The sequence below is a fragment of the Rhamphochromis sp. 'chilingali' genome (assembly GCF_963969265.1).
Source record: "Rhamphochromis sp. 'chilingali' genome assembly, chromosome: 6".
NCBI lineage: Eukaryota > Metazoa > Chordata > Actinopteri > Cichliformes > Cichlidae > Rhamphochromis > Rhamphochromis sp. 'chilingali'.
Window position 1 is genome coordinate 14,066,638 of NC_137933.1, and position 63,397 is coordinate 14,130,034.

General features: G+C 40.1%; 3 protein-coding genes across 4 annotated transcripts; all 3 read left to right on the forward strand.

Annotated features, from left to right (window-relative positions):
* Positions 1 to 17,289: 17,289 nt before the first annotated feature.
* On the forward strand, positions 17,290 to 25,179 carry cops2 (COP9 signalosome subunit 2). Its single transcript, XM_080885502.1, has 13 exons — positions 17,290 to 17,440; positions 17,919 to 18,032; positions 18,134 to 18,211; positions 18,301 to 18,426; positions 18,520 to 18,609; positions 18,695 to 18,772; positions 19,056 to 19,230; positions 19,358 to 19,536; positions 19,955 to 20,007; positions 22,387 to 22,484; positions 22,568 to 22,650; positions 23,538 to 23,596; positions 24,666 to 25,179. Exons 1-13 carry the CDS (start codon positions 17,387 to 17,389, stop codon positions 24,808 to 24,810), a joined length of 1,332 nt encoding a protein of 443 aa, XP_080741628.1. The 5' UTR covers positions 17,290 to 17,386; the 3' UTR covers positions 24,811 to 25,179.
* A 234-nt stretch (positions 25,180 to 25,413) lies between these two features.
* Positions 25,414 to 41,936, forward strand: secisbp2l (SECIS binding protein 2-like). 2 transcript variants are annotated; one of them, XM_080885071.1, is made up of 18 exons: positions 25,414 to 25,648; positions 28,580 to 28,773; positions 29,825 to 30,152; positions 30,271 to 30,409; positions 30,987 to 31,210; positions 31,872 to 31,896; positions 32,048 to 32,163; positions 32,481 to 32,591; positions 32,699 to 32,809; positions 34,975 to 35,142; positions 35,307 to 35,448; positions 36,445 to 36,620; positions 36,702 to 36,834; positions 36,942 to 37,104; positions 37,801 to 38,021; positions 40,207 to 40,361; positions 40,491 to 40,710; positions 41,168 to 41,936. In XM_080885071.1, the coding sequence occupies exons 1-18, from the start codon at positions 25,628 to 25,630 to the stop codon at positions 41,761 to 41,763; spliced, it is 3,243 nt and encodes a 1,080-aa protein (XP_080741197.1). In that variant the 5' UTR covers positions 25,414 to 25,627; the 3' UTR covers positions 41,764 to 41,936. The 2 variants fall into 2 exon arrangements, with proteins under 2 accessions (XP_080741197.1, XP_080741198.1); XM_080885072.1 differs by having other exon boundaries at positions 32,051 to 32,163.
* Positions 41,937 to 45,206: 3,270 nt separating this feature from the next.
* Positions 45,207 to 60,266, forward strand: LOC308398963 (SHC-transforming protein 1-like). The gene is made up of 14 exons (XM_080885865.1): positions 45,207 to 45,462; positions 45,658 to 45,736; positions 45,815 to 46,377; positions 49,407 to 49,477; positions 52,788 to 52,848; positions 52,947 to 53,066; positions 53,168 to 53,221; positions 54,708 to 54,759; positions 54,856 to 54,982; positions 56,533 to 56,716; positions 57,515 to 57,587; positions 57,811 to 57,907; positions 58,006 to 58,153; positions 58,239 to 60,266. Exons 2-14 carry the CDS (start codon positions 45,685 to 45,687, stop codon positions 58,401 to 58,403), a joined length of 1,767 nt encoding a protein of 588 aa, XP_080741991.1. The 5' UTR covers positions 45,207 to 45,462; positions 45,658 to 45,684; the 3' UTR covers positions 58,404 to 60,266.
* Positions 60,267 to 63,397: the final 3,131 nt, after the last annotated feature.

Consider the following 63,397-nt stretch of genomic DNA (forward strand, 5'->3'; position numbering starts at 1 on the left):
GCCCCGTGCATGGGGCTAGACGGCCAACATTTTAACGAGCTAACTTCGCTAACACACTAGTTCCCACCCATGTAATTGAGCATTGCGTGGCACATCCAACATACTGTTTTACTTTAGTCCATGACTTGCTTACCTTCAGGGTCATACGTCACATGAAAACCAAAATAATTCCAAACGCCAGATCTGAATGAGGGTGGGGGAGGTCCATGTTGCAAGGAGAGCTTAACTTCTGTCTCGCTAGCTTGCCCTGCGCTCTTCCTTCTGACGATGCTGTCTGTGTGGAGCGCTCAGTGGATCTGCGCTCGACAGTGCAGCCTAGGCGGAGTAGTCGAACGCAGATTCACTGAGCGCTCAACACAGACACCATCGTCAGAAGGAAAGTTGATAAAATAAATTACAAATTTTGTATTGTTCGATACATATGCGTACCGAACCGAAAGCACTGTATCGAACGGTTCAATATCGATACGAATATCGTTGCACCCCTAATACATATATATATATATATATGTATATATATATATATATATATATATATATATATATATATATATATATATATATATATATATATATATATATATATATGTATGTACAGTGGGGCAAAAAAGTATTTAGTGCACGTTCCCCCACTTAAAATGATGACAGAGGTCAGTAATTTGCACCAGAGGTACACTTCAACTGTGAGAGACAGAATGTGAAAAAAAAATCCATGAATTCACATGGTAGGATTTGTAAAGAATTTATTCGTAAATTAGGGTGGAAAATAAGTATTTGGTCACCTCAAACAAGGAAAATCTCTGGCTCTCACAGACCTGTAACGTCTTCTGTAAGAAGCTTTTCTGTTCCCCACTCGTTACCTGTATGAATGGCACCTGTTTGAACTCATCATCTGTATAAAAGACACCTGTCCACAGCCTCAAACAGTCAGACTCCAAACTCCACCATGGCCAAGACCAAAGAGCTTTCGAAGGACACCAGGAAAAGTATTGTAGACCTGCACCAGACTGGGAAGAGTGAATCTACAATAGGCAAGCAGCTTGGTGTGAAAAAAATCAACTGTGGGAGCAATCATCAGAAAATGGAAGACATACAAGACCACTGATAATCTCCCTCGATCTGGGGCTCCACGCAAGATCTCATCCCGTGGGGTCAAAATGATCATGAGAACGGTGAGCAAAGATCCCAGAACCACACGGGGGGACCTGGTGAATGACCTGCAGAGAGCTGGGACCAAAGTAACAAAGGTCACCATCAGTAACACACTACAACGGCAGAGAATCAAATCCCGCAGTGCCAGACGTGTTCCGCTGCTGAAGCCAGTGCATGTCCAGGCCCGTCTGAAGTTTGCCAGAGAGCACATGGATGATACAGCAGAGGATTGGGAGAATGTCATGTGGTCAGATGAAACCAAAGTAGAACTTTTTGGTATAAACTCAACTCGTCGTGTTTGGAGGAAGAAGAATACTGAGTTGCATCCCAAGAACACCATACCTACTGTGAAGCATGGGGGTGGAAACATCATGCTATGGGGCTGTTTTTCTGCCAAGGGGACAGGACGACTGATCCGTGTTAAGGACAGAATGAATGGGGCCATGTATCGTGAGATTTTGAGCCAAAACCTCCTTCCATCAGTGAGAACTTTGAAGATGAAACGAGGCTGGGTCTTCCAACATGACAATGATCCAAAACACACCGCCCGGGCAACAAAGGAGTGGCTCCGTAAGAAGCATTTGAAAGTCCTGGAGTGGCCTAGCCAGTCTCCAGACCTCAACCCCATAGAAAATCTGTGGCGGGAGTTGAAAGTCCGTGTTGCTCGGCGACAGCCCCAAAACATCACTGCTCTCGAGAAGATCTGCATGGAGGAATGGGCCAAAATACCAGCTACTGTGTGTGCAAACCTGGTAAAGACCTATAGTAAACGTTTGACCTCTGTTATTGCCAACAAAGGTTATGTTACAAAGTATTGAGTTGTATTTTTGTTATTGACCAAATACTTATTTTCCACCCTGATTTACGAATAAATTCTTTACAAATCCTACCATGTGGATTCATGGATTTTTTTTTCACATTCTGTCTCTCACAGTTGAAGTGTACCTCTGGTGCAAATTACTGACCTCTGTCATCATTTTAAGTGGGGGAACTTGCACAATCGGTGGCTGACTAAATACTTTTTTGCCCCACTGTATGTATATATATATATATATATATATATATATATATATATATATATATATATATATATATATATATATATATATATATATGTATTCTTCATGTGAAGTGACAGCACTAAGGCACCATTGTGACATCCTGCACCCTTGACTGGCCAAATGTATTAGCCAAACAAATTGATCATATTAGCACAGCTTTTAGCTCTGATAATATTTCTTTTTATATCTAAGACATGGAAAAAACAGTAAAGCAGAATATTTTTGGACAAGGCTGTTATTATAACACAAGACTGTAATCAAAAAGGAAATCTTAGAGTTCAACATAATCACTGCAAATTTCATGTTGTCGCTTTGTTTTTGTCACGGACCCGGTTCCGGGGACTCGGGGTTCGTGAACAGTGTGGACCTTTATTGTTATTAGTGTATTGGATGTATGTTTGCTGCACTGTGTTCTTGTGTTCAATGCTGGTGTGTGTATGTGTGTGAGGCTGGAGGATGAAGGACAGCCACCTGCAGGCCTGATGGGTGTGGCCCTGCCAGCTGCTGGTCACGCCTAGCTTACCACACACCTGCTTCTGATCAGGATCGTCGGGGGAGCTACTTAACAGAGCGATGGAGCTTCCTCCGGCGCAGGATCGTTGAGTTAGACTCCATGTCAGTGTTTCTAGTGTTGTTAAAGTGTATGCCTGCCGGAGTTGGTGCCATAACGGCTGTGTCTGTGTTTTTCCCCAGGAGGACAGCGGAACACAGGACTGCAAGACACACGGGGTGTGTGAAGGCACAGGGGCAGAGAGCACGGGATACCAGCACTTGGGAGAAGACACGTCACGGGAGTCGAGGGAGCACTTTTGGAGATTCAATGTGTGGTGTACAATTACCTCACTGTAAATAAACCCACTGTTCATTCCATTAAGTCCAGCGTTTGGGTCCTATTTCCCCATCTCCCCACGATCTGCCAGCCAGACCGTGACAGTTTTAGCCCTGATAATAGATTATTTCACAATGTTTCCAGTTTCAGTTGGTAAAATTCTCTGATCTTCTCTGAAAAACATTTTGATAATATTCGCGCATACTCAGGGGAAAAAGAAATGAGACCAGGTTGATTTTTAGAAGAAACAATCTCCTCATAATAACGAGAGTAGGGCGATATCTTTTAAAATATTAGATCATTAAATGAGATCATCTTAAAGTAATCAACCCTTGATCGCAATCATGACAGATCCTTAGCAGTCTACCTCTGACTCTCACGCTAACATACTGATGTCATTTAAAGCCTCATCTTCACAGAGGCTTGTTGTTTTATAAAGTCACTATTATATTTTTTATCACATTATCCTGCAAAGAGCAAACAGGTATAAAAATAAACAAAATATACTGTGCTATATTGTTTTGGCCATATATATTAAAAAAAAAAAACTTTGACAAGTGATAAAAGCAAAAAGCAAGTGCAGAGAATATGTTTTCATTTTTTTCTTCATAGCCTGACCACCTGCAACTTGCATGTGTCATGCTAGTGCCAGTTCAGACATAAACTAAATGAAAGCCAGACCTATGCTTTGGGGTTGTAAGGGGGACGTGTAATGGGAAAGCAGCACACTCCCTCTGCACTATACACAATAGTCATTAGGCAACCCATCTGCTCAGCGCTTGCATGCTAAGCTGTAATTTTCAAGCTTTGGTGTATGCATCTGTGTTTCTGTGTGTGTGCGTAAGTGTGCGTGAGAGGCCAGTGGTGGCAAGTTCGAAGCAGACGAGATGCTTGTTCTTGTGCATCTGTTGTGTGTGTGTGTGTATGTGTGTGTTTCTGCTATTATCTGGATGTCATCAAAACCACAGAAATCAGGGCCTGATAGCATCTTCCCCACCCCCTGCTTCTATCCCCAGCCAGAGTCACGAGAGCTGAGGGTCTCCTTTGACCACACACACACACACGCACCCCCACTTGTGCGCACGCACACTCACACTCTGAAACTGACACATAAGCACTGCATCATGCTTCCACATTTTGCAAGTAAACATCTCCAGATTGGTGAAGTGGGATGGAATTCCCGCCTGTGCAGGAAATGTGCCCAGAACCATTTGTAAACCCTCTTCTCTGCCGCCTCCTAACTCTTTACAGATTGTAAAACTCTGGATTTCTATATTAGGCTACACACGGAGGTTCTTGACCCTTCTTTCAGTGGGTCACTTAACTTAACAGTGAAAAAGAAAAGAAAAGAAAACACAGTCAAAGAAATGAAACATATTTATCTTTCTCGGGTTGAAACCTCACAGGTTCAGTCACATGTATTCATTTCCATAATAGTTTGAAAGCAATAGCTTTGCTATAGCCTGTTGCTTCTGTGTAAATATGTGGTTAGCAGACCTCAGCCTAACATAGACAGTTTACATGTAGACAACTATGTGAATGATATCGATTTACTGTATTGCGCTATATACTATGCACAAGTAAACCTGTTTACTCTTGGGGTAAGGTTAAGCACCGGAGTCTACAATCAGGGGAAACACTGACCAGCCTTTGCTCCAGTCATGGCTAAAGCTGAGCCATATGCCCAATTTAAATCAATAAAACAGCGTGATATGTACAATGACATTTGTTTTATTGTACTTAGCACGAATCTTGCTCTCATAAATATGAAACATTTTGGCAACTGAGTCTAAGTTCATAAAAATGTCTGCACGCAAAATATCCTCTGATGCAGCACTGGCCATAACATCCTAAAAAGTACCTCCAGCCTAACGCCCACCCCCTAACACTCAGTACAGCTCCAGCCTTGCGCAAACTTTCGGCTTTTTCTCTGCTTTTCAGGGTCAGCAGGGCTTGTATCACACCAAGAAAAGGGCTCCATGCTGAACTACTATTTGTCTTTATCATTTCCCACCTTATTGGATTGCCTAGCTGTTGTTAACCACACCGTCATCTGTGGTAGCTTATATGCACACTGCCTTCACAGAAGCATAAGAGAAAAACAAATGAGAGTTTGATGTGGCTTTGCTTGCTGTTAAATGTCTCCATTAACAGTAGTCTGTGATGACTGGTATTATTTCTGAGTTAACATTTGCTTGATTCACTGCAGCAGCTCCAGTGTTGACAGCCATGTTTGTCACCTCTACTGCTGGTTCTTATCTTATGTAAGCAGTGATCTCATCAAGTCTGGGAAATGGAAGATCATAGTGGATCATCCATCTCTGGGGAGGTTGTGCAACACGGCTGACACTATTTACATCAAAACAACAATGTACTAACTAGCAAGTAGGCACTAACAGGCAGTAGCTGTACACAAACATAAATATGAACTGTCCAAACATAAATACCGTTAGAACCTATGAATGGTCATCAATCCACTCTGTTATCAAGGCTGTTTGCTCTTCCATAAATGTCTTCCCCAGAACTGTAATTTGTTGCCATTTAATCCTGAGGACATTCAGACATAGATAAGACCAGGACCCTTTTCCATGCAATGGAAACTTACTGTTTGAAACTGATTGTGGAAAATCTCACTGCCTCCTCAGTAGTAGACCACCAGTCTCAACTCACAATTTGGGCGACTCAGCGGAGAGGTAAACAAAGTTGATCCTAATGGGTGGATGCATGGGCTTTTATCTAATCCAGGAGATGCTCACAGTCTTTCATGGCAGACATAAGAGCCTGCTGGAGTGACAACAGGGCAGACAGATGAAGCCACAGCGAGCTCTGCACCATGCATACAGTGTTTATCAGACCAATATATATCTCCGTTATACTAAACAGAAGTAATTTGTGGCTATTTTTCAACAAAATGTGTGTGAATTTAGTTCTTTGTACATGACCGAGCAGCGAAAGAAACTCAGGCACAGGTTAAAGTCCAAAAAAAGTTGTTGTTTTTTTATTTAACCCCAAAACACAGTTGGTTAAATCTTACAAAAAGTCAAAATCTTGGGCCCATAAAAGAGGTCAAAATAACAGAATTCTACTCAAAGTTAACAAACAATACTGATAACCCAAACAAACTGACCTACCCAACAAGACAAAGGGGGAACTTAAATAGTGGCTGATCAGCCCACAAAAACACAAACAGGGGTAAAACACACAAAACTTAACTGAAACTAACATAATGAAATCCAATCCCCCACCCATGGTCCCGAGTTATGGAATGAGCCAATTTGCAGTTTTCCATCAAGGCTTGCTCCGCCCCTTTTCCACCTATTGGCTCCTCAATCAGGGGACTGGAGCTGCTATAACTAAGGTAACTCAGAAAACAAAGATTAAATCATAACAGTGTAAACTAAAATGTGCGCACTTATTTTAGAATACAGTGTCATGTGAATATGTGAATTAATTCTAAACCAAACCAGTTATTTATTATCCTGTAAATTAATTCCTATATTTAAAGAAACACAAATGTGAATGCAGTGTTGTGTTTAAGTCTCTACACTGATATTACCACTGTGTGGCTGTAACTGCAGCCATCGCAGTACATTAAAATTAAAACATTTTTATCTCAGAAACCTTGTAGTACAAAGATTTGTGTAAGAAATTACTCAAGAAGCAAAATGATGCAATACTAGTATCGATGTAGTATAGACTTAAACCTAAGTCTATTAGTTCCAGTTGTATGTGAACTATTTGGTAGTTCAAACACAACCAATTAAATGCAAATTGAAACATATTTCACACATTACAGATATTCAACAGCTGAGAGACACTCGTTATAATCAATTTACTTATACAATTGGTGTCCCTTTGTCTTATTTAAAGCATTCATCCTGAAATGGAAAAGACTGTAGAATTACAAACAGGTGAGCACAATCAGAACTGCACTGAAACTGATGTCAGAAAGCGCATCATTCACAGCCTAAGTCCACAAGGAAAGAGTCATTGCTAGATTCTTTAGTACAGACAACATTATAAACCTTGTAAGATAGTTTTTTAATTAAAAAAATAACAGAAAGAACAGAATTGAAGAAAGACTTGTACCTACTTTTGTTTGATTTAGTGTATTTGCACTTTCTACAGTAATAGAAAAAACCCATAAGAACATAGTAATGCACAAAAAGTAGACATGAAAGCTTTCAGAAATCTTTATGCTTAAGTGTGTGGAAGCTCAAAACACATGCAAGACTTTTAAGGACAGGAGTTATATCCAAGCGAATGTTTTATCACTCAACTTTTGACACTTTTTATGAAATTTTCAACAGCTGCAGCTCTTCTGTGCTTGGCTAAAAGCTAAATACATAAATCTCAATACTCTGGCAGGTCAGCTCCATGATGTCAGAAGGTAAGTTTATTGTTGTGGACTCACTCTGTAAAAACTCTGTCACGCCTCTTTGACCGAATGTGGTCATGTATCTTTGCATGAATATAAGGTTGGAAACCACCAATACCCATAACCTCTATAACCTCAGACTGACATCTGAGATACGTAGAAACATACAGTCTTCTAATTAGATTTTCTAGCTTTCTACAGAAATGTGCGTGCCAAAAGGGAGGGAGAAGACATGAAGTAACACGTAAAGAGAGACAGAAAAGGACAGAGGGATGATGGATATTTCACAGAGTCCCATCCTACATTCTGCATCCTGGATTTGACCTAAAAGCTGGACTGGCTTTTGAGTCACATCTGTTTTTTGTTTTCTCTTACAAAGCAGAATAATAAAAACAGGGCAACTAAGAGCTGTTTCCCTGCCATCCCATTGTCAGGGAGAAGTCACATCAGTAAAGATGGGTGGGATATTCCCATGCTCTGTGCTGTAAGGAAATCTTTAGCTAGATGTTCTGACATATTTACATTTATGAAAATCAAATAGTAAACTCTTTGTCAATTCAGAACTTCAGAATTTTCATTTTCGTGGCACAATTTTGCCTCTTAGGCATCTGTGTCATCAGAATAGTGAATTTTATTCTCAGAATTCTTTGTTCTCAGAACTCCAGGTTTACCCAAGATATATCACTTTGTTCCTCATAATCATTACTTTAGTCTCAGAATTTTGACTCATGGAATTCTCACTTTAATCTGGGAATTCTGATTTTCATCTCACCGTGTTCTCAGAATTCTGGTTTGTACCTCAGATTTTTTACTTTCCTGCCAGAAACTTGCCTGTTAGAGTTCACTCTGTCTCATCAGAATAATGTATTCTCAATTTGTGCTCAGAATTCCAGCTTTTACCAAAGAATTCTCAAAACCTATGAAATTCTCACTTTTATCTCAGATTCTAATGTTCATTTGAGAATTGCCACATGGTTCTCACAATTCTATTCTGTCAATTCTATGTGTCAACATTCCAAGAACAATCTGACGGTTCTGAGAGTAAAGATAGAATTCTTACTGTCTCATCAGAATACTGATTTTTGCCTCTGAATTGTAAGAGGCAAAATTCCGACAGGTAAGTGAAAATTATGGGGTAAAGTCCATAATTCAAAGACCTGGCAAAGAATCTATCTCTCTGCCCGAAATGCTTTCCACTCATGGAATTTAGAATTTAGATGCTGAAATAGAGCCACGTTTCAAACCGTTCATTTCCAAAGGTTTAGTTTCTGTGACGTGGGAGAAGAAGGATAAGGTGCCTGTTATGTTGGACATAACAGGCACTGCCGTTGTCAGATAAAACTGCTTGTGATTCAAATGTGTTGATATGGGGGATTAAGATGAGCATTCTTCGGGTGCCACTACATAAGGTGCATTTGCATTCGCCCGTAACAACGGGGCATGTTAAAGCTCCCAGTTACAGATTAAAGGGGTTTCATTTATTCTGTGAAATGATTTGGCTGGTGGGAAAGTTTTCCCCGCGCCTGAAGTGATCGAAATGCCTGTTACCTCTGTCACTAGTGCTGCCACCCCTATAGCAGGTGTGTTCCGTGTTTGTACCATTACTCGTGTGCAATCGCGCAAATTTGATGATGTTACTGATGTCGCTGACACATTCATGGCTACGTTAGACGGGAAGAAGTTTCCCACCACTAAGAGTGGTAGAATAAAAAGTGGCAATGATGTGACAATACTGATGGCAAGAGCTAAGCTTAAAGTTAAACAGGGATGCATTAATAACTGCTCAGCAAAATGACCCGTCACTGACTCCCTGTTTCAAATCTGCCGTCACTACCAACCCCCCGGGACACCTCGGGGTGAACAAAATTTATCACCAGGTGTTGCACAATTTCTTTTGGCCTTTGCTGAAGGCTGATGTGGTGGCATATTGACATTCACTCACTACATGTCAGCTGGTGGGGAAACCTACTAAACAAATCCCACATGCTCCGCTACATCTTATTTCAGGGGAACCATTTAAAAAAGTAATATTGGATTTCATGGGTCCATTGTGTCTACTAAATCCAGACACCAATACATACTCAGAGTGATGTGTTCAGCGACAAGATTCTCAGAAGCAATTCCATTATGTACATTAACAGCCAAAATGTTGAGAAAAGCACTAAGTAATTTTTTCTCTACATTTTGGCTCCCAAAGATTGTTCAAATTGACCAGACTGTGTGTAGTGTGAATGGAGGATCCAAACAAAGATACAATGAACATGGAACGTAAATGCACACAGGAGGTGATCAGGGGAAGTGGAAACACATGGGGAAACAGCTGATATGAATCTACATAATGACGCCACAGGGGAAGTGAAACTAGACCCACTGAACATGGAAATAGACTCTTCACAATAAAACAGGAAACATAATGAGACGCAGACATGAAACATGACTGATTGAAACAAGCAGACTTAACATGACAAACTGACAAAGGAGACTTAAACACAGGGGGTGATAACACAAAGGGAGTCTAAGAAACAATGAGCTCTAACGGCAACCTAGGCATAATAGAAATGAGCTTAGATAACCTAACGAGCTTAAACATAAAACATTAACATAAAAATATATTAAAACTTAAAACGCTGGGTCAAATGACCCAGGATCATGACAGAGGTAAAGTCCATACTACAAACCGGGTAAGAATTCTATGATGGAATTCAGGGTTTTGAGGTAAAAATGAGAATTCTATGTGGCAACATTCCAAGAACAATGTGAGAATTCTGAGAACAAAGATGGAATGCTTACTGTCTCACTAGAATACTGATTTTTGCCTCAGAATTCCAAGAGGCAAAATTCAGAGAAAAAACTAAAAATTTTGAGGCTAATTGTTCTCACAATTGTACTCTGAGTTTTACCTCATAAGTTTTTTGACTTTTCATTTCATTCTATATTTAACTTAGTTCAAGTCCCAGAAGTTTCCGTTAAACCTCAGAATTCTCATTTGTATCTCTGAATTCTCACCTCATTCTCATAATCCTATTCTGGGTTTAACCTCAAAATTTTCACTTTCTTGTTTGATTTTGCCTTTTAGAATTCTGACTTTTTCATCAGAATGCTTAGTCTTGTCAGAATTCTATTTCTGTTCTCAGAATTCTAACGTTATTCGAATGTAGAATGTCTCCCTTTTACCTCAGAATTCTTATTTTACTTATGCTCATTTCAGAATTCTATCTTTGTTCTCAGAATTCAAGCTTTTAGTTCTGAATTCTCACACTTTCCGTTCAAGGAACAGGGGCTCTCATCGGCTGAAAAAGAATTCTGTACCTGAGACTAAATAGCTCATTCTGCTGGAATCCTATGCCCACCTCCCAACACCCATTCTCACCACCTTCTACAGAGGACTATCGAGAGTGTCTTGAGCAGCTGCATCACTGTCTGATATGGTAAGTGCACTGTATCGGATCGCAAGACCCTAGAGCGGCTAGTGAGAGCAGCTGAAAAGATCATTGGAGCCCTTGTTCCCTCCATCACAGACAATTATTGCACCCGCTGCATCCGCAAAGCCACCAGAATTGTGGACCCCACACACCCCTCACACACACTCTTCACCCTGCTGCCTTCTGGCAAGAGGTATCGGAGCATTCAGGCCCCGACTGCCAGACTGCAAAACTGTTTCTTCCCCCAAGCCATCAGACTCAGCACTCAGTGACTGGACTGACACATGCACACTTTCACGCATCAAGTTACTTTTTGCACAATGCTCAGTCTTTTTGCACAACCCACTGTCATTGTTGCACTTTTCTATTGCACTGTGTCTGCACTGCCTTGTGTCTGTATCATTCTGTTCTGTCTAGTGTTGCACTGTTTTTGCACACTTGAACTTTATGTAGTCCTGTGTTGATTGTCTGTAATATGTAGCACCATGGTCTTGGAAGAACGCCATCTAGCTTCACTGTGTACTGTACCACTGCACATGGTTGAAATGACAATAAATTCACTTGACTTGACTTGTTCATGGGGTTTCTGAGTTTCAGAAGCTCTCTGTTTGGTCAACGTCCTGCAATCCCACTTCGTTGATGCTGCCCGATCCTCTGGAAGCTCATGCGAGGCAGAGTGTGGCGTGGTTTGGGGCCAGGCTGCAGGAGAGGTGTGGAGCAGCAGGTTCAGGGGACAGTGTCAGCGCAGAAACAGCTGATGCTGGTCAGACTGATTACTTTGCTCTCCTCATTTTAGTAGCTGCTGGTGCCTGGAGGAGACAGTCTGTTTGAGGCTGAGAGAGTGTCAGGCGGACTGGAGCCGAACGGAGTGGACAGCTCCGACTTATATGTGGACGTTTGTGCATATAAACATATAAATAAAAAGTGAGACAGAGACCGGAAAGCTCTTTCCCGTTGTGTGTGGGTGTGTGTTTTGGGTGTCGTGTCGGGGACGGTGGCAGAGTGCTAAACAGACGTATCAGGGTTCTTTTCATTCTGTAAATCTGCAAATTTTGGTAAAGATTTAGACATTTCTGTATCTAAGTGGGCAAAGGAGAGGTCCAAGTTTTCTGTGGGGGAAGTTGTGTTTATTCTGCTTTTGTGTCAACTGGTAACCAGTCTGAGTTTTCTGTCGCTGTGTGTTCTGTTGCTCAACCAGGGTATCGGGAAAAATATTCTGCTAGGAATTATAGATGTGCTTTGTTTCTGTGTCAGCAACGTCTGTGCCCATGCATTCACCTCCAGGGCCTGAGAACAATAATACTGAGTTGGTTTCTGAGTAACTCAACAATGATGTGGTGTCTCCTGAGCCTATGGAATGTTATGTATGTTATGGAGTCTGAGTGTTTTGATTCATTTTCTGTTTCTGAGCTGGTCAATGCTGAACAAATTTTTTGTGTTCATAAAACTGTCCACTTGGAGACTGTTTGTTGCGGTAGTCAGCCAGCTAAATCTGAGACTGTTTATTGTGCAAGGACACTAACCTCCGCAGAGACTGATTATGCTCCTGAGCCAACACCTCCGTAAACTGTTTGCTGTGTTCCAGAGCAGCCGCTTTTGGAGAATGTTTATGCACCACACCCTGAACTCCTAAAGATTCTTGCTGCGCCTGAAGCCACCCCATCCGTCCCTGCTCCTAGGGTGAGGTCAGGATGGCCCAGCCTGTCCCTGCACTTGCATCAGTTCCTCGGGTAGGGGTGGCTGGTTCCAGCCAGTCAGTATATATTTCAGTCAGTTCCTGCACCCATCCTGGTTCCTAGGGTGAGGACAGCCAGGACCCGGCCTACCTCTGCACCTAAGCCAGAGGGACACCCATCACCTGAGGCGGAACCTGAGCTCAAGTATCGTGGGCACCCAGAGCCTGTACCAGAACCAGAGGCTGAGGGTCCAGGGCTCCGTCATAGTCCTGGGTCAGTTGACCCAGTGTTATAAGTTTGTTGTGGATTTTCTAGAGTTCCTACAGTTGGCTAATGTTTATAATGTTTCATGTACTCTTCCTTGTCCTGTCACTGTGTCCCCCTTTCTCCTGTGTTAATTCCCTTGTATTTATCTTGTCAGTTGGTGTTTCTCAGTCTCTGTCTCTGTGTTTATGCTTCCTGCTGTATTTTGATGGTCTCTCATCTTCTGTGGGTTATGTTTAATTTGCTTCCCTCTGTCTCATTTCCCTGAAGCAGTTCATTTTGGTCTCCTGGTGTATTCTATCTCCAGGTGGTAAAAGTACAGACATTCTTTACTTAAGTAGAAGTACAGAAAATAGTGTTAAAAAATTCTACTTAAGTACAATAATGAAGTATTTGTACTTCCTGCAAAAAGTCACATGAGTGTTGCCTGCAGAAAGGATCTCCAAATAAGGAGATGCCCAGAAAGCTGCAGAAGAAGAAACATGAGCTGCTATCAGACCTGAGGCCACCCTCACCTCTTTCAACCGATGTTAACATTCAGTTTCTGTGACCCACAATAAGTGTATACTACCTGGGCGTGGCAGCTTTTGTCTCTGAGACAGAGAGAGGAAGTCCATGGAGCCATATAAAGCTAATTTGAAATTCGAAACGTTTTGATAATAAATTGTGAAAACTTAACATTTAAGCATATTTGTCTTCTCTCTCATAGAAAACCCCAACAGTCCTCAGTTTCCCTCTGTTATTTGTCACGTTGTCATCTTACCTGCCCTTATGCTGCTCGAGTGTTTGTTTTGTGTTTTCTATGTCTTCCTCTGAGTTTGCTAGTTTTTTGAGTAATTGTATTTTGAGAACACAGCAATAAAGCTGTTTTTGAGTTCACACCATGCCTCCTGATTCCTGCATTTGGGTCTAACTTCCTGCTTCAGCACAGCCAACACATGACAAAGGCCAATATTAAATGGACTGGTTCTTATATTTTGCTTTTCTGCTTGAGCACTGAAAGCTCTTTAAACAACGTGTCTCATTCACCTGTGGATACAAGCAACTTATTTCTATGCATTTTCTAACTAACATTCACACACCAATGGATGCATCAGAGAGCAACAAGGACCCAAGAATACTTTGGCACACACACTGGAGCAGCCAGGATTGAAACTACCAATACTCTAATTAGCAGAAGTTTAAATATTTAGTTTAAATCTTGTGTTGTTTCATGAACTCACCTAACGCAGAATAAAGTGATTAGTGAATAGTATTTTTGAAACCTCTGTAAATTTATATAACACTCCCACATATATATAACCCAACACTTTCAAGCTCACCCATCTCCTATAGGCCACACAAAGCAAATACATAACACACTATGTTAGCGTGTGAAGCATAAGGAGTGTGTGTAGACTTGGCTGCAGTGACTTTGCAGCTCTTTGGAAGTTGGATTTGAAATAACACCCCCAAATGATGGAAGCCGTTGCATAAAATTAAGACACGCTTCTACATACCTTGTAAAAATGAAAACATCTACCAAAAAGTAAAAAGAGAAAAACAAGCAGGCTAGTCACGCATCTTGCTCGAGTTTAAAAGTACGAGCCGCTATGATCGCCTAAGGGTAGACTGCACAAGGTTTGCAACCCTGCATACTGCTGGGGTGTGATTGTTTGTGCATTTGTTTTAATACGTGAGTAATCATCTACAAGGGAGTTGGCATAGGGACAACAATGGCCTAATGTGTTAGGCTCTTCTGTTGGCAAAAGTATATAAAAGAGGCAGCCTGCTGGAGGAGAGAAGGAGTAAAAGAGACAGAAAGGTACATAGGCGTTTGCTGTCACGTGCCATGATGGAGATGTATTAAAGACTTTTCTAATGTTTACTAGACTGTCGTGAATGTGATTAAATTAACTCTGCAAAGGTTATTAGGCTCAACATAAAACACTTTTTGGCATAAAAAAATTAAACGGCTTATGAACTGTAGTGTATACATTGATACCAAGGGAATAATATCATTGTACTAATTTTAACAATTAATCCTAAACAGTTACTGAAAATAAGAAGGGATGCTTATGTGTGTTTATAAGGTTTAATACCACACTTCTGGATTGCTGAATAAGCTTTGCAGATTTGCATGGAAAGGTTAAACATCATGATGAACTTGTGTTTATTATACCGTCTGCCTGACTCAATTAGATAAATAAAGTCTTTGGCATTAGATTAGATTAGATAGAACTTTATTAATCCCTCGGGTGGGTTCCTCTGGGAAATTCGATTTCCAAAAAAGCACAGCACCGACAGAAGTTACAGAGTTACAGAATATTATATATATATATATATATATATATATATATATATATATATATATATATATATATATATATATATATATATATATATATATATATATATATATATATATATATATATATACACATATATATATATATATATATATATATACACACACACACACACACATATATATATAAATACAGAGACAATATAAATAAAATATACGAAGGGGATAAATAGAGTAAATAGGAATAAAAATAAAAATACAAGTGAATTGCACATTTCAAGTATTGAGTCTATTGCACCGTTGACTATTTACAAAAGTATTGCACAAAAGGTATTGCACAGTGAGGTGAAGAGGCACTACAGCTTAGTTGTTCCCTCCTTTGTCCTCCTGTTTCCCCTCCCTCTCCCCTCCAGAGAGGAGTTAAACAGTCTGATGGCGTGTGGGACAAAGGAGTTTTTAAGTCTGTTAGTTCTTGTATTTGGGAGAAGCAACCTGTCACTGAACAGACTCTTCTGGTTATTAATGGCCGTGTGCAGAGGATGCCTGGCATCCATTAAGTTGGACCTTGAAGTGTAGTAGAATGAGCTTTGCCCTTCAAATACTATAACATGTCCTCACCACAGCTGGGTCATGCAGTTTTTAGAGACCGTCACTGTGTTACAACATTACTTAGCCTGTGGCCATAACATTGCACTTTAGGTATGTGAAGATGCCATCTAATTTGAGAAGGCGTGTGGGTGACGTGATTACAAAACAGGGCATGTTAGCACCCATGTGTCTTTTATCTCAGACCCACAACTTTTCTGGAATTGTTGATTTGTGCAGAGAAACACTGCTTATTTGTGAAGCTTTTGTGTTGATGCTAACCTAGTGCAATTAATGAAATGATGACAGACAAAAGACACACACACCACTGATGCTGGAATGACGCATTTCATGCATGCAATAAAGAGGTGCACCCAAACTGTATTGCATCAAATGCATACATGTCCATACCAATTAGAATATTTTTCTTTCTATTTAAAAATTTGCAGAATTACATTATATAGAAAATGCAATGACTGCCTTCCATGATAAATGACTGGGGATAGTACCCAACTATAATAATAATGGATTGGATTTATATACCACTATTCATTCACACACTGGTGGAGGCAAGCTACGGTTGTAGCCACAGCTGCCCTGGGGCAGACTGACAGAAGCGAGGCTGCCATATCGCGCCATCGGCCCCTCTGGCCAACACCAGCAGGGTAAAGTGTCTTGCCCAAGGACACAACGACCAGGACAGAGAGCCCGCGGATCGAACCGGCGACCTTCCGGTTACAGATACGCTTCCCAACCCCCTGAGCCACGGTCGCCCTATGGCACATTAATACACATACATTTGCATATGGAGTATAAATATGAACATTTTTGATACTTTAAAACTTAGTCAGTCTGTGACTTTAACTTTCTTTCCTCTGGTATTGATGTTAGTGATTCATGTCTGGACATTGTAAATATTATGGCCAACCTGACTGCGCAGGATGATCGACTTTAGTTTTTCACCCACACTCATCAGGATTTTTTTTTTTTAAAATAAACTTATGACACATAACTTGATGACACAGGAAGATGATTGCGTAAATGTTTGCAACTTGAACTAAATCAGTTCAGAAATAAAATCTTTCACATGGTTCAATGTGGAATGACCCCCAGAGTGAGACAGAGAGGCTAAAGCGGAAAGACATGCTGCCAACGGGCTCTTTGTGTGGCAGCCAAGAGTGTTGAGGAGTCACGAAATCCTGTTGCCGTGAACTTGATTCACAGAGCTAACTGAAATCTAACAAACACAGATAGAATTTAAGTGGATGTTAACTAGCTGAAAAAAAGTACATTATACATTGTACTTATTTGAAAAAAGTACATTTTTTTCAAATACTACATTAGTATTAGTACAATGTTAGTGCGCTTAAAGGCCAATTAGATTTTTTTAAATCTAAAATAATAAATTTCATATTCTTAGTGACAAGGTTTGCCTTTGAAATCAAAACACTTCAGTTTAACCATAGTACTTGAGTAAATGTACTCTTCTTCCACTAACAGTAAATCTAGTCAACAAGTCAAAAGCATTGTTATAAAAATTATCTTACTGTCATGTCACGTTATGACGTCCACGTGAAACCTCACGTATCAGTCGTGATCCAACAGCGCCATCTATAGACGGAAGTGTACCCTGCGTCTTACCGCCCCGACCCATCACCTCACTGCTGCAAAACACAGCACAGGCCGGGCTACAGTAGTCTGTCTGTGAATAACAACAAGGAACACCAGCAAGATGTCTGACATGGAAGATGATTTTATGTGCGATGATGAAGAAGATTACGACCTGGTATTTATAAATAAAATTATTCTGCTTGCTTGAATATTGTTAACGTTTGTCCGCTGAGCGCTGACACAAGTCCCGACAGTACATGCTAGCTAATGTTAGCGCTTTAGTTAGCCTGCTGGCTAGCACCAAGTTGACAGCGAATGAATAAAGTTAGCTTCCTAGCTGGCTATCCATAGTTGGTTTTGGCTGATATGCTGCTAACTGATATTAATATACTTTAAACACGTAGTTTAAAGCGTATCCAGCTGTCATTTGGATTTGAACTGCAGTCAGGAAAATCAAGTCAACTGGCTAGCTAGCAAGCATGACAATAGCTAACATTAGCTCATGGTTAATATTAATAGAATATTTTCACAGGCGGTCTGGCATGCTTAGTTTTTGCGTTAACTTGCTGAGAGTTTGTGGTGAACATGTGTTTTATACGTTTGAAGTGACTTTTGCGATCTAAGTTTTTACATTCTTGTATACTTAAACTTAGGAATACTCAGAGGACAGCAATTCAGAGCCAAATGTGGACTTGGAGAACCAGTACTATAACTCCAAAGCCTTGAAGGAAGATGATCCCAAAGCAGCGCTTAGCAGTTTCCAGAAGGTGGAGTCATACGCCAGAACAATAATTTCTTCTCTGTAGCTCTCTATTTAAGTTACTTAAAAATGGAATTTACTAACGTATGTTGACTTTGGTGTGTTCAGGTGCTGGAACTAGAAGGAGAGAAAGGAGAATGGGGGTTCAAAGCACTTAAACAGATGATCAAAATCAATTTTAAGCTGGTATACTTTGTAAAACCTTTCACCATTTTCTTTTACACTTACCCCACAAATTATTGAGAGGTGGTTTAATGTGTTTCTCAACTCTGTAGACAAACTTTCCAGAGATGATGAACAGGTACAAGCAGCTTCTCACGTACATAAGAAGTGCTGTTACCAGAAACTACTCAGAGAAGTCCATCAACTCCATTCTGGACTACATCTCTACCTCCAAACAGGTGTGGATAGACTGTTTGACATGCATATGTTTTGGGGACTTGAAGCGTTTACCGTGTTCAGTGTTTTCTAAAATCTACTTCTCTTGTCACTAGATGGACTTGCTCCAGGAATTCTATGAAACCACACTGGAGGCTTTGAAGGATGCAAAAAATGACAGACTGTGGTTCAAAACTAATACAAAGGTATACAACGATTTCCCATTGATTCCAGGTAGTCTTAAATAATTCTCTAGTAAAATAAATGTTCAGACTTTATTTTTTAATTCAGTTGGGGAAACTGTACTTGGAAAGAGAAGAATATGGGAAACTGCAAAAGATCCTTAGACAACTACACCAGTCCTGTCAGGTAATTTGTTCTGTTAATCTTTATTTTGCAGAATATGGAATATGTGTCTTTGGTTTTATCACAGCATTGTCTTGTAGATCTAATTAAATGCAACGTGGTTGCCCGGTTACTTCAGGCTGAGATAATATCCATTTCTTAATTAAGAGTTCAAATAAGTCTTTATTCACTACTTTTGTTATCATGAAGCTGCTGGTATGTTAGAAGCGTATGTATATTTCACAATAGTAATTATTTAATAAATGGTTGCTTCTCTCTTTTTTTCTTTTTTTTTTATGAACTACAGACAGATGATGGCGAGGATGACCTAAAGAAAGGCACGCAGCTGTTGGAGATCTATGCTCTAGAGATCCAAATGTACACAGCACAGAAAAACAACAAGAAATTGAAAGCCTTGTATGAGCAGTCCCTTCATATTAAATCTGCCATTCCTCATCCACTCATAATGGGAGTTATTAGAGGTATGAAGGCGTAGCTCACAGAGCAGTTGCATAGTTTAATGTGCAACTGCTACACTATATATTGTCAAGCTTTTTGCTGCATAACTTGTGGTTTTTGCTTTTTTGTTTTTGTTGTGGTCCTGGCCAGAGTGTGGTGGGAAGATGCATCTGAGGGAGGGTGAATTTGAGAAAGCTCACACAGACTTCTTTGAGGCCTTTAAAAACTACGACGAGTCTGGAAGCCCACGAAGGACGACATGCCTGAAGTATCTGGTCTTAGCAAACATGCTTATGAAGTCTGGAATTAACCCCTTTGACTCTCAAGAGGTGGGAATTAGTTGTTTTATAATTTTTTGTAAGGTTGCTTTCCGTAAATGGTGATAGAGTGTATCTAGTAATATAAACAACACACAGATTAGCTGGTTGCCATATGTTTTTGCAGGGTTTGTTGTTGTTGTTGTTATTTTGAAAAGGCATCCAGTGGATTTTATTCATTAATTTGTAAGTTGAACTGTTTTTACACGAAAAAAAGTGCACATGCAGAATTACTGAAGCATTCATGAAACGTGCGAACTGCTAATATTGTTATCGGGTTAATTTGTTTGTATGCATGATCTGAGGCAAGGCTAAATTTTTAAATACTGATCAGTCACAGATTTGTGCGTGTAACATTCGTATGCATTGTTAATGAATGAATAATGTTTTATGCTTAAGCTGCAAATAAGTCCTTTTTTTCCCCCCCAAGGCCAAACCATACAAAAATGACCCAGAGATCCTAGCGATGACAAACTTAGTAAGGTAAGCATGCATTCATATTCTATTCACTAATAGTACAGCATGCATCACAAAGTTAGTTAAGCGCACAAATTGTTAAACATAAAAAATAGTGCAGGTGTTGTTTAATCCAAAAAACACCTTTTCCGCTAGTACTTACTCAGATCGACTCAATGCAACTAGACTCTACTCTGTTTTGGTCATTTTCCTTTAGCTGAAAGTCCCTCGATGACATTTGTATGCAACAGGAATACCACAGCAACAGTGATGGTATATATTCTGGTTGGTGTATTGCTTTTTGTCAGACACGGGGACCATGGTGTTGTTTTATTTTTTAGCCTTTTCTCCTGTTGTGGGGTTTCAAAAATGTCTGGTTTGATTTTCATAAACGAGATGCTGTCACGCCTCATTAAGCGATATCACTGACTAGGCAATCGGTGGCTAGTCTGTTGATGTCGCATCTTTGGATTGCCTCAGATCAGTTGGAACCCTGGCTGAATAGGTTTTTAAAAAAAAGTACCTGGTACAGGTACTACCACCTAATGGAAAACCCTAAGTCGGTACTAGTTAACAAGGGCTATAAGTTATTACATACAAGTAATAAGAATAATCTAGTCCTGAACGGGTCTTAAAACGAGTTAAATAGAACATCAGATGAACTACAAAGTATGACATATTATACTGTGTCGTCGTTTATTTAACAAAAAATAGGGCAAAATGCAGAAACGGTATGCTGAAAACAAAGCTTTTTTAAAAAAAGAGGAGTTCATTGTTGATAAAATGACTGCAAGGTGCCCAGGTCACGTGGCACTTTGCAAGGCAAGCTGACCGCCCCCGTGCTTGACAGTTGATATGAGGTGTTTTTCCTGATATGCTGTGTTTGGTTTTCTTAAAAGGTTGTGCTTTCTGTTATGGTCTCCACCTTAGCCTCCTCTAGCCAAAGGATATTGTTCCATAAGTCTTGTGGTTTGCTCAGATTCACTTTTGTAAACCTAAGCTATGCTGTCATGTTCTTTATAAAGAGAAGATGTTTTATCCTCGCAGATCTTCCAAACAAGCCATACTTGTTCAGTCTTTTCCTCATTATACTGTCATGAACCTTGACATTTAACGTGTTAACTGAGGCCTGTAGAGTCTGAGATCTAGCTCGTGGATGTTTTTTGCAAAATCTCTGAGCATTCCACAGTCTGACCCTGTTGGGATGTTCACTCTTGAAAACACTTGTCTTGAATTTTTTCCACTTGTGAAAACAGTGGTATGGCAGACTTCATATTGTTTGGAAATTGCCTTAGAAACCTTCCCAATATGATGAGCAGCAACACAAAAGATCATTGATGATGCCTTTCATCCTTGGCATTGTGTTAACACACACCCAAATGCTCCAAACTGCCAAAACATCTGCTTTCATAGAAGTGGTCACACTTGCTAATAATCAGTTAATCAAGCATATTTGATTCACAGCACATGCTCCTACTTACCTTCTGGATTTCTATGGAAATAGTAAGGATGTATTTAGTTTTTCTCAGAGATTGCTTCTGCATTTTGATTTAGTTTTTGTTAAATAAATAATGACAATGTAGAACGTATTGTTTTGTAGTTCATCTGAGGTGATATTTACCTACCTGATCCTTAGTAGTTGTATTTATCTGCTAAGGGCCAGATTGTTTTTATTACATAATGATCTCTATGATCACTGTGTGGTTGTTGCTTGCACACTGTCTCCAGCTCCGTCACTAAACCAAGCATTTCACTACATATCGTACTGTGTATGACTGTGTACGTGACAAATAAAATTTGAATTTGAATTTGAAATTTTAAACCGTGTCTGTAAGGAGAGAACAAGCTTTAACACAAAAAGAGACTTTTAACTGGCAGAGATTGCCATCAGTCCCAGGCACATCATGTATAAAAATCATTTCTCGGAAATCCCACGTTCTATTCAGGTTTACTTAGGGTGTGTGGGTTAATAATTTAAGTTGTGCAATTGCATGCTAGTTGTAATCGTTTTTAATAGCCTGAACAGTGATATATTAACAAAATTAGTGGTAGTAGGCTTATTCATAGCAGCTCGCAAAGCAGTAAGAGGATTTTTATAAATGATCAGCCCATATTTTTTTTGTCTTCCTGAAACTTTTACTGGTCTTCTGCTTCCTCTTTTACACTCTTTAGTCTGCATGTTTGCATAAACAACAGGCACAATTTTGTGTTCTACGATTAAATTTAAGACTTATTACATAAACAAGAAGATCGGAATGCACGCTCAAAACTGCAATAAGAATGGTGTTTACATAAAAATGTAACATTTTCGCAATGTGTTTGACAGCTTTCAGGATGAGAGTTTGTGTGTGGGTCACGGGGACACCATAAATACAGTAAAACAACAGTGACTGTTTTCCCTTTCAGCGCCTACCAGAACAATGACATCACTGAATTTGAGAAAATCCTGAAAACAAATCACAGTAACATAATGGACGACCCTTTCATCAGAGAGCACATAGAGGGTGAGTGGTGAACGTGACTTCAGTCCACGTGCTCAGTGAATGAGTTTGAAAAGTGTATCTGATTATGTGATGTTCTGTTGCAGAACTCCTGCGCAATATTAGAACTCAAGTACTTATTAAACTCATCAAACCGTACACAAGAATACACATCCCTTTCATATCAAAGGTAAGACCAAGGGCAATAAAGTTGTCCCATACATTGACTCTGTCTGTAGTCTTTCCTCTTTAGATAACCATTTATGCTCATTTGAATTTTTTTTTAGACTTTAAATGGGTTCTACTGAAAAGCATTCACTCAAATTCAAGACCAAAAGGCTGAATGTGGAGTACAGAACAAAGATGGTGTTCAGACAGAATCTCATGTTGAAATGTTGTTGATTCTGGTTATACGTCACATTCTTTATTATCAGTCTAGCAGTCTTCGCTTTCAAAACTGAACACAGTGTATACACTATGGGAAGAAAGGTGTAAATGTGACTCAGGTGTAAAAAAAAGCTCCATTACTTTTAGTTTAACATCATTGCCTTGGAATGTGCAGCTGTCATTCCGGCACAGATGAAAGGAGCTGATTTGGTGAGAGGCATACGTTTCTGACTGAAAGGAAAATTTGGTTTCCCTTCCCAGTCTGTCACTGTACTTTCAGTCTTTAAAGATTAATGGAATCAAGTATAACAGAAGTAAATAAAATACTGTTTTGGCATCAACATAACTTTATCCTGATGAAATCAGCATATGGAAGTCAACAGGTATATAATCACATTAATGGATCTCCAGAAAGAAGTACTAAAATAGTATGGTTCTGTGGTATAATATGTAAAAATGTGAATTCAAACAAAAAAAAAGAACTGAAATGTACATTGTAGGTTTATTTCCCCTGTTTATTTCAACCTTGATTAGCAACGTTTGGTTTAAAACAGAAAAGAGAGCTAAAGTGTCTGATAAACTGATAATCTTCACATAAGTAGGGGAATTATTAATAATTCAGAATGTTTAGGTATACTTGTTGGCGTGCATCTGAGTGGATCGGTCTTCACTTCTTCCTTTGTGTTTCAGGAGCTGAACATTGATGTGTGCGACGTGGAGAGTTTGCTGGTGCAGTGCATCTTGGATAAGTAAGCTTCTCACATGTGTGCTGAGAAATTGAGCAGAAAAAAGATCCTTCCTGTAGATAGATGTACTTCCTCATATTTTGCATCCTTTGGCCAATAAGGGAGTAAGGCGGGTATGAATAGACAGTTTCAGTTAGATCTTCAGTTTAATTTACAGTCTTACTGTAACAGTGACCTTACGTAAATGCTTGTGTAAATGACATGCCAAGATGTGAAAACAACACACAGCGTGTTTTTACTTTTAGTCATTTTCTTGTTGTCATCTGCAAGGTTTTGCTACAAGATTGAAAGTATCAGGAAAAGAAAAACCACAGTTATTATTTTCTTTTCCTAAATATGGTTTCAAAAACTGAAATCTTTAAGTTTTGCTTCTTTGTCTTCTCAGTTATTCTGCCTCTGAAAGGAGGGCGTATGTAATCGCTTCCTTCTGCTTGTTCCTCTGTTTGTCTATTTGTTAGTAATCTAGTGTCCACAGTTTGCAAGATATCAAATTTTGGGTGATGTTAGATTCCAATAATGAGCTGATTTAATTTAGGTGGAAATCAAGTTCAATGTGAAAATCAGTAAAAACGTTATATTACTCACAATTAACAACAATATTCTGGGTCTTGGAGGATATTAGTACCTATGTTGGCTTAAGTATTTGAACCTTGACGGACCTTGTTAGCGCCCCAAGGTCATTGTTGACTTTGGAAAGAAAAAAAAATTCAAGAAACCATATAGGGTAGTCATGACAAGGCATGGAGAGGGCTGTACAAAAAACTGTTTTATTTTTTTTCTCATGCGCTACAAAATGTCACAGTGATGCCATAACAGGGTGATGTCATCATATTGTATTAAAAGCAAAAAATTTAGTATAGCCGTTGCTCTTCGTTGGGGAGTTACACTCGCTGATTGGTCTTGTGTTCTGTATTTTCTTATGTGTTTTTATTGTATCACATGGTAATGGTATTTTTAAAAATAAAAATTGCATTTTAGTGCTGCACTTTTTAAAAATCCACTGAACTCCTATATAAAATCAAGTGGAAGTCTTGTAAACACACTGATACTTTTCTTTCCTTTTCCTTCACAGCACAATCCATGGACGAATTGACCAGGTGAACCAACTACTAGAACTGGACTACCAGAAAAGAGGAGGGGCTCGTTACACAGCTTTAGACAAATGGACAAATCAGCTGAACTCCTTGAACCAAGCCATTGTTAGCAAGCTCACATGATGGCCTGTAAAATCAAGAGACAAGGAGAAATGGCATGTTTGAATACATCCATAAAGTTATGCTACTGTGCTCCTTCAAGTTTATCCTCTGAGTCAAGAGGCACAGCACAGGCTTTGAGAATGCGTCAATATCAAGAAGACCTCCAGCACTCTTAAGACAGTGTTCAGAGTGTGTTGTTTTGTGCTGATAAAAGGAAATCACTGGCACTTGTTTTTGTTTTCCGTGTTCCTAATTGGCAAATCCTTTCATGTGCAACACAAAGTTGCTTAAGTTGTGAAACAAAACCTCCAAATGTGTATGAAAACCTGTACACAGTATTTTAATGTATGCTGTTGCCTGTTGGTAATAAAGATTTCTCTCAGCACTAAATGAGTTCAGCTGCCTTTGACTAGCTACAAACTTTGTGCTTTGGGAATTTGATCAAGTAGAATTGAATAAATAAAGGTTTTGAAACTGTTAGCATTGAGATTCATTAGCATTTTCTTTCGTGTTACTTTGACTTCCCCTTTGAAGATTTTTTTGTGCGCTCGTGACGTAAAACGGTTTCCAGTCGCTTGAAACTTTTTGGACCTCAGCGGCTTCCGTTCCAGGTGACACCCATTTTCCCCCTGACAGCAGTCCGCTCCTCGACACCAGCTACTCTGCTGAGAGCGCAGCTAGCTGACGCAGCAGCAGCAGTTAACGGTGGGGGTCTGCTTAGAAACTGGGTGTGAGTGACTGTTGGTTATTAATATTTACAATGAAGAAATTAAAAATACTTCAATCCTGACGTCCACACTGTGGTCGATGACGGTCTGGCGCGGCGTCGGTGACTGACATGGACGCGAGTGACAACAAGGTACAGTTTATTTCAAATTGGTGTGGGGTTTTTTTGGAGTGCTGCTAACGCTTTAGCCTTTAGAAATTGATAAATAACGTTAGTTTATATCGAGGCCCCAAAAATTCGGATCCTTTTTGCATTGCTCTTAAAGCGATAGTGTAATTCAAATGGCTTCGTTGCGTAAATGAGCTTTTTGGTGTCATTATTCGTACTAAAGCTACAATGAGCTTCGGTGTTTTGTCAAGCGACAGCAATAAAAGCACTCCTCTTATTTGGCTAGGAAGCTAATAGTAAAACGGCTAACGGCATTTAAAGCGTTAAGGGCGATTTTTTTAAGGTAGCACACGGTGTGTTTGTTCTCTATTGTTCCAGCATTTTTGTTTCTGGTCATTTTTTTGTCTTGGGAATATATCTGTGGCAGTACTCCAGTGGTTATGGACAGACTTGCTTAAATGTTAGCACGGCTTGCTAACTAAAGCTAACACCTTTGCTGTTCTTTGAAGGTGCTTGTCATTTTAGTCAGAGCGATAGGTGGGCGGTAGCAGTACTTTTTTTTTTTTAAATTAACTGTGTAATTGTGATCGTAATTTCTTCGAGACTTCAGAAAAAGGTTTCAGTCAGGTGGGTATGTTTGCATGTTTGCTGTTGTCATCGGAGAGGCGGAGAGGAATGTCTGGTTCTTCTGCATGTCTGTCATTCCTCTGACGCTGTTAGCTATGCAGAAAGTTGACTTTTCTGTTCGGAGGCTTTTGTTGCCAGTCTCTCAAAATAACCTGGCATCAAAATCGCTCCCTCCTGGTGATTTTTCTGGATGAGACAGGTCAAATGCGATCCTTTTTTCTAAGAAAATACATGTGACAATGCTGATGATGTTCTTCTCCTTAATTTATGTGTAACATTCTCGCTGTCCACCCTGGTTTCAGCACACAATCGCATGCTGTTTGCCGGTGTTTGACAGCAGCTGGTGTGAGAATAAATGCTTGCACAAACAAAGGCTTGTGAGATCAGTAGCCCCCCAGTCCATCATCCCCAAGGGATGCACATCTGGGTCTGACCTCATTGCCCTTTTTTCAATCACAGCTGACGCATTAACCATCTCAAAAACGAGGTTAAATCAAGCTATGAATTCTGACCAGCTATGTCTTCCTTCACATTGTTAGCTGGATTCTCTACTACTGTTCAAAATGCAAGATTCACCCAGAGTGCACACAAGGCCTCCATATTGTGGCTTGGCTGATAATTAGCTTATCCTGTCGTACTGTCCCTACTTTATCCTCTCAAACTTAATCCTGTAACATCGTCCTGTCAGCCATAGTATGCAACTGCATACATTTAGAACTACTGCTGTAGTTCTCAACTCTGGGGGAAGTATCGTTCTGGTCATGGACATTGCTACCGTTCTCTGGGGGTCTGGGAGTTTCAGAATCTTTCATTTATGGCTGTGTGATCGTCACCAAACTGGCAGAGCAGGCTCCATTTACCATAACGCTCTTTAGATTTAATGAGCTCCATAGGTTACATAAGAAAAGGTGGTAACTACCCACAGACAATAGCAGTGGGAGACAATAGCTGTCTGTGACATCCCCTGGCTGCACTGATACTCCATTCATGCATCCCGACCAGTTTCACAGAAGTGAGGGGCCATCTTTGTACTCTGAACTCTGTCACCTCTCTTCATCTTTTGCAAAATGGCAACTTAGACCACGGTCTCAGAGGTGTGTCCGGCTCTTGTAAACAATAAAGGAAAAACTAATGACGCACAAGAGGGGTAGTTATATTTGGTCCGTAGTGCTTTACTTAATATTTTGCATTTTGTTAATATTAATCAAATGTATTTCAAATCAAGTCTTTTTTGGGGGGCCTCAGGGCATTAGTGTTTTGCTTATTTTTCACCAGGACCTCTTGTTTGTTTATTTCGTCAGACAAGCATTTAAGGAGCATGTAATAAGCTGTAAAGCGTCTTTGGTGACATGATATTAAGTAAAGTTTTTGACTTCTACTTTGAATGCAAATTACTTCTAGACAAATGGCAAAGGAAACATTTTGAGGAGAGTTTGGAACTGAACTTTTAACTTATATTTTGCTTAATTTTTTTTAAATTATTGTAACGTTCAAGGCCTCAAACATTATCTTTGAATGTATGATCGCGATTGCCCTAAAAATAAAAATGAATAGAAATTGCTAGTTAGGTAACACCCATTATAAATGACATAAATGTGTCATAAAAATATTCCAAACTCCTCTTGGCTTCAGTCGACCATATAAACGGCAAGTGTTCTGTGTATGTCTCCCTTCCAGTTGGGTGTTAAGTCATATCTGATCTCAATGAAGTTTTATGTCCTTGTGTTAAGGCCCTCCTGTTTGTTTGTTTTGTTTTTTAGCTCTTTAAGACTGTAAACCAACAGAAACTGTATGAGGAAATGTGTGGCATAGTTTATGATTACTACAAAACACATAACACTGGTCAGTCTGCTGGTAGTCAGTGAATTGCACTTTGTCTCTTTTGGATGTTTGCTGCTATAGTATTAATGTTCCTGGGTATAAATTGTCCCCTGTCAGTGTTGTTTTGCAGTGTTTTTAGAATTAAGGTTGTAAAGTGTTTCCATTAGCTAGAATTTTTTTTAACGTGAGAGCGATAGCTTATCAATCATCACAAACCTGCCCGGGCAGAGAACATAGAAGGGTTTTCATGATTATATTGTTATGACCTGTTGCTTCATTCTACAGCTATCTCAAGTAGGTGTGGGGTTGCAATAACAGTACAATAATGTTATTCATTGCTCTCTTTAGTTACATGTGTGGAAAATGTGATCAGCTGGCTCAGTGACTAGTTAGAATTTGAAAAATAGATCTTAGGTGGAGATATGTTTCCGTCTTCTCATGGAGCCAAATATTGTCTGCCTTTGTTCAGCATCTGTCATTAATCTTTCTTCATTCATCTCTGTGCAGAATGTGAAGCTTTCACCTGAAGTGGAACCGTTCATCCCACAGAAGAAAGGTCTTGACGGATCACTAGTCAGCATGAGTCTTTCTGGCGAGGCAGGTGGAGGAGGGGGCGGAGGCAGTGGAGGGGTGGAAAGTACTCCCATTCCAAGCTACCTCATCACCTGCTACCCTTTTGTCCAGGAGAACCAACCCAACAGGTAGTGTTACTCTCCCAAAATGAGGGGACATTTGGGTATGGTTGAAACCTTTAAGGCTGAAACCCCAACTCTTGTCTCTGAGCTGATGGGACTGGTGGTTCCAGTTCAGGATAATTATGGATTTTTCCAGTGTTGCTAGTGTTGAAATATCGCACCCTGTAGCATTGTGGGAAGTCTGGTGACTTTTGAACTGCATAAGAACAATCTGCTCTCTTCTAAACTGTTCGCCACTACTTCTATTTTTGGAGTAACTCATTTATTCTTTGTCACTAAAGTCATTGAAAAAAACACACATTTCATTCCCAATGTTGTGCTTCACAAAACGAGATGCTGATCAGATCCTTGAAACAATGCGCTGATTCTGAACCATTACATTGCTCTGTAATGTAAGACTGTTTAATTATGAATGGAAACCTCCATAGCTTTAGAGAGTTTATATCGAGGGGTAATCTGTGTTTCCAGTCCCTCTTTCTTTGTCCTGAGTGATCTGTTATATCCTGCGAACATCCGTTCTTTTGTTTCCTTCCCTACAATTTGAATGCAAGGAAATGCCCACTATAGCAGGCTGGCTGTGAAAATGTCAACTGGATCGTTATCACCATTTGTGTATTTTGTGCATGTACCCTCTTACAAACCAGCATTACATATGATAACCTTTCCATTATAGCCCTCTTATTTTGTAGAGGACATATTAATCAGTTGTCCCAGCAGTGCTACATGTTTAAAAAAAAAAACGAAGACACGTTTTAAACACTGGAAACAAATTCCACAAAGTAGAGATGCATTGGTGTATATAAAAAAATTTCAGTATTTGCCGATATTTAGCTAACATGCAATGTTCTGTGGTGTACTGTATGTTGTTGTTTAGTGTGCTCAGGGAAGGGAGTATTGTTCTGTTTAAGTTGTTACAGAAAATTTTTAGCTGGCTTTAGACAGCTTTCCACAAAAACCCTGTGGTGGAGAAGACATGCTTGATTTTCATGGTTGCGTTTAGTTGAAAGGGTGTAATATTGGTAATAATCCAACATGTCATTTTTCTGCTGCTCCACAGGCAACATCCCATGTATAATGGAGGAGAGCTGCGCTGGCAGCAGCCTAATCCTACCCCTGGTGGTCCATACCTGGCCTACCCAATCTTGTCTTCTCCCCAGCCGCCTGTCTCTAATGACTACGCTTACTACCAAATCATGCCTGCGCCATGCCCACCTGTGATGGGCTTCTACCAGCCCTTCCCTGGCACCTATCCAGGTCCAGTACAAGCTGGAGTGGTCAGTCCTGTGTCTGCAGATGTCAGTGAAAGACCCATGGCACTGGGGCCAGCATATGGAATGACCAGTCAGCGGGGGAGAGGCATGGTCCGGTCTAATGTTCTCCCAAAGGTGCAGAAGATCAACAGCTTTATTTGGATTTTGTTCTACTGATGTTATTACACACTAAAACGTTTGCCCCCATTTATCTCTATCAACTTTGTGAGAATGCCCTTTCTTTGTTCTACAGCAACATTTGGGTGTGTGCCAGCCTACAAGAGGTCGTCGGCCTCCAACCAGGAGTGTAGCTGTACAGAAGGAGGTGTGCACCTTAGGGCCGGATGGCAGGACTAAAACCGTAATGTTGGTGGATGCAGCACAGCAGACCGGTACGAATACTGTGGCTATAATTAAAGATATGTTTAATTCCTAGCACTCAGGCTGTATGCAGGATTTATGTAACAATAAACAATGTCAAATAAGAAAGACTTTTAAGTCTGAAGACTGAATAATCTGAGTTCAAATATGACTACGGTCAGTCATGTTCCTTTTTTCCTATCGCTTGAAGGAAGCTGAAGTTGAACACATTCCAGACTTTGTTAGAGTTAATTGCTTTACGTAACAACAAGACTCTTTCCTGTCAGCGAGGAAGTAGGACACAATACCAGTAAGAGCTGGGTCTAGTCCTACAGGTTGATGTTGGTGATGTCTGTGCTTCTAAAAAAAATAAAAACAAAAAAAAGTGGAATGCTGATTTTCTAGTTAGAGAGGTTAACCTTTCGCAGACAAGTATGTCAGCAATATTTCTTTTGCTTGAGTGAGCTAACAAGCCTGTTTAAATAGTTTGACTCCACAGCTGGGATTTTACAACCATATAATAATAAAATGTCACATTGATGGTCGGAGTAAAGTTGACTGAAGTTTTATTACATTTGACGGTCTAAGTTTCCTCTACCTTGTCCTCAGATTTCCCAGGTGAGGTATCAGGGCGTTGTGCTGCCGAGCGAGTAAGTCCTCTGCTGTGGAAAAACCGAACAAAGAGAAGACGGGCTTCCCATCCAGCTGAAAGCTACAACGAGACTGGTGCAAGTGAAGCCGATATAGACAGTGATAGCGGCTACTGTAGCCCCAAACATAACCAGGGAACCGGGGCGATGCAAAGAACAGCAGAGAACGCAGCAGCACCCATGGTATGTTGCCTACTGACAAAGTCCTCCAAAACCAATAAACTTACCTTTGAAATATATATTTTATCAGCAAAGGATATTTTTAACTCTAATCATGTGAAGGATAAAATAAACAAAGCTGTACAGATGTAAGATGGGAAGAGGAAGTTGAATATTTTTAAAGTCACACCGAAAGGTCAGTTACAGTGTCTCTAGCTTTAGTAATGTGATATCTGTCAAAATGTTCTGATGTGTACTTAGAGTGGAACTTAAATGATTGCTTTAGAGCAACACACAGCCTAGAAGCTGCATAAGCCTAAGGACTAATGAGCGAAAGTGATAGGTAGCATGTACATTTTTCATCAGATGTAGCTTAAATTAATTTACAATTTTACAGTAAAGGTGCTGAGGGCACTTTGAATCAGAGGATTTGTTTTTGTTATACTTGGAAAAAGTATAATAAAAGTATAATGTAGTATAAAGTGCCACATTTCCAAATTTCTCTTTTAGTCTATTTTTTCTTTTTCATGTTTGCTATTATAGTTATAATAGAGCCAATTTAAGTACATAGCAGAGCTAACACCAATGAGGGAGCTGTACTAAAGTCTTTAAATTTATTTGCCCACGTAGTGAAACACACAAATGGCTCAGCTTTTTTTTGTCCTTTTGTCTGTGTGTGTTATAGGGAGTAGAGGCTGGTGTAATGACTGGTAAGTGTGGTCTAAGATATTTTCTGAGCTCAATTTCACTTTGTGTTTTATTCTGATATCTATTACGTATCCTGTAGTTATTGTATTAAAAAGGATGGAGGTGCTCCTTTTGTATGAGAAATACTTCCCCCCCCCCCTTTATATTTACTAGCAGGTACCTGGGTAAATGTAGCATCTCAGGCTACCTCAAAGTCCTGGGTGGACAGAAACGGTCAGTTTCACAGAGCAGATCAGAGGAAGAATCCCGAGCAGAGAAACTTCTCACAGGTAAAATAGATCCCAGTGGAGCAGAGACAGACTTGTTCAGCATAATGTACTTTAAAGAGAAATAATTGTCATGTTTCAAAATTACATAAATCATTAGCATTCTTCTTTTTGTTGTTGCCATTTTTAGATGCCTTGAAATACTGAGTCAGCTATATGTGTGAATTTGTTTATTTTGCTATTTTTGCTCTGGCCTCCTTTCCCAACAAGTTCCCCTCCTTTGATACTAGCTACACAAATAGACCGGGGTTGAGAAACTTGTTGAATATCAGTGGTACCCTGTCTGACTGGTGTGTTCACTCTCTGTTTCTGCCTTTCAGGATTACCACAGTGGGTGTCAAGGGCGTATGCCACTCAACCAGTCGGAACAAAGACATCCGCCAGTAGCAGTCACAGGCACAGACCTCACTCCAGAGCCCCTCTACTTTGAGGTGAGCGAGTGTTATCTGTGAATATCTCAGTACTGTTACCATGACATGTCTTTTTTTTTTTAGAGAATTTGAATTTTGTGCCAAATGGATTTCTGTGGATTTGCTAGGATGAAGATGAGTTTCCAGATCTTGCTTCTGGTGGGGCCGCTCAGCGCAGCAACAAACCAGAATCAACTCCAGCTCAGACACATACGCAACCTAAGCTGCCCAAAAACCTGGTAAGGCAAAACCCCTTTTGAACACAGTTCTCTGTGCCATCATTTGAATATAAGGGCTGTGTATGTGTCCTTCTTATATAGGGAGTGCAGAATTATTAGGCAAATGAGTATTTTGTCCACATCATCCTCTTCATGCATGTTGTCTTACTCCAAGCTGTATAGGCTCGAAAGCCTACTACCAATTAAGCATATTAGGTGATGTGCAACTCTGTAATGAGAAGGGGTGTGGTCTAATGACATCAACACCTTATATCAGGTGTGCATAATTATTAGGCAACGTCCTTTCCTTTGGCAAAATGGGTCAAAAGAAGGACTTGACAGGCTCAGAAAAGTCAAAAATAGTGAGATATCTTGCAGAGGGATGCAGCAGTCTCAAAATTGCAAAGCTTCTGAAGCGTGATCATCGAACAATCAAGCGTTTCATTCAAAATAGTCAACAGGGTCGCAAGAAGCGTGTGGAAAAACCAAGGCGCAAAATAACTGCCCATGAACTGAGAAAAGTCAAGCGTGCAGCTGCCAAGATGCCACTTGCCACCAGTTTGGCCATATTTCAGAGCTGCAACATCACTGGAGTGCCCAAAAGCACAAGGTGTGCAATACTCAGAGACATGGCCAAGGTAAGAAAGGCTGAAAGACGACCACCACTGAACAAGACACACAAGCTGAAACGTCAAGACTGGGCCAAGAAATATCTCAAGACTGGTTTTTCTAAGGTTTTATGGACTGATGAAATGAGAGTGAGTCTTGATGGGCCCGTGGCTGGATCGGTAAAGGGCAGAGAGCTCCAGTCCGACTCAGACGCCAGCAAGGTGGAGGTGGAGTACTGGTTTGGGCTGGTATCATCAAAGATGAGCTTGTGCGGCCTTTTCGGGTTGAGGATGGAGTCAAGCTCAACTCCCAGTCCTACTGCCAGTTTCTGGAAGACACCTTCTTCAAGCAGTGGTACAGGAAGAAGTCTGCATCCTTCAAGAAAAACATGATTTTCATGCAGGACAATGCTCCATCACACGCGTCCAAGTACTCCACAGCGTGGCTGGCAAGAAAGGGTATAAAAGAAGAAAAACTAATGACATGGCCACCTTGTTCACCTGATCTGAACCCCATTGAGAACCTGTGGTCCATCATCAAATGTGAGACTTACAAGGAGGGAAAACAGTACACCTCTCTGAACAGTGTCTGGGAGGCTGTGGTTGCTGCTGCACGCAATGTTGATGGTGAACAGATCAAAACACTGACAGAATCCATGGATGGCAGGCTTTTGAGTGTCCTTGCAAAGAAAGGTGGCTATATTGGTCGCTGATTTGTTTTGTTTTGTTTTTGAATGTCAGAAATATGTATTTGTGAATGTGGAGATGTTATATTGGTTTCACTGGTAAAAATAAATAATTGAAATGGGTATATATTTGTTTTTTGTTAAGTTGTCTAATAATTATGCACAGTAATAGTCACCTGCACACACAGATATCCCCCTAAAATAGCTAAAACTAAAAACAAACTAAAAACTACTTCCAAAAACATTCAGCTTTGATATCAATGAGTTTTTTGGGTTCATTGAGAACATGGTTGTTGTTCAATAATAAAATTATTCCTCAAAAATACAACTTGCCTAATAATTCTGCACTCCCTGTATCAGGCAGTGATACCATCCCTGACATAAAACATGAACAGATGTGCCATTCTATTTTTTCTACATTAATAGTTAAATGTGATTTATATAAGCAATTTATTTTATTTTTTATTTAAAAAAAAATAGGAAATGCAAACGTTTTGATATAATGGCTAACTATTACTTCATACTTTGTGTATATAGCAAAGTGTCCAGCAAGATTTCTTTATCTAACTAGTGTCAGTGCACATCACCTCCTTAAATAAGTACAAACATTTGGAGTGTATCCTCCTACTCACCATCACTCAGTTGTGACACAATTATGTCTTTCAGTGTGTAAATGTAGTTGATAATTGAAGTTGTACATGATTGAGGGGAAATTGAGAGTGCAGTTAAGATGTACCAAATCACACACAGGATGGAAAAATTGTTTTCTGACAGCTGGATATTTTGTTGTTGTTGTCCCCTGATGGTTGTGTATCAATGCAGCCAAATCACCAAATATTGTATTGGGAAATCTTTGCATCTTTGCTAATGTGTGCATCTACTTTCATAACAGCTGGAAAATCTGCCAGAAAACTCCCCTATCAACATTGTACAGACACCCATCCCCATCACCACTTCTGTTCCCAAGAGGGCCAAAAGCCAGAGGAAAAAGGCTCTTGCTGCTGCCTTGGCCACTGCACAGGAATATTCTGAAATCAGCATGGAGCAGAAGAAACTACAGGTATGAACTCTGCTTATGTTCCCTGGGCTGGAACAGGCTGGAACTCACCACTTCATGGCCTTAAAATATTATATTATTATTTTTAGCACACAAACCTGGTATTCTTCAGTTGTAATTAACCTTTTAAAAATTCTATGTACTTTTTGTCTCTTGTCATCTGACAGGAAGCTTTTATCAAAGCAGCAGGGAAAAAGAGCAAAACCTCTGTGGAGCTTGACCTGGGAGACATGCTGGCAGCTTTGGAGAAGCAACAGCAGGCTATGAAAGCCAGGCAACTCACCAATACCAAGCCACTGTCTTTTACAGGTATCGGGAAAGTTAATCATATGTTAAAAAGTGGCTTAAAACCTACAATACAAATTGGAAATAAGGATTTAAGCTAAATCTATCAAAAGTAAGCTCTTTACTTTGAGGCTTGTAGTAGGTTGTGCTCTGTAGATTTATAGTGATTGTTGCCTAATGCTGCAGAATTTGTGTTGCTGGCTTGGTAACGGTAACTGACTGTTACCTCTGTGTCCAGACAAACCAGGGCTGCACAACTATGGCCAAAATTATATTTACAATTATTTTGTTCAAGAGCATCTCTTAGAAGAAAAAAAAAAAAAAAACCTTTCAGAATGAAGTCAGGACACTGCTTTCACCATTACAGTGTATTCCTGTTGATCTTTCTAAATGAATCTTAGCAGGAAAGTAAGATGAACTCTTTCATTCCATTAATTATACCCACACGATGGATGTGAACATATGCAGCAAAGCATTCAACAGCTATGAGATCCCTTTTATATCCTGTGACGTTTTGCATACAGCATGGGTTTTGCTACTTTGAAAAAACTAACTGCACGAGAGGAAACGTTTTTCCTAAAGCATTTGTAACTGTTCTTAGTGGACATGGATCTTTGGCATTAATTCTACTGCAGTTTGTCGTGTGTTTTCAGGCAGCTTGCAGGATAAATCTGAAGTACTCCATTTAACAACTATGTAGCAACTGGCTGCTTTGAGTTACAAGCTCTTTGCCTTCTGCTGTGCATAAAGTGCAGGAAACTTCAAGCTGCACACAGTGGGGAGCAGCTGTGATTGGCATGTGGTCGAAGTTAGGCAGCACTTAATTTGCTTTGCATTTTTTTAATTGGCAGAACATGGAATTTAAATGTTGCCCACCTGCTCATGTTCATGTAATTGCAGGAAGCAAAAATCGTGATCAAGATAAAAATTTGATTTGTCATGCAGCCTTGAACCAAACATCACGACCCCTATGTTCACACACATCTACATATACTTAGATTTCATTCTCTTTGTCTGCAGTTGGAACAACTACTCCCTTCCACAGCTCAGGCTTTACCAGTGTGCCATCTATGTTGAGGGGTCATCAGCAGTCGCACTCGACCCCGCAAAATCCCTTGGACTCCACTGCACCTCGTATAAAGAGAGGGAAGGAGAGAGAGATCCCCAAAGTCAAACGACCAACAGCCCTCAAGAAGGTTAATAATTTAAGAAAGTATATTAAAATTCTCTTTAAGTACCTTTGTGTTAGACATTATTTTTTCTCTTTGTTTATGTAGATTATTTTGAAGGAACGTGAGGGGAAGAAAGGGAAGCCATGTGCAGAACAAGAGTCATCAAGTCATGACGAACATGGGGATGAGTGTCTACATTTTACTGATGATCTTACACAAGAGCCTGCTTCTCAGGAAGGTCAGTGTCATTACCAAGAAGTGAAGTAATTCAGTACCCACGCTTTTCTTTTTTAATCCGTTATAAAGTTCCTCATTCTTATTTGTGGTCTGTTTTTTGTGATCCAGAAAATGGTCTGAGTGTGCCCAGTGATACATCCCTTTCCCCAGCCAGTCAGAACTCTCCTTACAGCATCACCCCAGTGTCCCAAGGTTCTCCTGCCAGCTCGGGTATCGGAAGTCCCATGGCTTCAAATGCCATCACAAAGATCCACAGCCGACGTTTCAGAGAGTAAGTGCTCACTATTACCCCGCGTGAACTGAAAAACTGTGACTATCGAATGGGGCAGACCTTTAGTAAGGAATGTCTGCAAAAACCCAGTGTGGTAACAAAACTGGTTAGTAAAGCAAATACTTGCCCCACTCAAAAATCACAGAGCCTCTGCTTGTAAGACGCATACTCTGAATGTTATCGGGTGTTTTTAAGGGCGGATCTGTACAATAAAGAATTGTAGAGTATGGCACAGATGCCGAGCGCATTGTCCTCTCTCTGCAAAAATGTATGCCAGCAGTCACAAATACAGCATTGTCCCCCTCTGGCCCCTGATGTGGGCCTATTGTGCCAACCCACTCGTCTAGAACAGATTTAGCTTTTAAGTCTTCAAAAGGCCTCTGTAGCCACACTCCTCCTCTCAGCTATGACCCCCAGGACACTTGTTCCCCAGACCACACCAGTAGAACTTCCAGTAGCAAAGTATAGTAGCATAAGCATTATGAACAAAGAGGCAAACAAAGCTGTCATGAAGAGCTGCATAAACTTTGAAAGTCATTTAAAGCCTTGTAGGACATAAGTCAGTCCCAAGTAGATATCTCCTAGTCCTTTTTTGTTAGCCATAAGACACTCTTCAATTAACTGTTACAATTAAAAGAATGTTTAGCATTTTATTGTCATTTTCATTTTCTTTCTTTCTCCCTCCCTCTTCTGCAGGTACTGTAACCAAGTGCTGAGCAAAGAGATCGATGAGAGCGTGACTTTGCTGCTACAGGAACTGGTTCGCTTCCAGGAGCGAGTCTACCAGAAGGATCCGACCAAGGCTAAATCCAAGCGTCGCCTGGTCATGGGTCTCAGAGAGGTCACCAAGCACATGAAGCTTCATAAGATTAAGTGTGTCATCATCTCTCCCAACTGTGAGAAGATTCAGGCCAAAGGTGATTATTGCAGTACTACCTCCAGCATCAAGCCATATTGGGTCATATTGTCTAAGGTCTGACCAGCTGAGCTGCCAATAGGTTTGAGTTCATATGATTATTTGTTAATATATTTATGTTGCAATTAGAAATCAGTCACATGTTGCAGCTAACAGAGAAATGTCTGTTTTTAAGGACCATTACAGCAGTTTTCATATTTTAGCTCTCCAGCCTGTTTTAATTCACTGTTTGTGGCCTAATAGTCATTTTCAGGAACAAAAAAAAAAAAAAATGATAAAAAAAAAGCTAAATAAAAAAACTATACTACTTATTTAGCACTAAACAGCTCACACACTGAGCAATGACGAAGCTCAACCAAAAATGGATTCAAGAAGGGGAATGCAGTACCTGTGTTTGCTAGGCCAATGTGGTTATTTTGTTGCCACGAGATATTAGAGGTACTATTGCATTACCACAAGTAATGTGGTAATGTGTGACCAGAATCAGAATCAGAATCAGAATACTTTATTGATCCCTGGGGGAAATTATTTTTTGTTACAGTGCTCCATTTTAAACCAACATTAAGACAAGACAGACAATACGCTAACTAAGAATAGTACAATATATACATATATATACATACATACATAAGTCACTTATAAATAAATATTTGGAAAAGAAACATGTGTAGTTGTAGCAGCAAACAGTGTGTTAAGTGGATGCGTTGTACAGGGAGATGGCCACAGGCAGGAATGATTTCCTGTGTCGTTCAGTGGTGCTTTTCGGTAATCTCAGTCTCTCACTGAACGAGCTCCTGTGACTGACCAACATGTCATGGAGTGGGTGGGAGGTGTTATCCAACATTGTCTTTATCTTGGACAGCATCCGCCTCTCCGACACCACCTTGAGGGAGTCCAGCTCCAATGCACATAGCCACATGTTAGTAATGCATGGCCACAAGATATGTCATTTCCTGCTGGCCATACTGGGCAAGCTCTGCAGTTATTATTATATGAAAGCCGGTTTATCTGCTTTAGATTAATTAGATTTTTTGAGATCTAATTAGGGCAGGTTACCATCACTGATTTCTACAACTAATTCAATTCTGATTCACAAGGTCTCGATTTCATTTTATTCTATTCGATTTTGACTCGGACAGTCAGAAAAATCAGAATTATGAGCATTTGTCTTGGACTTGTACTATCTAAACCTTGTAAATTAAAAATATTTAATTCCAAATTATTTGACTATTTCTTTGCAATTAGATCGTTTACACTGAGTTTGTATGTACAAAAGCAGAGCTGACACTTGTTAGACTTAATCAGAGGTGCAAGCATCACAGCAGATGCCTTTGTGTCAGAGTAATTGAGGATAAAACCAAAAAATATGAAGGAGATTTTCCTGGCCAGGCTTTTTATAGCAGATAAGCACCTTGAAAATATTCTGCAGTAGATCAAAAACGGAAGGAAGTGAAGCAGAGCAAAGTTACAGAGGTTTTATTAGAGACACAGCAAAGTGCTTTGTGATTTGGCATAATTTGTAAAAGTTTACATTTCTTCAGTACTGAACAGCAGAAATTAGGCTTTCTTGTCGGGGAGGAAAAAACAAAAACCCAACACTGAACACAAAAGTAGACTTGACCATAAAAAGCAAACAGATCTTTGATGGGAATCTGGTCTTGAAGTCAAGTGAGAGAGAGGAGGAAGTGTGATTGTTATCATGGTGGAAGTAAAATGGCAAAAGTAAGAGGGAATACATGACAATGTTTTTCAAACATGACGCGTAGTTTTTGTTTTCTTCTGCTGCTGGATCAGTGAATTTTGGTCAGAGAGTAACAAAACGTGCAGTTTGGGAATCTGTGAGATATCGTCTTTCACCACCCGACGGCATGTCCGCGTATGTGCCGTTGTGTGACCGGGGGAGTCTGCGCTTTGTGTATACGTTTTTGCGCAGAGTCTGTTTACCTGCTCTTTAATTGTTTGCTGTTTTAGCTATCTGGCGGTTGTTGAAATTGTTTTGTGAGCTTTAAAGATTAACCCGTGATCGTCACTGTGGGAGCTCCAAATGGGGGGGGGGGGGGGGTGTGTGTGTGTGTGTGTGTGTGTGTGTGTGTGTGTGTGTGTGTGTTGGTTTTTTGTTTTGTTTAGTTTTCTCTTCTTCCCGAGTGTGATACATTTGAGTCACTGATTGTTTTTCTGTGCTGCAGGTGGTTTGGATGAAGCTTTATACAATGTAATTGCGATGGCCAGGGAGCAGGAGATCCCGTTTGTGTTCGCCTTGGGCAGAAAAGCTCTCGGACGCTGTGTCAACAAGCTGGTGCCCGTTAGTGTTGTGGGCATTTTCAACTATTCTGGAGCTGAGGTAGGACACTCATGTCATTTTAAACCTTTATCCACATAATCTGCCCAAGTTGGTGATGATGATGAGCTCTCTGTATCTTTTTGTTTGTTTGTTTGTTTGTTTGTTGTTTTTTTTAAATGCCTTTCTCAGGGACTCTTCAACCATTTAGTTTCTTTAACCGAAGAGGCTAGGAAGGCCTACAAGGACATGGTGTCCGCTCTGGAGCAGGAGCAGGCTGAGGAGGCTCTGAAGAATGACAAGAAGGTCCCTCATCACATGGGGCATTCCCGCAACCACTCTGCTGCTTCAGCCATCTCCTTTTGCTCCATCTTCTCTGAGCCCATCTCAGAGGTTAATGAAAAGGAATATGGTAAGCCCTGTTTCTGTTTCTTTACTATTTGTTTTATGTTATCAGTGTTATCAAAGAACCTCTTTGGCAGTAGTAGCTGGTTGGAGTAGAGTTCTGTTTATCTAAATGTACAGTATATTAGTTGTTACAAACCTAGGTTTAAAGGTCGAACAGAATTTTCTGTGGATAAATCCTGGGGATGGTGAGATAATTAATGGGGAAACAAGGTAGGCAACACTAAGGTTTAGAGAAATATGGTTGTTTTCTTCGACTTTTCATTAATTTAGACTTTTTTTCCTGAATAAAATTCAGATAGTTCTATTTGGAAGTATTAACAACTCAAACATGTGAAAGGTTGGGGACCACTGGTGTAATGTTTTTAAGCTATTGTGTAGTGTGTAGTTTATTGAGTTACTTTCCTCACCTGTAATGTTGGTGATCTGAGAAAATGGACCGTGTGGTTGTATTTTTCCTTCAGAGACCAATTGGAGGAGCATGATGGAGACTTCTGATGCCCCAGAGCCTGTAGACAGCGAGCTGAGTCGCCCTTCACCCTTAACAGGCACCCAGAGAGACAGTCAGGCCCCGCCAGTTACCAACAACACCGCCCCTCTTGGCGCTACCGTTCCCCAGCCCAGGGCTCCGGCTCCAGAGAGAGATGAGGTCCGAGCTGACGACAGGCTGGAGCTGGCCTCTCAGCAGAGCACAGAGACAGGCTCGTTGGATGGAAGCTGCAGGGGGCCACTGAACTCATCCATCACTTCCACCACTTCCACCCTGGTTCCTGGGATGTTGGAGGAGGCTGAGGAAGAGGAGGATGAGGAGGAGGACTACACTCCTGAACCCATTTCTGTAGAAGTGCCCACTCTGAGCAGCCGCATTGAATCCTGGGTGTCCAAGACCCTGGAAAACCTCCAGCTGGGAAAGAGCCAAGAAAGTACTGAAGAGGAGGAGGAAGAGGATGGAGAAGAGAGGGTACAGAGTGAGGATGATGAGGACCTTGATTCAGCAGAGATCACAAAGACAAAGATGGAAGGCAAAGAACAAGCGGAGGCTAAAAAGCCCACTGGTTGAAATCACTTACACACGTACATTCCCTCCTTCTCACACATCCCTCTTCACAGCAACCAGCAGCCCTCCTCCTTTGTGTCTAGCCCCTGACACAAGTCATAATCTCAGGTATCCACCCAGCTGACCAATGCTCTCTCTCTCACACACACACACACACACACACACACACACACACACACACACACACACACACACACACACACACACACACATTACAGAGAAACTGACCAACGTAAAACCACACAGAGTCACAGACCAAACAGCTAACAAAGTCTGAGGGTTATAGATTCACACCAAAACTCATCTGATGATTTTAAAAGGATGCCCTCTTTATTTTTCTTTTCATTTTTTTTTTTTTTTTGGCCCCATAACCTGCAACACTTGAATATAGGGTGGAGCGTTCCCTCCTCCACAGCTGAACTCTTTCAGAGTCAGGAACATTTGTGGGAGCGAGCGATGAGCGCTCAGTGACGTTGAGCTGGTGTCTGCAGCTCACAGAGGAGGAAGGTTGGAACCTTTCAACTCACATCTTAACTTTATTCAGAGCTCGGAGGGTTTTCAGCTCTGCAAGTATTTGTGTGTTTGCGTGTGCGCTTTGGAGGCACAGTTTGCATTTATTTTGCTCTGTCCTTTGGCTTTAGCTATGTAAATAATGTGTGTGTTTGTGTGTTTAATTTCACCTCGCTGCTCCAGGAGGAAAAGAAAGAGAGAGGGCATTTCTTTATAACTGCTTAGTTGGCAATTAGCTTTCATCACCGAATATTACAGTGTCAGGGGTTCTGTCTTTGTACCAAAACCTCTCCCGCGCATCAGTTGTCTGTGTTTTTTAATGTTTAAATAAATAAGTGTCTCATTCTGTATTCAGATGATTTAAATTACTTAACTTCTAAGAAGCAAATCAAGCTTTGTGAATATAACCTTGTCTAGGTGGTTCTACTACAATATGTAATGTTTTGTCATATTGATCTTGCCTATTGTCAAATTATTTGGGGTTTGTTTTCCTCTGAATGGAGTCCTAGTTCCTAGATGCTGTCCATGCTTCATAAAAAAAACAAAACAAAGAAAAATGCTCCTGTTTTTTTTCCACTCACTCGTGTTCTCTGATGGCGGGGCTCTCAAGCCGTCTCTTACCAAGGTTCCCAGCATCATTATCATCAACACTGAGATCTTTAATCAATCCCGAAAGTACATTTTCCCTAGTAAATTATGAGACACAACTTGGTTGTTACTTTCTCAATAGTAAAGCACTGAGCCTGTGTGTGTAGTTTACAGCTTCATGAAATAATTGGGAAACTGGATGCTGGAAGACAAACGTGTGAACTAAAGAAATTTGTCTTTGCCCCCCCCCCCCCCCTTCAAACAACATTTGATTAAAACTAAAATCCTCAGTGCTTCACTACCGCTAGTTAAATAAGTCATCACCAAGTCATGCACATGCCTTTGTAAATATAATTGTACAAAGGAGATTTTGATTTTGCATTGTATTAAAAAATACAATCATCCTGTTCTTCAAGCCATTTGGTGGGTTAAACATTGTAATAGTTGGAATCCAATTAGATAAAAGTATTCGATCGTGAATCATGGAGAGGTGTTGGCCCGTCGACAGTGATGCAGTACGTCAGGCTGTATGCAATGTGGAGATGGGACGCGACGGTGTACTGAATATCATACTTGGGATTTTGAAAGTATTTCTAGTTTGATTCAAGGTACGCTGTGTAGGCATATTTTTGGTATGACTTCCATCAAAGTGTTTAAAGTATGTTATTTGACAGCAAATGTGTTTTTTGCACTATGTAAATACAGTACTGGTAAAGGTCTTGTAACTAATGTGAACAAAGAAAAAAAATGGTTCAATGAAGTACTTTTTTCAGCGTGTTTCTCATCTTTACATGGATATTTAAGATGGTCTCCTTAAGACTGTACATCATTAACAGCATTGTTAGAGGCTGTTTCTCATTACCCTGTTGTCACTCTTAACCTATGGACTGATGATTAACATCATTAAAATGTTGTTTAAGAAAATCTTCTGACTGGTGCCTCATCTTCTCTCCTTTGTTAACCTAATTTGGGTTTATTTATAAAGAGCCAAATGTGTGTTCTTTCATAAACACATGCAGCCTGAAGATCCCCACAAAGAAAGAAAAATGATCACAATAACAAGGTTAAAAGAACCAAACACTAAGTTTTAAACCAATAAAAGATGAAAAAGTCTAGAAATTAGATTAGTTAAAAGTTCAAATGAATGCCAAATGAATCAAAAAACACTGCACAAGAGCTGAAAAGGAACAACAGAATTAATCCGCTATGAGTTTCATAATAAAACTGATTTTGCTCTTGTGGTCGTAAAGGGATGGACATGTTAGCTGCTGCTGCTGCTTCAGGATTCAATATGTTGTGCATTCAGAGATGCTCTTCTGCTTACCTTGGTTGTAATGAGTAGTAATTTGAATTTTTCTCAGCCCAAAGCAGTCTGGCCATTCTCCTCTGACATAAGTATTTTCTCCCACTGAACTGCCGTTCGCTGGGTATTTCCCCTAGAAAACAAAGTATTCTGATTCTGATTTTCTCTTTTTAAGATCATTCTCTCCAAACCCTAGAGCTACACTGATTTGCTGCAGCGTGGTGGTTGCCGTAAATGTGCAGTTGAACAGAGCTACCAAACAAAGCAGCTCCAAGTTTATAGTTAACAGACCAGCTGATTACTGAAAAAAGTGGTAGCAACATCATATAGATTGTAGTTTTAATAAACGGCCACTAGGAAGGGACAAAACTCTGCCGTAGACATCACTCAGATTTCAATATTGCATACTCTTTGACAATAGCTAGTGGTGTGTAATTATTATTTTATGGAAAAAGGTAAAGCTCCATGGTTTAAAATGCTTTTACTGTGGAATTTGAGAGTATGGCTGCACCGCTGCAATCTGAAAGACAATCTTTCAATCAGGAATAACACCAGTATGTAAAACACTGTTTAAATGGCGCCTGGAATATTGTTCTGATCGGGATCAAAGGGAAATGCAAATGCTTCAGTTAAATCCTCTTCCTCCTGTGTGTTAATTTGAACAATACAGTCACTATGGGGTACATTTTATTGTGTAAATCATGTCAGTCATGGTACCAGTGATAAAATGTTATTTTCCAAAGTAAGCCAAATTAATGATAATTTATTTAAAACATCTCTAAGGTGGAAGTCATGTTAGAAGAAAGGAATGGAGCACTGCTTCAGTGTAATACTGAGTGTGTGTGTGTGTGTGTGTGTGTGTGTGTGTGTGTGTGTGTGTGTGTGTGTGTGTGTGTGTGTGTGTGTGTGTATGTGCACAGCATGAGTCACCCTGCCTGCCTGTGATTGGATGGTAGTTTATGGGTGAGGGAGGAGAAAGAGAGCCTTTGGGGGCCGTCTGTCAATCTCTCCTCTGCTCCATTCACACATTCATCTGCATGCAGCGTCATGAGAGAGACAGGGGAAGTGAGCGAGATCTCATTCATAAAAAAAGAGAAAGTTCATTCATACACGCTGCACAATCCTGCTGCGCCTCAGAAAGAAAAGACAGAGGGGAGGAAAGTTGATGTGAAGGTGAAGCTGGGAGCCTGGCAACTGACTGAGAAAGTGTGTGGGTCAGTAGGATGGGGCTGTACTCTGCATGACTAGAGTGGAGCAGACTGGACTCTAGACTTAACAGGACATCCCAGAGTCCTACAGTGGTGAGTTGAATCTGCACAGCAGGATTCCCTTTAAATGATCTGACGACAGAGCGCACCCGACACAAAGATAGTTTTCAGACGCTCCTGAAACCTGATGTTATTTCTTCATCTCCTTTTACCAAAATCTTTAGTTAAAATTCCTTAATGGTGACCTGAATTTTCAAGTTTCCTTTTTTTTTTTTACATTTATTTCAGCGTTCTCCTTTGCTCTGTTTCCTGATTATGAGAGAGCAAACCTTATCCAGGTTGAAATCACAGACGGGACTCCTACCAGGCAGGTCGCTTAATCAGTACAATGAAAATCACAGTGCGGCTGATTTGATTCTGACACTTTCTTTTTCATCTTCTACAGGTATGCTGAAGCGTACTAAATACAGTCGACTGCGCAACGATTCTCCAACATCTCTGGAGGAGAACCCCCAGGGAATGTTGCCCCTGAAGCAGGACCTCTGCTTAGACTCTGAATTCAGTCAGCTGGGACTTGGGATTACTACACACCACGGACCATCCACCCTGAGGGATTTCATCCCCCGCATGGCCAACATCCGACTGCAAAGCCCTATTTCCCGGCAAGGCCTAAAAGGACAGACAGACACAGCCAGAGGCAGAAGCATCAGTGCCCCTACTGACAAACCCTTGTCCAGAACAGAGTGGGGTTCAGGAAGTAATGAGAGATTTTGCACTCACGCTTCCCTCAACGCTCCCCTATCCACGGGCCAAAATCTAATTCACCCTGCTTTGCTCTGCACAAAAAGACCTATCACCCTACAACGGATGGCAAGCCTTCCTTGGACCCCTGGATATCCTCCCTGCTCACATCACAGAGGTGGTCTGTGCTGTGTGAAGATTTCCTCTGCAAAAGGTGATCGTACAGTGGTGGGGACAGGAAGCAGAGCAGTTCACCATCACATCAAGGTACCTGACCCTGCACATGTGCATGATCAGATAGAGTAAACCAACATTTTACTTGCCCAAGTAATTCATATTCTTAATTTTGTTAATGTGTGTAAAATTCTTTGTGTGTAGAAATTACCAAAATGCTGTGCAAGCTCCTTTTCTCTGTACTATGCAAGTCGTCATGACCTAAAGATATGCCAGATTTCAGCAGTGTTAAATTACTGTTTACTTAGTGCCACGGCCAAAATAAATACACACACGTGAACATGGAAAATACACATATGCATACACTCTCTGCTCTATCCACACCGTCACACTCACAGTCACTCCCCTCCTCAGTTAGAGCCTCCTATGTAGGCAGTAGTGACTCATCCTAGCTCTCTGCTTCCCTCTAGTTCAGTCCTGCTATGTGTGTGAATGCATGTGTGTGAATATATCTAGTATCAGCATGCTGTCCTAGAACAGAACCCATCTTGTCCCGATGGCAGAGGTGTGTCCACACAGGCCTGTGAGCTGACCACTGGTGGAAATGAGAATGGACTGTCTGATTGACCTCTATAAACAAGCACACACATATGTTTCTTCTGCCCGCTCAACCCACCCATGTATACATATATTGATTTAAGTCTGGTTTTTATCAATGGACTTACTCATCCTGCCTCCAGCCTATGAGGTCTGCGATACTGAATTTCCTGCCCAGTAGAAGTGGGACTCGTCATAGTGTATTTGAGCACATGGCCTGAATATTGCCTGGTTGCTTCTCTGTCTTCCTCACATCTATATAGTCTGATAAATTCAGTTACAGTCAGACACATGTCAACATTTACCTCAACTCTGAGTTGTCTGGCATTCTAATAAGCTAAAGTAAGACTGTAAAGATTGTACTGGCTACTTGTCGCATGGTTAGAATCTGCTGACAGGTCGCACATTAAAATGTAGTCACAGCTTTTACTTTCTGCTCACTTGCTTTGCTTAAAACTGCCATCTTGCTTTTGCTTTTGTAAGCTTGAGACTTACTTATTTCTTGGGTATTCCAATCAGAATTTGCTACAAAGATTTTAAAGGTTAGTTTTGGGCAGTAATAACTCAAAGTAGCAAATCACTACCTCCGCCAAGGACTGTGTGCCTGTCATTCAGTTTTAATTTTTAAATGTTATTTATAATGTTATTTGTAAGGTAAAGACCCTACAATAATACAGAGAAAACTCCAACAACGAGCATGTACAGGAAGAAAAATTCCCTTTAAAATGGAAGAAACTACAAACTTCTTAAACTAAGAACAAATATAAATATACACAGAGTACAACATTCCCTTTAAAGTAAATACTGCACAGAGAGTGAGCTGCCTTAGCAGAGGTTTATGCTTTCAGAGGTCTTCTTGTTTTGTTTTGTTTTGTATGATTTTATCAGTCTTTGTTGTGGAAGGATTTTGACCCACTCTTCTTTGTAAGGTTGCTTCAGTTCATTGAGGTTTGTTGGCATTCGTTCATGCACAGCTCTCTTAAGTTTCCAATACAGCATTTTCTGTTGTGTTGCATTCTGGACTTTTGGTTGTTGCAGCACTTTTAGTCTTTTCTTTTTCAGCAATTCTGTTGTAGATTTGCTGCTGTCCTTGAGATCATTGTTCTGTTACTTCACCCAATTTTGTCCAAACTTTAGCTGTTGCACAGATGGCCTCATATTTGACTCCTAAATATGTTGCTATACAGAGGAGTTTATGGTTGACTCAGTGACTGCAAGGTGTTCCGGTACTTTGGCTGCAAAACAAACCCAAATCTTCACCCCTCCACAGCTGTGCTTGACAGTAGGTATGAGCTGTGTTTGCTGATATGCTGTGTTTGATTTTTGACAGTCGTTGTGCATCATGGCCACACATTTCTGCTTTGGACTTGTCTGGCCATTGTCCCTAATGTCTTGCGGTTTTTGCAGATGGAACTTTGCAAACCTAAGCCACGCTGCCATTTTATTTTTAGAGAGAAGAGGCTTTCTCTTGGCAATCACTCAGAACAAACTTGTTCAGTCCTTTTCTAATTGTACTGTCATGAACTTTAACGTTTCACATCCTAACTGAGATCTGTAGAACCTGAGATGTAGCTCTTAGGTTTGCTGGGACATCCACTCCCTGGAGTGACATAGTGTTAACATAGCTGAATACTCCAGACCAGCAAACTACCAAAATGTCTGGTTTTTTAGTGGTGGTCACACTTCCAGATGATCATTTAATTAAGCGCATTTGATTAGCACCACCTGCTTACCTTCTTAATGCCAGTGGAAGCAGTTAAGGTGGAGTTAGTTTTTCAGTGTCCTGTGAAATCTCTTTAAGCATCACTTAAAGAACCCTGGGGTACTTTCTTCTGAATAACTAAAATACCTTTATTTTAATAGCATGGTTATATATAACCAACAGACAAACAAAAACAACAACTCCAGTGTGTTTCAGAATACATTCCTTAAGAAGTTAAACCGATTTCAGGAAAACAATGACATAATTTGGATATGAACTTTAAATTTCTGCTCTGCGTATCTAATTTATTGATTGTTTTCAAACTAGCATTTCCATCCCGTCTCACGTGTTCTATTACACTTTTTTTTAAAAACAAAATTCCCATTCCCAGCCACAAAACTCTAAGAACGCACATGGATGGAACTTAAATGACTTAAACACAATGCATAAAACCACTTTCTCTCTCTATCAGCTTTCTGGAACCTTCTCGAAGGCCCAGTTATTTCCATTCCTCTTGACTCGTTACAGCTATGTGTAAATCTATGTTGTCTGCCGCAAATCAGCTCATGAACTTTTCACCTTTTCTGCAGAATCATTTTCTTCCATCATAAAAACTAAAAGTGAGGATGCAATAACAGAAAATTCATGAAAAGTGACCAGACTCCTGTAAGAGTGTTGTGTTTCTTTAATATATTTTAATTGTTGTTGAAAGTGCGCACCTCAGAGTCCTCAGGACTCTGTTGGATGTTCCTGAGACTTTTATTACTAGTATTATTATTATAATATATTTTTCCATTGTTTTTTTTTCTGTGTGTTTTTCTAGTACATGGGTAGTGTGGAAGTGACCCAGTCCATGAGAACCCTTGACTTTGATACAAGAATGCAAGTTACACGGTAGGAGGTCCTCTCTGCACCCCTTTCTAACAAACACAAACAAACACAAATACGAATATATACATCTAATGATATAATACATGAACGTATAATACATGCAACATAATCCTGACTGCAGGGGAATGCCATATATGGATTAGGTGCTGTTTCGCTTGCACACAGATGAGGAAAAAAAGTGAGCAAAATTGCTTTATCCTGAACTCATTTAACTTTTATTTTCCCAGCTAACCATGTGTAGCTTATTTCAAAAATGTTTCAAAGAGGGAAATCAAATTAAATGTATAATATTTCATAAACGGGGCTTTCTCCTCATCATTTGATATTGAAATCCTAGTGCAGGATGCCATAACACAGCCCTCTCTGTTTACAGAAGCGCTGTTGAATGATGGAGCAGAAAATCCAATTAGATGAATTTCCTCCTAATGATCCCTCAGTCTTATTAAAAGAGAGAGAGGGAGACAAACCTCAATCCAATTCTTACAATGTGTTTTCAAGAAGAAAAACGGTCTTCCTGGAAATCAGCATTGCTTCCTAGGTAGTGGGATGTTCCATTCGTGCGCGTGGGGGTGTTTTTTTGCTTTGCCCTCGCTGACCCAAGCGTCAGAGATACAATCTCAGCTCAGATTGACTTGATTTAAAAAAAGAAACATACCAGGAATATTTTGAAGTGTTACTGCTTTAACACTGCAGATGGAAGTTTGTGATCAGCTATTCTAGTTATGTTTTTTTTTTTGTTGTTCTTCTGTAATTTTTTCTTCACTACAGTGATTATTGCAAGTTATCCTTAAAAGAAGGATTTATAAGTTACAAGAAAACTGAATTTGTAAAAAGCTAAAAGCAAATTAACAAAAACAACATCTTGCAACTAGTTAGACTTCTTAAAAATAAAGACGAGGAGGATTTCGTAACACTGTAAAAGACCACGTGGGCAATGGCAAGCAGCACAACAATTTAATAATGTTTCTAAATGCAAAATTGCAAAGAATTGGAAGATTTCATCATATCATTAAAAGATTCCAAGAATCCAGAGAGACATTGGCGAAGGACAAGGCCAAAAACCAATATTGAAAGGGTGTGATCTTCAAGACCTCAGGCAGCACTGCATTAAAAATAGACAATACACAGATTTTATAGTGGAAATCCATGTGTGGGCAGCTGAAACTCACTGCTAGTGTAGACAGTTTGTGTCCTGGTCCACAAATGCAAATTGAAAATATGCCATACAATTAAAAACAAACTAAGAAACAAACAAAAGCAGTTAAAAAAAAAAAAGATCCATAAAGGCCGCTACTGTACCTTCTTTAAGCCAAAGCTCATTTAAGATGGAGCGCAGATCACCTGCCTCCATCTCACCCTCCATCCTCCTTTGTCATACCAATCTGCATGTCCTCCTTCACTACATCCCTGAAACTTCTCTGCAGTCTTCCTCTTTTCCTCCTGCCTGCAGCTCTATCTTCAATATCCAGTATATCCGCTATACCTGCCCTCTACTCTCAGTACACATCACAATGTTGTCTGGAAACAGTGTAGTCCACAGAGACTCCTGCCTGACCTCATCTGTCAACCTGTGCGTCATCACTGCAACCTCAGGTCTCAGAGCTGATCCCTGATGTAATCCCATCCCAACCTTGAACCCGTTTTTCCCTCCAGCTGCACACCTGACCACTGTCTCGCTGTCTAACCTGCTGCACATCCTTTCCAGCTCCATCTCTCTGCCTCTGCCAATTTATACAAGTTTTTGAATCTTGCATACAACTCAGTATAAGCCTTTTCCTTTGCCTTTTTTTACTTCTCTCTTTCCTCCCAGTGCTGCTGTCCACTTTCTTATTTCCCCGATATCCCACTTTTTCTTTGCTAATCTATTCCTTGGAATATTTTCCTGTACTTCCTCATTCCACCACCAGGTCTCCTCGTCCTCTATCCTCCATCCAGAGAATACACCAAAGACCTTTTTTGGACTTTCCCTAAGTACTACAGCTGTTCCATTTCCTGTCATCTGGTACCTCTTCTCAACCGACCAACTCTTTCAACATTCTTCTTTCTTTCTTTCTTTCTTTCTTTCTCATTTAATCCTTGGCTCTGTCTTCACAAACGCTTTTTCTTGATTTCCAAAGTAATCATTCAGACTACTAACCAATGCTGCCTGGCACATTCTCTCCTGCCACCACCCTGCAGTCTCCTATCTCTTTCAGGTTGCAGCTTTTGCATAAGATGTAGTCCACCTGTATTCATCTTCTTCCACTTATATACATTACCCTATGTTCCTGTCTTTTGTTGAAGTACATGTTTACCACAGAATATTAACCAAAAATTCAGAAAAAGTTATTAATTGACTTGCATGTAATTGAGTGAAATAAGTATTTAATCACCCAGCCAGAATTCTTGCTCCTACGATTAGCTGTGTGCACATGTAACACACAGATTACAATCAATTACGGATACTCCTGATCTCATCTTGTTACGGACAAGACCAAATACCTGTCAATGGACATCAGGGACAAGATTTTAGACCAGCACAAAGATGGAATGGGGTACAAGACCATCAGCAAGAAGCTCAGTGTGAAGGTGACAACTCTTGCTGCGATTATTCAGAAATGGAAGAAGTTTAAAATGACCGTCAGTTGCCTCTGGTCTGCAGCTCCATGCAAGATCTTACCTCACAGGGTGAGGATGATCCTGAGAAAGATGGCGAATCAGCTCAAAACTACACTGGAGGAGCTTGTTAATAATCCTAAGACACTTGGGACCGCAGTCAGCAAGAACACTGTTAGGAACACACTGCGATATGCAGTGGATTGAAGTCTTGCAGCACATGCTTAACAAGGCACATGAACAGGCTCGTATTAAGTGAACATTTAGATGATTCAGAGAAGGACTGGGAGAAAGTGCTGAGATTGGGGGAAGAGAAATGCTGAGCATGTGTGCAAACTTAGTGACCAACTACACGAAATGTCTTATCAGTGTGCATGCCAACAAGGGTTTCTCCACCAAGTACTAAGTCATGTTTGGCTTTTGAATCAAATACTCACAGCGACATGCAGATAAAAGGATACCTTTTGTGTAATATGTTGGGGTTTTTTTTTGGTTGTGTGTACTAAATGTACTCCAAAACTAAAGTAATAAAGTATTGCATTTGAGTAAGTATATTTGGTTACATTCTTCCAGCAGTGCATGTATATGTGCTTTCTGTAGTGTAGTTTTCTTCCTCTCACATGCACATCACATGTCCGCAGGGCACACCAGATCACATACAAAGGTATCTCTGTGTTACTGTGTGCATGTGCTTATGTGTCTATGTGTTTGTGTGCAGAGAGGCAATCAGCAGACTTTGTGCGAGGACATTGCTCAAAACAGCAGTGAAAACTAAAAGGGTAAGGCTTGTGTACACAGACAGGCACACACTCATACTCACACACTCTCTCTTTCTGCCACGTTCAGCTGGAATAACAGTGGTTTTTGTCATCATTAGCCTGTTTGCAAGGGACTGTCTTCTGTTCTGGGTCAGACAAACCTGCAGTTTTCTGGAAGAAGGATCATCCTCACTGTCTCCACCGACAGTATGACTCTAATCGCTGCCTCGTCCTTACAGGTGACAGTGTCAGCATGTTAAACCCCATCAAAACAGCCTCATGTCAGGTTTACTGGCAAACCTATCTGCTATTGTATCATTTCCTCTTTTCTCTTTCACAGAAGATTGCCCACCACCCCATGCAGACCATTTCATTTGCCTCCGGTGGAGATTCAGTATGTTCATATTCTCAAATCTTTCCCCTTGTACACGTTGATGATCAGATAGGGACACAAACAGGGTAGCAAGAGCACAATCACACACACAGTGAGTAATTTGATTTAGTCTGATTATTGCATTGGTGTACTACCATTTATGGAGGATTAAATCATTTCCTGCCTCAACTCTTGATCATTCTGCTCTTTTAATTAGTGGTACAAGGTCAGCATCTGAAAGCATGCTACAAATGAAACTTCAGACTTTGGCAAAAATGTCTAAACATTCCCTTGTGATTAATTTTAATGAATATGATTTATGCAAAGAACCTCTGATATTCAACAGTATATTATCCCCAGCATTCAGAGTGTGCTGGGGGTATACTGACCTTTATTTTGTTCAATTTAATTTGGATTCTTCATTCTTGGGAGTGTGTCACGTGAATGTTTTGCCTGTTTCAGAAGCGAAGCCTTCCAGAAAAGTTTGACAACCACCTCCTTAAGTGTTTAAAGCTTGTTGGTACTATATAAAAGAGCTGGCAAATATAAAGAAAAGATTTTATTTGATGGGTTATTTCTGCTAGAACTGTAGCAGTGATTAATCATGTGACTGCTTGTGAGTTTTCTCTTAAGGATTACTCTTTCAAGTCTGAGTCATTTAATAAATGTGTCTGTTTACGGTTTTACCCTTAATTTGGCTCATTGTAAAACTCTTGAATGTAATTCTTGTGCTAATTAATTGCTAAAGGCGACAAATCATGAAATCCTTTGCTGTGACTTATGCACTCATCAGAGCTAACTGCCTTCATCATCTTTACACCTTGCCAAGCGCTTATCAGACTAATTACTCAGGTCTATTCTTCTTAATTTGTTTCCCTCTGTGCGCACATATATCCACATGACAGGATTCAAGTTATTTGGCCTGAGTGAAAATTTCCTGTGCCCTAAAAATGTGTGTAATGAACATAAAAATCAATGCAGATCTGTCTGTAGGGCATGTGGTTATTAGCTGCTGTCTAGGTCAAACTGCATTTTGGTTGGCCTTTTAGTTCAAACACAGATTCACTACAAATCATGTGCAGAAATATACACTGACTAAAGATGAGAGAAAATAAGAAGGTAGTTACTCTCTGGGAAAGACAACACCAGCAAAGCTGTGGATGGGATTATAGCTCACCGTTTTTAATTAATTAGCCATACTAATCTTGTAGTGTGCTCTAAGCCTCTGCTCAGCTGGCTTGGGCACATGAAAGATAGCAAAGGGGAATTAAATTCAGTCTGACACATAAGCTTTATGGTGAACCATATTCAGCTTACTGTGCTCTTGTATTAGGCTGAACTCTTCAGACGAAGCGTACACGTGGATGAACATTAACTGAAAATAATGGGTGAAAATATAAATTGAAATTGAGCTTTCCACATGGAAAAAGTCTATCGAGTCATTTTTTGCATTTATAATTTATAATCATGCCTTTTATTGTGTTTTTCTCTCTCAATTTGTTTACAGGACATGGCAGATTACATTGCTTATGTAGCTAAAGACCTTGCCAATGACAGAGGTATGAGAGAGAGTTTGCTTTGAGCTGGCCTTACACTCAAATTTCAATTTACTGATTGTTATGAAAATAATGTTTGACTTTTGCTCTCTATGGCAGCCTGTCACATCCTGGAGTGTCCCGAGGGTCAAGCCAATGAGGTTATCAACAGCATCGGTCAGGCCTTTGAGACGCGCTTCCGCCACCTTCTCAGCCAGACACCATCGGTCCTGTCCACCAGTTCCAGGTTATAGCTCTTACATATATATATATATATATATATATATATATATATATATATGCATGTGTGTATATATACATAAATATTATAGTATATTATGGATTTGCTATTAAATATAGAAACAATATTATGCAGTATTTACTGTATGGGGCAGGGATAGTGGTGGTGGCCCCATGATCGGAAGGTCGGGAGTTCGAAATCCACTGAACAGCTACCCTGAGGTACCCCTGAGCAAGTTACCATCCCTACACACTGCTCCTCGGGCGCCCAATGGCTGCCCACTGCTTCACAGAGCGTATGGGTTAAATGCAGAGAGGAATTTCCCCACGGGGATCAATAAAGTATACATTATTATTATTATTATTATTATTATTATTATTATTATTATTATTATTATTATTATGTCAGTGACTCTGAGTGAATTCATATGTACATATAAGTATAGCTGAATATATGTGTATATGTATGATTGTATATAGTGCCATAAGTATTGGCCCCCGTCCTGATGTTTGCATATTTGTTACATTTAAATGCTTCAGATCAACAAATAAATTTTAATATGAGACAGAGAACCATAATCAATACAAAATGCAGTTTTTAAATGATACGTTTGGTTTATTAGGGCTAAAAACTATCTGAACCTACTGGGCCTTTGTGAAAAAGTAATTGCCCTCTAAATCTAATAACAGGTTGTGCCACCCTTGGCGACAAGAACTGCAATCAAGCACTCGTGATAACTAGAATAACTGAGGTGTGGAGGAATTTTGGCCCACTCTTCTTAGAAGAATTGTTTTAATTCAGACATACTGTTCATGTTAAACAAGCATGATTTATGCTTAAGTATCTCAATCAGATCATTTTGGCCTAATGAAAGTCCAGACTTTGAATAACCCATCAATATTTTTTTGAACCATTCGGCGTTGGACTTTATGGTCTGTTGAAAAAACCAAAGCGTCATTAAGCTTCAGGGCACAAATTGATGTCCAAACGTTCTCCTTCAGGTATTTCTGCTAGAGAGCAGAATTCATGGTTCCAGCAGTTTCAGCAAGTCCTCCTGAAGCAGCAACGCAGCCTCAGACCACTACACTACCACCGACATGTTTGGGGCACAAACCTTCCACAAAGTTCAGCTTTATCTCATCGGGCCACAGAATATTTTTCCAAAAGTCTTGGGGGTCATCAAGATGCTAATTGGCAAATGTGAGATGAGCCTGTGTGCCTTCCACTCCTGGGAAGGTTCACCACTATCTCTCACTATCTCACCTGGATATATGTAAATTAGTTTGTTTATCGGTTGTTTTTGAGATCTTTTAGCCTGTTTCACTTTGTCAGACAGGTTCTATTTAGGTGATTTGTTGATTCAGCAGGTCTGGCGGTAATCAGGCCTGGGCAAGTGAAACTGAACCCAGGTTTCAAAAAAATGTCATTAATTACGGTTAATTCATGGTTTAGCAAGGGAAGGCATATCAGGGTATCTTTATCTGATATTAAAATGTATCTGTCTTTTCTGTCCTTCCTTCCTTCTACCAATACCTCAACACTATGTGTATATTCAGACCGGCACTGAGAATCTGTCACAAATGGTGCCCAGAAGAGTTAATAATAAACCAAAAGGCAAACCGGGAAGGAGAATTCAGTGAACACCGTGACTATTACAATGTGAACCCAGGAGACCCAGGTGGAATAAAAGACTTTCAGGTCACAGAAGAGGAGAGCAAAGAAGATGCTAACATTCACAGGGTAAGACTTACCTGTAACACCAAAGCACTAATAATTTACAGTCACTTGAGTTTGTGTATATAAGGACAGGACCTTGAACACAATTTGTTCAGAAAGAAAAGTTCCCATTGTTGTTGTAAAAGCTTAAAACCACATCTCTTGGTGCTTTTCAGCATTTTTAAAGTGGTCGACTAGCATGAATACAGTTTAGTATTTGATAGTGTTATGTCATAGCTTGTCACATTACAATTTGAAACATATTATGTTGCAATGCATGAGACTGCATTATTTAAACTTATATTGTATAGGATGTACTGTAGACTATAATCACATCTATGGACTAAGTTCACAAACTTAGCATTGGCTAAAAGTTTTAGCATTTAGCCAACAGAGAAGCTGGATCTGATTACTTTGCAGTAATCGCTGTAAATGCTGAAATGCTTTTCCAGGAGACTTTGTAACTTATACAAGGTCATTTTTAAATGGCAGCCAAAACGTGGTTTTTTTGTGAAGAAATATAGAAACGATGTTGTTATAATTAAATATGATAGCAGGCACACAGTGCACTAGCACATTTTATGGTCTTGTTATTGAGCACAAAGGTTGATCCCAGAGGAGAAACACTTGAGCTACTTCTCACCAAACATCACCTCACAAGTTTTCTTCACTTCCCAGAATTACCAGATGATAATTTCCTGTCATGACTGCTCATCTCTAAAATGTTACCAGCGCAGTTGCCCCTAAACACACACACACGTTCAAACGTGCACAGCCAACAATATGTGTCTGGTGTGTATGACTCATGGTGTGCCATTGCAGGTCTGTTTCCCTCGGCCTGTTTCCCTTTATGAGAACTGCTCCATCACAGATGAGACTCCAGCTCCACCTGCAGGTGAAAATCAACTGCGTTATCCGAGTCCAGTTTCGAGTTTGTCCATATAATGCATCTGTCCCTCAAGTACAATTATGACTTCTATGCCTCTATGATTCAGAGGAAACTGTACTTTACTTTAACTTGGTTATTAAAAATCAAATAAAGTGAGCAGTGCTTCAATTGGGGTTTAAAGCTGTTGCTTTTCAACTGTTGTTTTCTTCCTCTATCTAATCTCCATCAGATTTAGAGCAGTCTGAGATCAATACTGAACAACGCTCTCTGCTCACTGAGACGCGGGTCCAGAAGCTGATCCAGGAAGAAGGATGGTTCCACGGCAGGTTGGTAATCAATATCTGTTTGACTATGAGTGATGCGTCAAAATGCTGCTAATTCCAAGGTCATTCTCTCCCGTGGAATTTTGTTTGTTTCATCACAGGTTGGGAAGAGAGCAGGCGGAGTCGCTTCTCACCTGTAGCGGAGATTTCCTGGTCAGAGAGAGCAGCTCTGCCGCTGGTCAGTATGTACTCAGCGGTATGGAGGGAGCTACTGTGCGACACCTACTGCTGGTTGATCCACATGGACAGGTACAGCTCTGCTGGTGGATTTCAAATATCGTTTAAAGAAGAGAAAGAAAGCAACTTTTAAGCATATTTTCCATTTATTGACCAGGTGCGGACCCGTGATCAGGTGTTTCTGAGCGTTGGCCACCTGGTGCGATTCCACATGGAGAATCAGATGCCCATTGTTGCTGGAAGCAGCGAGCTGTGCCTGAAACAGCCGATCCTGCAAACACACAAACATTCACAGACTGCCAGATGCATGGTCTTGAATTAGCAGTGGTTTTTGAGATGAAACACAGAGAGGCCTAGCAACAACAAAAAGAAGAAGAAGAACTTTTAAACCTTTAAACACTTTCAGCTGCCTCAAGAGAAGAGCACCCCTGGACATAATTTCCAGTGAGCTGTGATCATTTTTCCAAACTGTTGGGACAATTTTGCATTATTTGCCCATTATATTATTTACTGTGTGTTTTGTTTTTTGTTTGAGTAAACTCTCAAGTCACTGCTTGTGCCTGTATTGAGAACAGCCTTTGGCCTGCAGAACATCCTGTCTCGCTCCCAGGCAGTTTGCTATTATTTACTCAGTGTCTCAACACAGTCTCTGGTGTTGGCAGGAAATAACCAGAATGTTGGCAGGCTTTCCAAATCCTTTTCTATATACTATATTTGTCTCGTGCTCATTAGTTTTGATTTTCTTTTGTTTTCGTTCCCACTTTCCATGCTTAACTTGAGAAAAATAACTTTTCATCCCACTTGTTTGTTGCATACTGAATATGAAACTGCAGTGGTCTTTGTATCTAGAAGCCCCATTTAGGTCCACATTACATGTGGTTAAACACATCTTTGGGTCTTTTACACAAGTGATTAAATCGGATTTTGTTGGTGATTTATTTGACGTTAAACCTCTAACCAGAATAACAGAACTTTGTTTTGAAATCGTGTTGCAGTCCATCCAAGAGTTCCAGTCAATTCACGCCACAACAAAAAGATATCAAACTAATGGAATTAGCTTCGAGTGACTAGGGATTGTACCACAAAATAAACAGTTCCTCACAACATTGCCCACATTATTGTTCAATTTAGAAAAGCTAAAAGCATTCAGATGTCATTGTATTCACGATAACATTTAACTGAATAACTTGGTTGTATTGAAATTTTCTTTTTTTTCCCCATTTACTACAAAAACCTTAGATACCCTGCATAATTATGAGTTGTTATACACATACAGTCACCAACCCCTTCGTCATGCATGTAGACATTCCCAGGATGACGATGACGTTTAAATTGAGGATCAGAATGGGAAAGAAAGATGATTTAAGTAACTTTGAATGTGGTGTGGTTATTTTTGTCAGATGGGCTGATCTTATTATTTCAGAATAATACGACCAGCTGACTCACCGAGATTCTAGTGGATTGGGAGATTCACATTGTGGATATGCAGCTGACAAATCGTCACATCCACATGTACATATAGTGATTTTGAATCATATTGGCATGCCATCCTATCAGGTCAATATGGATCAAACTCCCTGAGGAATCTTTCCAGCACCTTGTTGAATCGGTTCCATGAAGAATTAAAGCAGTTCTGAAGGTAAAAGAAGAAGAAGAAAAGTTGATGTTATGGATGATTCATCTTCTGTACTTCATGGGCTGAGCTCACATGGTGAAGCTTGAAAGCAAGAGCCAATAAAATGTATTATTATTATTTCGTAAACTCCATGTTTAGGATCAGCATGGTAATTGCAACTTTGTGCAACAATTTTAAAGATTCTGGCTGTTTTATTGAACATGATTAGGTTTGGCCTTGGGAGTTTTACTCTGTTTCATTAGTTTACTAAATTTAAACACTACCAGCTTTTTGATTGTGATAGATAAAAAAGAAACATGGAGAAAAAAAATTCCCTTGCATTTCAAATAAGTGGCCTCAAATGATTTGGACTAAAGTGGACAGAATTGAGCCCAACTTTAAAGAAAACCCCAGAACATCAGATCCTAGTCAAAAGGTGTGAATATCAAACCATTAATCGCATTATCAAAAACACTGTAGCGTATTTATTTAACACATTATTACATATTCAGAGAAGAGCTTTGAAGGCCTTTCTAGAAGCCTGGAGAACTATTCCTGAAGACTGGTTAAAGAAACGACAAAACGGCTGTCTAAGTTTTTACCTTATGTACTATATTTCCATGTATAGTTGCAGATCTTTCAATAAATCCATTAACTTACTTTCCACTTGGAAAATATAAAGAAATCAACATTTTTACACAATGTGTGTTTCTTAAAAGTCATTATGATTTTTCATTTTATTTAAAATTTTGCATATAATATCTAATTATTTCTTCTTTACTGAAAGAAAACAAAAGGATGTTTCACTGCATCCATGTTTCACTGGATATTTCACACCACAAGGTGGCGCTATCAGTCTTTACAAGAGCTCTTCATCCTATACTATGCCAGCACATTTTCCCCTGATTGGTCAAATAGATCTGGATAGTTTTCTAAAACTGTATCTCCATTTAATCTTATATGCAATATAAAGCAAATTCACAAGAGCTAAATACAAAGAGTGAAACCTTTTTGCATTTCAGTGTCTGTTTTAATGATATTCACACAGATGTGTCTGAAAAATCAGTGAAAATAGCTGGTAATAAACAGCCTATAACAACAACTGCAGCGCTGCTCCCTCAGATTTCAGCACCCTGTCACTTGTAGATTTCGGTGTAGTAAAAAGAAAATGACTGTATGCTCAAAGTATGCAGTGGACTGTTTGGGGCTGTGCTGCCCTCTCAGAGAGACTTGGAGGGTCTCTCCCACACTAATCACCTTCAGCACTGTTTGCCAGGCTGAGACTGAGGAACAACTGGCGGTTGATGGGTAAATAAACTGCTCTGCCAATAACCGAGAGAAAAGCGACAAACACTGATAGGATATCTAAAGAACAGCAACACTCGAAGCCTTTTGTTCGGTAACTCTTTTGGATGTTATCACAGAACCTACATGCCATTTAACTTCCCACAATTCTTGGTAAAGAACAGGAAATGAACACACTTGAAATATTGTCCCCGTGTTTTCCTGAACACTTTATGCAGAAGGTAAATGTAATAATGATATCTGCGTCATTTGATACAGTCAGTAAACAGGCAGGGACTGAATGCATCTCTGTCCAAACAAACAAAAAAAAAAAATCAGATATCATCTTTTAATATGAATGCTGTCACAAGGATGAAATTAAATAATTTTACAACCAAGAAATGCGGTTTTCCTGCTTCGCTCATGCCCATGTGGATTCTCTCTGAGTCACACGGACCTCACCCAGAACAACTCACCAAAAACAACAATGACCTAGTGTGTGATGCCATTCTTTCAGACTTGTGAGGCCTGGTGAGGGTCACATGTTGTCAAACTTGCGAGGTCACCATTTGACCTCTGGCCCCTAGCTTGCAAAGCTGCGGAGTGTAACTGTACAAGACAGTCAATTTATCAGACTGGTGTTGATAATTTGAACAAAGGAAATGTTTGTCTATAGATAACCCTCTACTCTTGGACTCTTGAGCAGGATAAAAGCATATTTTTACTCTGGTATAAAAAGAAATTTGGCACTTTCAGTGAAAGGCAGTAATTTTAAGTGACTTCAAAGACACCGATGATATTTCAGTTAGAAAAAAAGAAGGTTGGACATTCAACATTTGAATAGATATATGATCAGGAGGTTTTAAATGGTAATACTGAGACATTTTTGGTCCCAGCCTTCCAAACATCCGTTCGCTTCAGGTTCGTGGGAGCCAATCCCAGCTGTCTTAGGGCGAGAGGCAGGGTACACCATGGACAGGTCGCCAGTCTGTCACAGGGCCAACACAAAGAGAAAGACAATTATTCGGACTCACATTCACACCTATGGGCAATTTAGAGTTTCCACTTAACCTAACCCCACTAACTGCATTGTCTTTGGACTGTGGGAGGAAGCTGGAGTACCCATGCAAACACGGGGAGAACATGCAAACTCCACACAGAAAGACCCTGGTGGACCTAATTCCTGGTGGAAACCACTTAATACATAATGGCCACTGTGGATGACTAGACAACAACAAAAATCTTAAAAGTGACCGTTAAGACAAAGAATATAATGTCACAAAATGGATAAGTAACCAATTATCACTTGCTCTGACCAAAAAAGTTATTAAACTAATCCAGGAAACCATCGGTTTAATAATTAATAATAAAAAAGTCAGGGTTGTGGTCCACCGCATAACTTTTACAGCCCTCGAACCCAATAATTAAAATAATTGAATAATGTCCAGTACGTTTCACAAAATCTCCACTGTGTCAAGCTGTAATTCATTATTCAATCATCTGATTAAGAACATGACCCCCAGTAATAGATGCAGACACCCTTGGACATGAGATCTCCCTCCACCTCGCAACATGAGCCCATGAGGCCTTGAGTTTTCGCTTGCAGAAAGATTTACTGTTAGAGTAATTTAAATATTCAGCTCGACCAACAAAAGGAACTTTACCTTAAATGGTGTAAGCACATGTTGAGCTTTCCTTTGTTAGTGCATATGTGTGTGAGTGTGTTCTTTGAACCAATATCGAGACGTTTCCTCAGAAAAAGGAAATGATAAACTTTTTGTAAAAAAATCTTCAAGTTCTGTGGATTTAGTTCAGATCCAGAGCATTAATATAAAAGCCTGAACTTGAAGTCCTTTTGCAGAATAAACCTGAGTGCTGATGAGCCTGAGGGCATTAACTTTGCACACACACACATACACACATACAGATTGCTCAAATGACAAAGCATTCCCAGACCCTGAAGCGCCTTAATGGAACAATTAAAGTCATAAAAAGCGCCCAGAATACGAGAGCATGAAATTGTTCCTCGTTTCAATGTTATCAGAGTCACACAGAGTTCAGATCTGGAAGGAAGCAAAGCAAGACTTGGCCCACTGACTGGGCCATGTTGCAGCACTTATTGCCATGCCAAAATCTACATGTATGTTCCCCCAGAGGCAGCCCAGAGGTGGAGACACGTGAGTCATGTGAGATTTGCAAACAAAATGCACAAAAAAATATAGAGACCGACGCCTTTGTGCCTGTTTCTATTTCCTGTTTCCACAAGTCAGGGACCAGTGAGGGTGTGCTGTGAAAGAAAGAGAGAGCGAGCCACGAGTCTCTGTTAAATGAGTATACAGTGAGTTGCTGTTGGCTCGGGTCTGTGTAGAATAGATGAGTGTGTGCGTAACCCCCACAGCGACTGCCTCGCTCCTCAG

What these genes read in the sequence shown, in the direction of transcription:
- cops2 (XM_080885502.1), top strand. Translation starts at nt 17,387, where the DNA reads ATGTCTGACATGGAAGATGATTTTATGTGCGATGATGAAGAAGATTAC. An exon ending in ACATCTCTACCTCCAAACAG is followed by an intron (nt 18,427 to 18,519) that starts GTGTGGATAGAC and finishes TCTTGTCACTAG; the next exon opens with ATGGACTTGCTCCAGGAATT. An exon ending in ACCCCTTTGACTCTCAAGAG is followed by an intron (nt 19,537 to 19,954) that starts GTGGGAATTAGT and finishes TTCCCCCCCAAG; the next exon opens with GCCAAACCATACAAAAATGA.
- secisbp2l (XM_080885071.1), top strand. Translation starts at nt 25,628, where the DNA reads ATGGACGCGAGTGACAACAAG. An exon ending in GACCAACAGCCCTCAAGAAG is followed by an intron (nt 36,621 to 36,701) that starts GTTAATAATTTA and finishes TTGTTTATGTAG; the next exon opens with ATTATTTTGAAGGAACGTGA. An exon ending in GGTTAATGAAAAGGAATATG is followed by an intron (nt 40,711 to 41,167) that starts GTAAGCCCTGTT and finishes TTTTTCCTTCAG; the next exon opens with AGACCAATTGGAGGAGCATG.
- LOC308398963 (XM_080885865.1), top strand. Translation starts at nt 45,685, where the DNA reads ATGAGAGAGCAAACCTTATCCAGGTTGAAATCACAGACGGGACTCCTA. An exon ending in CAGCAGTGAAAACTAAAAGG is followed by an intron (nt 52,849 to 52,946) that starts GTAAGGCTTGTG and finishes TGTCATCATTAG; the next exon opens with CCTGTTTGCAAGGGACTGTC. An exon ending in AAGATGCTAACATTCACAGG is followed by an intron (nt 56,717 to 57,514) that starts GTAAGACTTACC and finishes GTGCCATTGCAG; the next exon opens with GTCTGTTTCCCTCGGCCTGT.